The sequence below is a fragment of the Theobroma umbraticum genome, unplaced genomic scaffold, assembly GCF_002168275.2.
Source record: "Theobroma umbraticum cultivar Fairchild unplaced genomic scaffold, ASM216827v3 scaffold_30.0, whole genome shotgun sequence".
NCBI lineage: Eukaryota > Viridiplantae > Streptophyta > Magnoliopsida > Malvales > Malvaceae > Theobroma > Theobroma umbraticum.
The window spans coordinates 2353942-2423361 of NW_018397254.1; the positions used below are offsets into that span (position 1 = coordinate 2353942).

The 69420-nt window shown below is 34.6% G+C and overlaps 7 protein-coding genes and 1 non-coding gene across 11 annotated transcripts; 7 read left to right on the forward strand and 1 right to left on the reverse strand.

Moving 5' to 3' along the window:
* The first annotated feature begins 5744 nt into the window (after positions 1–5744).
* LOC110428082 (GAR2-like protein) lies at positions 5745–9469 on the forward strand. Its single transcript, XM_021443758.2, has 3 exons — positions 5745–6988; positions 8474–8597; positions 8687–9469. The coding sequence occupies exons 1-3, from the start codon at positions 6218–6220 to the stop codon at positions 9256–9258; spliced, it is 1467 nt and encodes a 488-aa protein (XP_021299433.1). The 5' UTR covers positions 5745–6217; the 3' UTR covers positions 9259–9469.
* Positions 9470–11927: 2458 nt separating this feature from the next.
* LOC110426033 (UDP-galactose/UDP-glucose transporter 4-like) lies at positions 11928–15577 on the forward strand. Its single transcript, XM_021441116.2, has 7 exons — positions 11928–12659; positions 13120–13148; positions 13267–13468; positions 13685–13927; positions 14035–14136; positions 14818–14925; positions 15036–15577. The coding sequence occupies exons 1-7, from the start codon at positions 12534–12536 to the stop codon at positions 15282–15284; spliced, it is 1059 nt and encodes a 352-aa protein (XP_021296791.1). The 5' UTR covers positions 11928–12533; the 3' UTR covers positions 15285–15577.
* Positions 15578–16140: 563 nt separating this feature from the next.
* Positions 16141–21198, forward strand: LOC110414257 (Pleckstrin homology (PH) domain superfamily protein). Of its 2 annotated transcripts, XM_021425360.2 has the most exons (10): positions 16141–16310; positions 17068–17219; positions 17478–17565; positions 18089–18353; positions 18489–18644; positions 18864–18917; positions 19158–19255; positions 19360–19485; positions 19645–19734; positions 20625–21198. In XM_021425360.2, exons 1-10 carry the CDS (start codon positions 16251–16253, stop codon positions 20739–20741), a joined length of 1206 nt encoding a protein of 401 aa, XP_021281035.1. In that variant the 5' UTR covers positions 16141–16250; the 3' UTR covers positions 20742–21198. The 2 variants fall into 2 exon arrangements, with proteins under 2 accessions (XP_021281035.1, XP_021281027.1); XM_021425352.2 differs by having other exon boundaries at positions 18089–18644; positions 20625–21181.
* Positions 21199–21514: 316 nt separating this feature from the next.
* On the forward strand, positions 21515–21586 carry TRNAG-UCC (transfer RNA glycine (anticodon UCC)). Its single transcript has one exon. It is a non-coding gene; the product is annotated as a tRNA-Gly (tRNA).
* Positions 21587–21627: 41 nt separating this feature from the next.
* LOC110413258 (calcium-dependent protein kinase 26) lies at positions 21628–25442 on the reverse strand. Its single transcript, XM_089783520.1, has 5 exons — positions 25263–25442; positions 23858–24763; positions 23460–23756; positions 22482–22898; positions 21628–22292 (listed from the first exon to the last, which is right to left on the reverse strand). Exons 2-5 carry the CDS (start codon positions 24444–24446, stop codon positions 22027–22029), a joined length of 1569 nt encoding a protein of 522 aa, XP_089639646.1. The 5' UTR covers positions 24447–24763; positions 25263–25442; the 3' UTR covers positions 21628–22026.
* A 4811-nt stretch (positions 25443–30253) lies between these two features.
* On the forward strand, positions 30254–45652 carry NRPD1A (nuclear RNA polymerase D1A). 3 transcript variants are annotated; one of them, XM_021435283.1, is made up of 19 exons: positions 30254–30584; positions 32535–32663; positions 33167–33287; positions 33387–33511; positions 33867–33920; positions 33995–34219; positions 34992–35147; positions 35241–35336; positions 35425–37377; positions 38318–38487; positions 38584–38650; positions 38736–38854; positions 40097–40242; positions 40927–41186; positions 41303–41476; positions 41575–41712; positions 42508–42773; positions 44150–44261; positions 44885–45652. In XM_021435283.1, the coding sequence occupies exons 2-19, from the start codon at positions 32562–32564 to the stop codon at positions 45053–45055; spliced, it is 4455 nt and encodes a 1484-aa protein (XP_021290958.1). In that variant the 5' UTR covers positions 30254–30584; positions 32535–32561; the 3' UTR covers positions 45056–45652. The 3 variants fall into 3 exon arrangements, with proteins under 3 accessions (XP_021290958.1, XP_021290975.1, XP_021290967.1); XM_021435292.1 differs by lacking the exons at positions 30254–30584; positions 32535–32663; positions 33167–33287 and having other exon boundaries at positions 33430–33516; XM_021435300.1 differs by lacking the exons at positions 41575–41712; positions 42508–42773; positions 44150–44261; positions 44885–45652 and having other exon boundaries at positions 40927–41199; positions 41303–41427.
* An 8120-nt stretch (positions 45653–53772) lies between these two features.
* Positions 53773–61272, forward strand: LOC110417382 (SPX domain-containing membrane protein At4g22990-like). The gene is made up of 12 exons (XM_021429747.1): positions 53773–54121; positions 54213–54281; positions 55755–55817; positions 56301–56421; positions 57137–57448; positions 57640–57744; positions 57855–58309; positions 58663–58964; positions 59180–59361; positions 60066–60256; positions 60378–60511; positions 60804–61272. The coding sequence occupies exons 3-12, from the start codon at positions 55765–55767 to the stop codon at positions 61040–61042; spliced, it is 2094 nt and encodes a 697-aa protein (XP_021285422.1). The 5' UTR covers positions 53773–54121; positions 54213–54281; positions 55755–55764; the 3' UTR covers positions 61043–61272.
* Positions 61273–62771: 1499 nt separating this feature from the next.
* Positions 62772–66658, forward strand: LOC110417465 (Glucose-methanol-choline (GMC) oxidoreductase family protein). Its single transcript, XM_021429855.2, has 6 exons — positions 62772–63272; positions 64200–64539; positions 64756–65057; positions 65145–65536; positions 65707–66272; positions 66400–66658. The coding sequence occupies exons 1-6, from the start codon at positions 63191–63193 to the stop codon at positions 66440–66442; spliced, it is 1725 nt and encodes a 574-aa protein (XP_021285530.1). The 5' UTR covers positions 62772–63190; the 3' UTR covers positions 66443–66658.
* The last annotated feature ends 2762 nt before the right edge of the window (positions 66659–69420 follow it).

A 69420-nucleotide genomic window follows, 5' to 3' on the forward strand; every position in this document is an offset into this window, starting at 1 on the left:
AGGGCGTTCTGCTCGGGCACGCTAGCCTTAGAGCTTTCTTTGTGACAGGGAGCTTTATTGGAAGGATATCCTCGTGGAAAATGAAGACAGAGATCCTTGTAACATGTTGGATTCTTTACCGGTTCATAGTCAAAATGAACCCATCGCTGTTGAATTAGTAAGTAAAGCTCAGCATAGGTTTCATAAACTCGCCATTCACAAAGATTGACCTTGTTTTGGGCACAGTCGTAGCTCTGCCTGTACGCTGCAAATGACCCATTAGTTGTTGTGCAGTAGTACGTCGTTTCAGGCAATAATTCGTATCTGAATTGGAACTTGGTTTCTTCGCGAGGTTTCAGCCACTTGTTTCCAAGGTAATTGTCTGTTAAATCATACCGAAAGCATCTAACGGGTGCCTTATGGGGCATGGAATTGGTTATGTAGATTTCGTGCAATGGAAGCTCTTCGGGTTTCTTGCATTTTGCCGCACACAAGGAGGCTTCATAGACCACCAAAATAAGCAACAAGGCGAAAATATTCCCGGCGTTCTTGTTCATGGTGATGCTGATGGCAAATGCTCTCATGTTGTTGATGATCCCTTCAGAATTCAGTGTCAATTTATTACGCAGGGGAGTGAATTTCAAGTGAGAAAGAAATGAAAATTTCTTCTTGTTTACTGCTATTAACTCTCATGAAAACGGATTTCATTAACACTCTTTGAGAACTGATAGCACTTTGGTAACTTAAAGTTTTCTAGAAAATGAATACAGGGCTAATGCAAATGACTCGGATTAAGTGAGAAAGAAATGAAATTTGTTTACAATTATTTAATTTTATTAATATTTGGATATTTAATTCATTGATTAGTACATAATTTTTAATCTAAAAAACATAATTCAAACCTTCTTTCCTCTCATTAAAAAAAAAATCGTTTAGTTTCATTAAGTGGCTCTAGAACTGATTTTAATATTCAATAAACACCACCCTTAATTTGAGACTCAACAGTTCTCTATGCAATACAGACTCTGGAAGTGATTTTAATATTCAATAAATAACACCCTTGATTCGTGACTCAACAGCTTTCTATGCAGTGCTAGTGTATACGTTAACCATTAGCAGTTTAGTTGTTTATAATTCATATTTCATTTTCTTCAAAAAAGAAAATTCATATTTGATGATCTTCAAAAGAAAAAAAAAGAAATCATATTTGATGAATTCCACCAGTTTCATAAATTTCTTTAATTTTAGTCATATGATACAATGAAACTAATATTTATAAGTCAAATATTATGGATAAGTCACATATATGATGACAAAAATATTACTTTTAAAAAACTTAACTGACCGAATAAATTATTTATTCAAAACCATTTAGTACCAAGGGAAGCTAGCATGTCGTGAATCTCCCAACTGGCTGCTATAGCTAGCAAGTTGCAAACGCAAGGGCTGCCACATTTATTACGTTTCGTACATACACGTGTCATCTTCGTTTCCGTGGATACGCGCGTAAGACGATCTAGATACATAACGCATTGACCATGGCCTTTAGCAGAGAGCGCGTAAATGAAGTGCTGACCACAGTGGAAGGGGTTCGGAAATGACCGACATTCAGTTTCAGTTTAAACTATTCCATTATCTTCTTCTTAGCATGATATGTAGGGACGAATCACACGTCAATAGGCCAGTGATGAGGCTTTCTTCATTTATAAGCATGCAGGGACGAAACATAGCATGATTATGAGGTCATGCCCTTTTAAAATTTTTAAAATTATATATAAAATATTTTTAAAATAATTTTTATTTAGTAATTAATATTTATTTTTATTTATTATATTTATATTTTATTTATTCGTATATTTATAGTTTTTATAATTTTTTTAAATTTCTAAAAACCATCAATTATATTTTTTTGTTATATAAATTTTATCTTCAATTTATCATGTTCTTTTTTTCTTGTTAAGTAGATTTTATTTTTCATAATTATAATTTTTTAAAAAATAAAAAATTATTATGTAATTTTTTAAATATAAGTTATAAAGTTGTCATGTTGGCTGATGTTTAAAATTTCATCAAGGTATTTTTTTTATTAATCCTAATTAATAGATTAATTTGTTTTATTTGAACTTTTTCAATTTTCACAGTAAATATACAGAGAATCTTTTTAATTATGAAAATGTGAAAACAATACATTAGAATAAATAAATAATGAATTTCTTGTAAATAATTTAATTATTTATATTAAAAAAGTCATTACTAGTCTTTTTAGATATAATTAATAATTGATGAATTGAAATTCATGAAATATCATTGAACACAACTTTTCTTAAAAGATTATGGTAAGTTTTTTCTTTTCTTACTTCTTTTTATTTACATGTTATATAAATTTATTGTCTATTATCAATTTTTTTATTTTTTGTTAACATATAATTTTCTTTTTTTGAAAAGCAAAATTTAAACTTTTATTCCTTTTCATTTTTGGGCCCTCAACAAAACTTAGCTAATTCTGTATAAACATGTTTTTTGAACTGAAAATGAGTTTAAAGGTTTTAGATCCCTTTCCAAGGATAAAGATTAACACCTAAATTCATAACAAGTGATATCAAAACAAACTTAAGTTTTCCCTATAGATAAGAGCTAGTATAATAAAATGTTGTGCAATCGGATAGAATAAATATCATAACTCTCATGTCAATAAGACATGAGATGAATCTTTAAATGTATAAACATTGACCTTTTATGTTCCTAAAGTTTTTTAAAAAATTCATACAAAAATCAGAGAACGTTGACCACAAAACAATATCATATATCAAATGGAACGTGTTTATAACTTCTCAAAAAAATGATGAAGCATGTTTATACCAACAATCTCAATGAGTCAATGTCACCGCAAATGAAAAATGGTGGTTGCACATTGGATTCTCTTTATTAGTGGTCGAATTTGTAAAATTAAGTCCACATTCGAGACCAATATTTGAAACAAAAAAAGGGGATAGACAAACATTTATGAGAAAATTGTGAAGAATAACTTTTCTTAATAAAGGCATTTCAAAAATAATCATCAAAATAAATTTAACTATTTTTAACCATATTTAGTCATGATTTGATAAAAATACCCTTAAAAATATTTCAAATAAATTAAACCATTCATCATAATTTCTCTTCATTTGTGCTTCCGATCTCTCTCTCTCAACATCCCACTCTCTTTAATTTTATCGATTTCTCTTTCGACATTCGTCTACTTTGCTCTCAATTTCTCTCTCTCGCACTTTCAGATTTCTCTTTTCAAAAGTTTGAAGACACCAAACAATAGTTTTGATATGCTTGAGTGAATGACTATTTGAAGAATTTTGATTTTTAGGTATTTTGGATAAAACTAAATAATAGAAATGATCACAAATATTTGACATAGTTTTTAATTAGATCAGTTCAGAATCTAGACATCAATAAAGTCAAAAATTTTAAATTTATAAACCTATATTTTCAATGATTTTTTTATTATTTTTAGTCAAAATAGGTATTTTAGATAAAAAATTATGTTTTAATTTATAAAAACATGTTAGAAATACTTTAATCGGTGTCAAATTGTCAAAAAAATAAAAAAAATAAAGAGAGTTGAGAGGATTTGAAGTTTTGGTTTGTAAGTAACAATAATAATTTAAGCATTAATGTGTAACAAAATATTTTTGAATATGACGTGTAATAACTTTTTTTAACAATGATATGTAATATATTTTTGTACATAGCATCTAACAATAGTATTTTTTTTTAACATGGCATATAACAATATTTTTTAATCGTAACGTGTAATATATTTTGGTACATAGCATGTAATAATAATATTTTTTTAACATGACGTGTGACAACCTAACCATGACGTGTAACATGTGTTTGTACATAATATATAATAACTTAATCATACCATGTCATATGTTTTTGTACATAGCGTGTAACAACCTAACCATAACGTGTAATATATTTTTATACATAATGTACATTTCATTAAGAGTATTTTTATCTAACTCAGTTAAAAATAATTAAAATTATAAATGAAGCTATTTTTTAAAACATTCTAGGTTATTTTTTAAAATACCCCAACATTTATTTGGTTAACTGGTTTTGTGACGTGGAAGTGAGAAATCAATGCCTTTGCTCGTTCAGTACTAGGGCTAGTTACTACAATGACCAACTGTCGAGAGCAAATACTAATTCAGGGTAGTCCTTTCAGTTAAAGGGATTGCAATGCTTTCCACTATTATCTAATAAAAACCACAGCATCTTTAAGATTTGTACTCTGGGACTCTGCTCTTTTTGCAGCTCAGGTGTAGCTTTAGTGGCGCAATTAAGTTTGCATCAGGGCGGCACATGTGCTGCTTTGATCCATCCTTATAGGTCGTGGGATATATTATCTTGATGATTTCAAAATTCAAGAATTAGAAATCAAATTCTTTCAATTTCAAAAATATCATGGATTAAATAAAATAGGATTCGAACATATATAGACTGGAAGAAAAAGAGGCCTTCACCAAGGCAAAACAATGTTAAAGTACGTACAAGCAAGTCAGACATGATGATTAAATAAAACAATTTTTTTGCTCATGCAGATTTCAAAATGTTGGTCCTGCACAGTTGGGCACGTGCCCCTGTGGTCCCAAACTCCCATGACACCACCCATCATGCAATCAGTCGTCTTGTTCACTGAACCATTTTAATTTCTTCTGCTTTCTTTTTAGACTCGAAGCGCAGGGACTTCAAAATTTGTAGCCTACTTATGTTGTTTCCTCTTTGGTTTGCAGGTTGGAGAATCATAATCATTCATCACTGACCACGCGTGCGCTAAAACAGTTTTAATCGAACGTTTTTCCTCCTCATTTTCAAATTATTTCCAACATTTTTGGAATTTCATCACGCTCTGTGGAAAAGACTGAATGTCTAGGGAATGAAATTCCCCTAATAGGGAAGGAACCCATATCAGACACAGATAGAAAAACAAAAAGGGAAATAATTGTGCCTGCTAATCATGCTTGGAATCAACCAATTAGTAATTAATAATATAGCCTAATTGCAACATAATGGCTCATAAATCAGGATTAGCATCTGTATAAGTCGCATTGAATCTTGGGCCACTCCAAGGAACAGAGGAAGTTTTCATCAATAGACCCAAAATTACAGCACTTGACTATCATGTAGTACTACTGAATTGCCCCCAACCTAATTTTTAATTTCATACACCAATATGATGGGATGGGAACTTTTATCATTAAAGACGCCTATCTATAAAGGCTCGGGGAAGGTGGATAGAGCGGCTGATCAATTAATTAGAGGTAATTATGTTTGATGGACATAAATATTCCTCTCTACAATAAATTTTTCTTTCCAATAAGCAAAACAAAGAGTTGCACTTGAACCAGAGTTAGAACAGGTTCTATAGAGCCGTGGTTCAGCAAAGAGATCTTAAGTTTCAAAAATTAACAATTGTTTTTTTTTTTCTCAAAACTAAATCTTGACAGTAACTCTGTTGTAATTAAAGAACAGAGAATCAAATTGCATGCTTAATAATATTGTAAGATTTGTTTGGAAAGAAGTTAACGACAGGCACACGTGGCTAAGCGCGTGAAGAAAGGGGCAGCTGCTCCTCCAGTCTCGCTGCAAGCATGGAAGATAGTACATCATTTTCAGATTTGTCAAAGGTCAACTACTGGTCTCACACCAGTCCAAAAAACCCCAACACTTTCCTTCAGGGCTTCACTGTAATATAAAACAATAAACAGAGTTTTACATGCATTCAATTCACCAATTCAAAAAACTCATTAAATAATTCAAACTTAAGATTCAAAAACTGAAACAAGGAGAAGAAGAATTGAAGGAGCATCCAAGCTTCTCACCAAACTCTCTCTCTCTCTCATTCTCACCTTTTTAAGTCTTTACCCTAGAGATCTTTACCACCTTAAGAACTTATACCTCACTTTCTTCCCCTATTAATCTCTCTGTCCATTTTTACATTCTCTCTCTCTGCATTTCTTCCTCTTCGGTGTTTCTTTGTTGTGCTAAAAGCTGCTAGTCTTTCTGCCAGAGCCTTTATGTACTGATCATTCAGAGTCTATTTTAAATGCTCCCTTCTCTCCTTCAAGTTTTCATCATCATACACCATTGTTTACAGCTGTATAACAACTAACAAACCCTTTTTGTTTAAGACCCTGAATTTTTTTAATCCCAGTCATTTTTTTTCTTTTTCATAAATATGGCTATGATCAATATTCCCACTGATCATATCAAGCTTAGGAAAACGCTTTCGATCGAGCAAAAACCATTGATGCTCAAAGATTACCTCAGAGACGATCTGAACTCGTGCTCTTCTAGTGGTTTCAAATCGTTTCCACGCCGCCAGTGTTGCACCACCGTCAGGTTTCTTCTAGAGGCGGACTTGAAGAAAACGAAAGATTACTCAAGCATTACGAAACGACTTCTCAAAAGAAGTCGTTCGAAGCCAGCTTCCACCAACATTTCAACTCTGCAAAGAGCTTCGCAGGCTGTTCTTAACGCCGTCAAGCTACTGCCTTTTGCTTCCTTCAAGTCATCTTCACCGTCGTTACAAAGCAACAATTCGAGGAAAGGACTTTTACCAAGGAGTTTTTCAAGGAAGCTCTTCAAAAGAAGGTTTTGGAGAAAAGCCGAAAAGGAAGATGGTGAGATCAGACGCTGGAGATTATTTCGTGAATTTCTTGAAGAGAAAGATCAATCGTCCGATCAGAATAATATTGCCAACGTGAACACCACCGACACCTCTTCTATCATTATCACTACCACTAGGGTCTCTACGAGCACAAGCAGTAACAGTAACAGCTGGCCTGAAAGTGAATTCCTTGCGGACATTTTACAGTCTTCGAGCGGTAACTCCGAGAGTTTGAGGGAGAACGACGTCGTTGACGGTAAAACAGATTTACCTGGGAATAAAAGGGTCAGCAATGTAACAGGCATAACAGTCGGCGAGCATTCCATCAACTGCACGAAGGTAAAGAGAGATTAATTCAATGTTTCGCGTGTTAACATTAATATTTTCCCTGTCTGTGGTGGCGTTCCCTGATTGGCTGTTGTCTTATTATTACCTTTTCCTTTTTTTGCTTTTTTGGGGAATAAATTTGGTGAGGGAGACTTTCCAATGGTCTTGAGGGTACGCTCGGGGAAGAGAACAGCTGGCCGTGGGATCGCACGGAATTCTCACGTGTGGGGTTTTTCTGGGGAAAGTATTGGGTACATCTCGGAGAGATAGAATTAGATTCCCGTCTAGCTCTTCGAGGCCTACGATCCCGCTACAAGCTGGCTCCTTGCGGGATCCACGGCCGAGAAACTCGAAAGAGCATCTAGTTTCAAGTAGACCCGATGTACCATATCATTCCTTTTTCTTTTATCCTTACAAAATTTATATTGGAAATAAAGATGTTCGTTGGTGCTTTTAAGTGGGTTAAGTATGGGTAGTTTTGGAATTAGGTTGGTTTTCCTCCTTGTCGGTTTGAGAAGCAAATTTGGCAGCTCATTACAAAATTATAAACAAGTACAAATGGGATTCTATATGGTGGATTGACATTTAATATTATTTTCATTTAAGAGTATTAATATAGCTACCAATATTAATAATATTGTTCCTTTTTCTGTTGTGTTAGGGGGATATGTTAATTGTTTGCCGCTTATAATCTTCATTCTTCAATGTATTTTTTTTAATTGGTTTTACTAAGATTTGAAATTTTAATTAATTTAATGAGCAGTAGGGCAGATGTCAAGTTGTTGTCAAGTAGTGAGCTGACTTTCGCCGAATCAACTTATCTTTTAATAAATGTTACTGCCTTCTCTGGTCCTAGGCCTTTGATTCGTGTTTGCCTCTTGAAGTAGAAGATTTCTCGAACATGCCAATAAGCTTTGACATGAGCCACTATTTGATTGGATCAAAGATTCTGTGATTAGTTAAAACGTTTTATCATCATTAGTATAACTTGGGTTTTTGTTCTTTTAATTGTTGGTTTAAGAAATATATACTAATTTATAAAATGAAAGGAAAACAGAGTAATTAATCTACTAGTTCTTTCTTAAGGTTTATTTACGTACTACTTAGTAGTAAACATATTTTATACTAATAATTGTTTTATTCATGGGTTTTGACTCTCATCGTGGCTCCTCGTTATGAAGAAAAATAGTAATCAAATGAAAATTTATAAATTATTTAATTAAAGTTATAATATAATATCAATAGTTAATTATATTATAATATCTAGTTAAAATTATACGATAATATTACTAATTAATTAAAATTAAGTTATGATAAGACTAATTTATTTATATACTTTATTTGCTTTTGTGAACAATTCCAAATACAAATTTCATAATACGATATTTGTCTTCTCCTTTTTTCAAAAAAAAAAAAAATTCTTCTTCTGACAATTATAACTAACCCTCCATTGACATACTTTGATGAGTTAATTGATGATTCAACGAATTGGCACAGGGACAGGATTGGCGAAACGAGGACGGAAAAGAACAATCTAGTCCAGTGTCTGTACTAGATTGCCCATTTGATGATGAAGAAGACGATAGCTCTCCTTTCAAAGACCAACTCGCACGTGTGGAAGGTCCCTCTCTCTCACTGTCCCTGATCTCTCTCTCTCCCTCTCTTTGTTAGACATACCTTCGACTAACAAGAATTTGTGGTGAACAACAGGAACCAAACAAAAGCTCATGCAAAAGATTCGAAGGTTTGAGAATCTGGCTCAGCTGACGTCTGTGGACTTGGAGAAACGAATTGCATTGTCAGAGCTTGAAGATGAATCACTTGAATCCACCAAGGAACCCTGCTTGGTGTCTGTGGACAACAATGGCAACATATCTGATGAAGTTAAGCAAGAAAAAGACAAAGAAGGAAATGGGAAACTACTTATGCTATTGAAAGCGAAAATCCCATCAGACAGTTCAAAGTTTAAGGCTGATAATCTATTGTTAGATTTCTTTAGGGAGAGAATGGTTGAAGATAACAATGCCAAAAAGCATGCTAAGATGGGGCTTGAAGAGTTTGCGCTAGACTTACTCAAGGTGGCTGAAGCTTGGGTTAATGGGAATCCTCAAGAATTGCTTCTTGGATGGGAGGTGCAGGATGGTAGAAAAGCCTATGTGAAAGAAATGGAGAGAAATGAAAATTGGAGAAACTTTTATGTGGAAAAGGAAAAGGTGGGATCAGAGGTAGAGCTTGAGATTTTCAGTTTGCTGGTTGATGAGTTATTGACTGATCTCTTTTGACATTTTGGTCACTCATGCAAGCTGGTTTTCGTCACTGCAAGGACAGGAATTGGCTTGAATGACTAAAGCCACCTTGAAGAAAACAACTAGAGGTGCATTGATTTTTTTCTATTATTATTATTATTATTATTCTCCCTTTTTCTCTTTTCTCAAGAGAAAAAGAGTGTGAAAAAAAATTCTGAAATTTTTGGGAACACGAACTGGTTCTTCTCTTCTTCTCTATAGCCGTACTTCTTTTTCGAGCATAAAGGGGGCGCTCGCTTTAGCATTGACATGTCAGATACAAATATTTATACATTAGCCACTGACTGCAAAGGAGAAAAATACAGTTTCTTCTGCACTCTGCAGTCTGCAGTCTGCAGGCAACTCTTTCTCATACTTTGTTTTCTCTAACAAAAACTTACTATCGCTTTCTGCAACAGGTAGATTTAACCCCCCCTTTTTTTTTCTGAAAACCAAGCAATAAACCTTAATTTTCCAGCAGACGTGATATGTGTAGTTCTCCTCTACAGTCTTGAAGTGATTTCAGTGATCAGTTATCCATATTTTGCACTAATAAGCCCTTGAATCGACCCTATCAAGCCCACTATTGTCACAAGCAAGCAGACAGAGCTGAGACTCCTGAGAACAATCCATTTTATGGTCCAGGTTGAATTCTTTTCTGCACAAAGTACATTTCCAATCGTTCCTTGATTTAGTGGTTTGTGCGAGTGTTATGATGTAAACATCTCCCTTCCTCTCCCTTCCACACTTATGATGGCACGTATGTGAATTGTGTTTGCATGATAAATGGTCCGAGTAAGGAGCCCAGAAAGAAAACAGTTGTTAATTGGGCTGGAACAGTGTAGTAAAAAAGGCTGTGAAAAGCCCAAATAATGTTTACCCCACATCAACCCACCTCCAAAAGCATTTGGGCCTTTTGATTTGGTTCACTGGCAACCCATTTTGACACGTGAGATTTTAGCTTACAAATCTTTTTTGTTACTGAACAGTACTGTCAGTGTTCTTTGTTACTTTCTGTTAGTGGCTAGTAAATATTTACTACTCTTTTACCCGGTGACACATGCATGTATCACACTGCTTCCGCTCATTAGGCACCACACACCAAGCGGTGGCCGGCGAGAAAACGATGTATGCATTAAGTTTACCATACTTCAAAATCTAGTGGTAGTCATAGTAAAGCTCTATTTCTTTGGGTTTTTTTTTTCTTTTACTCAACGTATAACATTTCCGGAAATTTTAATTACACAAAGAAGTAATTTGATTATAGACGGTTATAATGAAATTTTGAACCCTCGCACCAAGATTTTGAATCTTGTTTTGATTATCTTTTAGCAAAAGGAAATAATGTGACATTTAAAGTCTAATACTACTAATTAATTGCTTGAAATGAACATAAATCGTATTTAGTAGTTGAATTTTGTAGCTTGTAGGTAAATCGTTAAAGTTTTGTGGGCGGTTCAAAGCATTAAAAATGTGTAAAACTTAGGTATTACAACAATTATGCTAATTTTGAGAGGCCAGTCTTGATATTGGGAAAGAAATTTGCTTACTCCCTGTTCCGGTTTGTACGTTTACGCATATGCTTCTTCGTTCTTGGTAATAGTAATAACGGGCAATTCACGTCACAATGACTAGAAACCCAGCGAAGACGTTCTACGAATTCCTCAATTTTTTTTTCAATTTTTCTTATTGAGAATATGGAATTGCTTTCTCCAAGTCCCCATTCTTTGATCCATTGTCCATAGGCCACAGCAACTTCGTTTGGTGTGAAGAAAAATTCGGAGGTGGAATTTGTGGATCCCACTGCCAGATGCTGGCCCCACCTTTAGCCGCCGGGACACGTGGCTAGAAAAAGAAATGGGCACCAATGCTGAACTAACTAATCGCTAATCCATGAGCTGAGCTTAGCACCGTTTATGATATCTCGCGTTCTTTTCTCCTCGCGATAAATTCACCTCACCAGCCTAGGACCGTTTAAAGGTCTTTCTATGTTTAGCCGGAGAAATGAATGCGTGGAGGAATCAAATAGTCCGATTTTTTTCATTTTTGTTAAAAATTAAATATTTATAATTGTTACATTCATGCCTTTTTATTGTAATTAAATTGTTTTTTTCATTATTTATAAAAAATTAACACTAGTAAAATTTGTTTGTTACAAATATATAATTTTTAATAATTTATTAAACAAAATAAAAAAAATTAAAATTCAAAATCAAATCAACTTATGCATTACATATCAAATTTATCCATAAAAAGAGGAAATTTGAGAGAAATTAAATATGTTAGTTTTTCTTGTAAAATATTAGTGAACTAAGCATGAACCTAAACATAACTTAAACAAATTTAAAGTGGAATAATAAAATTTTTTACAACCCACAACTTGTAAAGAAAAAAAATATGTTTAATGATATAAAATAAATGAAGAAGAGCAATTTTTTTCTATATTAATAATAAAATACTTAAATAGTATTTAATAAAAAATAAAATAAAATAAATAAAAATGCTTTTATTATTCTATTATTGTCAACTCCATATAAATTTCAAACGCTTCTAAATAAGAAAGATGCTTTTAGATTTATATGGAGTTGGGAGTTGGCAATAATAAGATAATAAAATTAAAAAAAATGGATTAATTCCATAGTTGTTGTTGATAAGATTCAAGGTACTTGTGATTTGGATAAAGTTAAGCTCCTCAAAAAGTCAAAAGTCTCGTATACATGATAAGTATATTTGATTCCCATTTTCTCGAGAAAAAAAAACAATTTTCCGAGAGTTTGCAGAGAATCTCCCTCGTGCTGAGACCGGGGAGCTTGAAGTGGACTCGCTCCGTCTCGCCCTACCTACCCAAGTATTTTATTCCTCTCCTCTTAAAGCATCCCCCTAACTCCTTAGCCACCCTCTTTTAAAGCCTTTTAAGTCCGTTGCCACCGTTTTCCCAGAGAGAGAAAGAAGCACAAAAGCCTCGCACTTCACAAGTCTCTCTCTCTCCCCTAAATTTGATACTAATATTATTTTTAGTGAGGGAGAGAGTAGAGGCGGGTATAAGTTTTTTTAAAATATTCTTTTGATACTTTCCTTCTTCTTGTAAAAATAAAAATCCAACATTTTTATCGTTCAGGGTAATAAAATAAACAAGAAAACGTTATTTGAATGCCCTCTTTTCATCTGTTTTCTGGGCTCTATTCTGGTTCTTTGTTCAGGGGTTGAATTTATTTATTTGGGCTGAGATTTGGTGCTGAGTAAATTAAACGATCAGGACTTGTTGAAAGGAGATGAAAAGCGAGGATCAAGCAAGGTCTTTGTTTGGGATTTCTCTTACAGATAGACCGAAATGGCAACAATTTCTTATTTGTTCATCCGGATTCTTCTTTGGTTACCTTGTTAACGGCGTTTGTGAGGTTTGTTCTTTTAATTTGTTAACTTTTATTTGATCCTTCTTGGGGTGTCTAATGAGCAATTCTTTTTGAAAATTTTAACTATCTTGTTGTTTTGAACCGGTCATTTAATTTGCTATGGTTTCTTGACTCTGCATGTGACGAACTCTCAGTCATGCATGCCGGGTCTTTTTTCTTTTTCTTTTTCTGGGTTTCTCTGTGTTTGGTTGCTAAGAAATTATGGTAGGAAGAGAGTTAGGAAATTCTATTAGTATTATATTTTTGTCTTGTTTGGTTGTCAAAAGTTGGCAAAAATTAGTTGAAACGTTGGTCTCGAGTAGGTTCTCTGCATTTGCCATTTCATGGCTTTGACCAGTTGATTTCTATGGTGAAATGATTCAATGAATACTACTTGCACTGTTTTATTGGATTTTAAATTCCCATTTCAACCAGATAACTGATGTGTTCTTTTGCTTGGTTGTAGGAATATGTGTATAATAGGCTTCAATTCAGGTAAATTCATCATAAATTTCTCCTCTTTTTTTTTTTTATTGTTTTTCTGTATATCTTTTAAATATGCTTGACAGTATACTTGGATATATCTTGACTTAAATCTTGCAAATGTTTTCAGCTATGGATGGTATTTTACTTTTGTACAAGGATTTGTTTACCTGATATTGATACGGCTTCAAGGCTTTACTATAAAGCAAATGGCCAATCCATGGCAAACATACGTGAAACTATCTGCTGTTCTCATGGGTTCTCATGGTTTAACGAAGGGTTCATTGGCTTACCTTAACTACCCTGCTCAAATTATGTTCAAATCTACAAAGGTAACGAGTGAAAGAATTCGTGTAAAAATTGCTTGTTGCCATCCTTTCTTTAGCCAAATGAGGAAAAAATTTCTTGCACCTAATCAGTTTATCAGAGTTCAAAGAATGCCTGTATCTCCGTTCTGAAGCAATTGTAGTATTCCGCAATGTAATTCAAGATTCTTTTTTTTTTTTTTAATTCTAACATACGAAACTTCTATTGTTCTGAGATTTTAGGTACTGCCAGTTATGATTATGGGTGCCTTCATCCCTGGCCTGAGAAGGAAATACCCATTTCATGAATACATCTCTGCTCTGCTTCTTGTTGTTGGTCTCATCCTTTTCACCTTAGCAGATGCCCAGACATCTCCCAATTTTAGCATCATTGGTATTATCATGATTTCAGGTGCTTTAATCATGGACGCCTTTTTGGGTAATTTCCAAGAAGCAATTTTCACCATGAATCCGGAAACAACACAGGTTACCCATTAAAGGTTTTTTTCTCATTTCTGCTGGGAACGAGAACAATCAGAAATAAAGTACTGATACTTTTATGTCTATTTATATTTATTAATTTTCTTCTACAGATGGAGATGTTGTTCTGCTCAACAGTAGTCGGGATTCCTTTCTTGCTTGTACCAATGATTCTAACGGGAGAGCTCGTTACTGCCTGGAATTCTTGTTCTCAGGTAAAGAGCAATGCCCTCCCTGCACGCCCTCCCCCAGGGTCACTGCCTCTTTATTTTATTGATTTAATTCTTCCTTCCACACCCTCCTCCCCTGCCAGGGGCCATGGGTGCATAAAATAACGTTTTCTTTGTGACTTAAAACAAGAAAGGGCTGCGGTGAAGTCATGTACAACGTGCCCACTAGTTCTATCAAAATTAATTTTCCTCGGAGAAATCAATAATTTGGTAGTTGACCATTCTAGTTAGTGTTGAATACAATTCTCCAAGTCAAGACTTATGAAGAGTTGCTGTCATTCTTTAGATTGGACATGGGGAGTAGCTGACATTTAGTAGATTTTATGGGGAAATTATTAACTCTTATGTTATAAGATATTCTCAGTTACAAAATGACACACTCCTGGGACCAACAGAGGTTCATCAGTTTTATTTTGGTGGACTTAGCGCATAACCCCAAACCAATCACACACGCACAAAGGCATGTAAAGCCTACTGATATTTCCTACTTGCATCTCGTCTCTTGCTCCGTTGGTGTGATCTTAATCAAAAGTAATTTCTAACAGTGAAGAGCACCTAGATGGTTATTCCTTTCTTCTTTGTACATTCATTTTCAACATTTTGACTGATACCATAATCTCTTGTTGTTATTGATATTTGTTTTTGGGTAATGTCAATGAATTGCAGCATCCTTATGTGTATGGGGTGTTGGTGTTTGAAGCCATGGCCACATTCATCGGTCAAGTGTCTGTTTTATCCCTTATTGCTATTTTTGGTGCTGCTACCACTGCCATGGTAAATATACTTATAATTTCTCTTGGATATTTGGTTTACTGAAGATCCATTCTCAACTACATCATGATTTCATCTAACTATTACTTTTCTTCTTTGGCACTGGCTTGCAGATAACAACTGCTAGAAAAGCTGTCACTTTGTTGCTGTCATACATGATATTTACAAAACCATTAACTGAACAGCACGGGTCAGGGCTGTTGCTCATAGCTATGGGAATCATATTGAAGATGTTGCCAGATAGTAAGCCAGCACCTAGGATCCCAATCTCAAATGTAAATGCCATGCATCCAAAAACCCCATCCCAAGAAGCTGAAAGTGTAGAATTTGAAGGAGGTGAAGAGAGAAAGCCCCTAGTCTGAAAAGTAATTTGAAATTATTCAAGGCTCTAGCCCCCAGATCAAGATTGCCTCCTTTTCCTGTCTATGTCAAATGTTTTCATATTCATTTAATATTTTTGGTTTCCTTACTGAACCCACTGCATTATAGGTGATGAGTAGTAACAAATAAAAGAAAGTTGGGGTAAATAGCTAGTGATGTAGGCTGTAGCCTCTACTCTCTTTGATGCTGTAACCAATTGAATTGATAAATGGCTTATTTTTCACTAAAATAGAGTTATGGATCAACAACAAAAATGTTGATTATTTTCCTTGAATTTCATTTTAAGTTAAATTAGTCCGTATGTTTGGTTCAGCAACAAGTGTTTGTACCGTGTATACCTCAATGGTAAAAAATGTAAGCAAGTGTATTTACTTTAATGGTAAAATTGTAAACGTTTCTTCTTTAAATTAAAAATAATAATAATCCGTTAAAAATTGGACTGCAAGTAGTCTAAATATTATAGATATAAAAATGGAATAATACTGCCGGGATCATATTCTAAAGTAAGTATAGAACTGACATCCCCAACATGCAATGGAAGGTCGAGAATGTCGTACAAGTATTCCGCGGCAGTTGCTTCACCGTATAAAAGGAAGACGACGTGCCGTATTATTATATATATATGTAAATGGTGACCACGTGTATCTCCCATTATTAAAGGGCCAAGCCCATGGTGGGGGGCGCTATGAGACAATTAAACAAGCACGTGGCCCACGAGACTTCGGAAACCAATCCGACGGTCCCAATTAAATGTCTGGTTCCCCACCTGATCGGACGCCCATAATCTACCCATTCCGGTTTTAAAATTTTTCCATAATTAGTCTCAAATAAAAAGAAGCCCCCATCTCTCTTCAGTAGCCTGAAAAAAAAGCCAGAACATTTTTTTTTTGAACCCTAAAAACCCCCTCCCCTGTGTGTTTTTTTTTTTAAATCTTCATTGAACCGCCATGAAAGGAACGAAACGGTTTGCCTTATCGGGCTCGGTCGCCGATACCAACGATTCTGCTGTGAGTTTTCTGAAATTTTACATATTTTTATTTAAGTTTTTTAAAAAATTTTGCTTCATTGTTCCTACCTTGAATTGATAGTCTAACCCTAATTCGATGTTCTTGGTTTTATTTTATTCTTCTCAATGCTAAAATGAAGAAAATGGGCATTTCTTTTACAGGATTTTGTGTATTAAATTGAGTTGTAAAGTTTCATTATATATCAGGAAGTAAATGAGCTATAAATTAAAGGCAAAAAATGTTAAAATTTGAATCTTCTGCATGATTTTTAGTTTTTCTTAGCTGGCAGGTATTTTAGGTTGATTGAAAGTTCTCTTTTTCTTTTTTCTTTTTATTTGGATGTGGGTTTATTCAATTTTCAAGAAGGAACTTGAGGTTGATAGAAGCTGAAGCTGTTGAACTTAGCCGTCATTGTCTACATATTGTTTAAGCTGGGATTTTGATTATGCTAGTTAGCAAGTATTTTAGAAATAATGTTTAGCAAAGCAGAGAAAATCAACCAAACAATGGACTGGAGCAAATTAGTTTCAGGTATGGAATAATGGAATAAAAAAGAAAAACCAAGTTCAATGCAGTGGATGAAAATAAGAATGATTTAACTAGAAGTTTACTTGTCAAAGCAAGGATTGTTTGAAAGATGGGGGAGTGATTATGGCTATTTTGTGCAAATACTAAATAGTTAGTTGTTATCATTAGATGGCTTGATGCATCAGTGACTTTGTCGAGGCTTATTGTTTGTTTATCAAAAATGGTGCAGTTTCGGAATAAAAGAATAATGGCAGGATCTCCTTTTGATGCGCAAAGGGCAGAACCATCTCAACAGCAGTCAACTGCAACACCACCACTAGACCCACAGCGAGCTGAGTTGTCTCGGCAGCATGTGAAGGCTCTCAACACCCAATTTGCAAGGTCCTATCTCTCTATCTATTTTATTGCGTGATGTTTGAACAACTTACTTCTGCTTTACATGTTTGGTAAAGATTAAGTGATGGTGTTCTTGTGCTACTCATAGAGCATGTCTGGTGTACTTAATATTCTTTTGAGCTTTCTGTATTGATATCTTACCAGTCCTTAGAAAAGTTAAATTTCTTGCTTGTGTTGTTCTTGGACCTTATTAAACTTATAAATTTGTACTTATTTCTCCATAACAATATTTTATTTTAACAGTTGGGTGCAATCACAACTGAAGAATCACCCTGATGAGCTTTGGGAAGATGGTGTTCAGGACTACCTAACTTATGCTTCAAACATTATGGTAATTTCTGATGATTTTTCCTTTCACTTGAGGAAAATCAAAATGTTTTATTTGACTTTGTTTTGTGGCTCATGCTACTTTTCTTTATCTTATAGAACATCCTTTCTGTAATTCATTGATTTTGTTAACCCCTTGCAGAAGAATTTAACGCAGTTTCTTCATGTTATTTCTCGATAAGAGTCAAATTAATGCTAGTTCTCATGCATGACTCATATATCAGTAGTTTGCTATCGGGAATTACTTGCTCATGCCATGTACCTTTTAGATGACAAAGAATCAGAGGTATTTAAAAATATATCATTCTTCTAGGACGTTTATTAACAGACTATATATGCATATTTTGAAATTCTCCTACCCATCATTTAACCATGAATCGATGGGTTAACTTGGCATATATTGCAAATAACCCTTGTTTCGGTAACTAGGACTTGTAATAATGTTTAAATTCACTAGACCACTTAAATGCAAGATGTAATTGTTTTTGTTTGCTGACTTGAATGGTATTCTCGATTCCTCTTTGCAGGAGAAGTTCAGTGATGTTGTCAACTGGCTCAAAGCAAATGCTGTAAATAGTGACAGCTTGTCTGTTCCTGAATCTCAAAAAAGTGGAAGTAAAGTGGTGCCTGAAACTAAGAATACTGAGAATAAATTTTTTCAAGTAAAAACTGGATTCACTCCAAGCAGCACAACTACAGGCTTTAGTCTAGGCACTACAACCCCGAGCTTTTCTCTAGGCACTACAACCATGAGCTTTTCTCCCGGCACCACGACCGTGAGCTTTTCTTCAGGTACTATGGCTACAAGTCCTACTCCAGCTGATATGAATAAAATATTTTCTCCCGTGTATACAAGTACAAGCTTCACCTCAGCTAGTTCAACTACAAGCTTCACTCCAGCTGGTATGACTACGAGCTTTATGTCAGCTGGTTCAAATTCGAGCTTTACATTTGGCAGTACAGCCACAAGTTCTACTTCAGCCGGTCCAACAACTAGCTTCACCTCATCTGGCATGACCACAAGCTTTACAGCTCCTTGGAGCTCTGGAATATTCTCCAATAGTCAGACTCCTGTCTTGTTTGGTAGGTGTTGAATTGACTTTCTATGACAAATCTGACTAAGGATTTGAGTTGTGTCATTGGACATTATTTGCTTGAAAATATTAAGACAATTTGCCCATGCCTTTTAAAAAGGACAAAGGTTTTAAGTGGCAAGCTCGATTGAAGGCAAGAATTTGGATGCTATTCATGTTAGTTTTGTCAGATTGATTCTAATTCTGCGTCCTATTTTGGCCTTTCCAGGAAGTCAAAGCTCAGTTGCTGTGAACAACAATGCATCAGATGACGCAGATGATGGTGCGAAAATGAAACTTTACCCTTTAATCCTTATTTACTAGATATTATTTTTGTTTTAAACCATTACTTCAATAAAGTCAACCTTATCCTGCAACTTTTTGCTTTTCATCTCGAGGTTATTTCTGTTTCTTGGTTTTAAGTAGATAGGTTAACTCTCTCTCTCTTTTGTCTCTCAACTTTTTAGTTTTCTTTTCATATTTCTCATTACTTGCATGGTAATGTGTCATTTTGGATTGTCAGAAAATGAGTTACCTCAGCCTAGCAGCCCATCGGTGAAGAAGTCAGAGGAGAAGGGTATTGTTGTTGTTCATGAAGTCAAATGCAAGCTTTATGTCAAGGTATATCCTCAGAAATTATAGATCTGCCTACTCTTGACTTGAGACATGTTGTTTGATCTGACCTTCTCTTGTGTAATCTCTTTCCCTCCCTTTTGTTATACCAGTCAACTGATCCAGCAGATAAAGATTCATGGAAAGATAAAGGCACAGGGCAGCTTTCCATTAAGTGCAAAGAGGGTATTAGCAAGGGTTCAGCAGATTCCAAACCAACAATTGTTGTTCGGAATGACGTATGTTTCTTCATGTGCATGTATTGGTTTTAGAAATATGATTCATGCATAAGCTGTTGTTTAGTTAGCAGATATAAGATAGTTCACTTTTACAACTGCCTGACAAAAAGTCCCTTTTTTTAACTAGCTTTAACTTCCATAACCATCTTCTGCTGGCAGGTGGGAAAGGTGTTACTTAATGCTTTGCTATATCCAGGGATCAAGACAAGTGCACAAAAGAATTCCCTTGTTGCAATATTTCATACTTCGGTAATATATTTGGAAGCCAAATATTTGGATATTATTGGTATTTTATGCTGTTCTGATCAAGTATCAAACTCTATCATGTTATTTTTATTTTCTGATCACGAATATTACTTAGCAATAGCTTAGCTTCTGGCCAAAGCAGCAGCTGGAATTTCTTATGTTATCCCCTATTAGAGCACTCACTAGTTGAGGTTGTTGCTTTAGGTTTGTCTATCGAACTACAACTGTGGTGCTTTGGTTTTTGAACAAGTCAAAGATGTCATTATCCCCTTTATCCTCAATTCTTGTGGATTATCATATATGAAGTCATTCATTTGAAATACAAGCATAATATTAGAGGTCAACATGTACATATACTTTTTATTTAGGGCATCCAGAGGAAAGCGTTTGATATAGGAAATTGACATGTATTTCTACCATAAACTGTTGAAAGTAACATCAGGACCAATTGCCTGGTGCAATGCTTACACATGAGCTTACAAGCACTAGATACAAGTTCAAATCTTGAGAACAACCACTTTTAGAAAATTGCTAGAGAACAACACCATTTCCAATTTATACTGCAGGACCCAATTTGGTGGGATCATATGTGGGGATGACCTCAGAAGGTTGCGAGTAGTAATAAATGTGTATAAAGAGCTAAGCAGGCTGCAATCGTGTAGTAAACCCTTACTGATTTGGAGTTTGGATGTGGAATTGATGAGAAATATATTGGTAGTTAGAATCTTTGAAAAAAAGATATGCTGATCCAGGTATGACAAGTCTTTTTGGCATAAACCTGTCTGACATACCAGGATTAGCTTTCAAAATTTTTCTTGCAGCATTTGACCATGTTTGTATTATGTTTTATGTTGTTAATTTTTAAAAACAGTGATTTCTCTTGGATTTTGTAGGATGATGGTGGCAATAATGATAATGTTGTGGCACGTACCTTCTTAATTAGAACAAAATCAGAGGATGACCGAAACAAACTGGCTACAGCAATTCAAGAATATGCGCCTGCATTGTAAAGTAACTATAGGTGACATCATTTATTCCATCATCTTGAGCCCCAGCAAATATAATGTAATCCTGAATGAGTGCAATTTTCCTGGATATTATTCCTTCACATTATGCCAGGGTCGGCAATTCTAGGGACTAGCCCAGCTTGTTCTGGCGGCTCTAAAAGCAAGGGGGCCTATTTTCATAATCAGACTTGATGAGATTATTGTATGCCCACAGCAGTTTTACCATAAACAGAGATTACAGTTATTACCTTATGCTGAAAAATTATGGGGAACTGTTTCTGTGATTCCTATTAAATCTTTTGGATGCCCGTTTCAAGCCAGGTGCTGATGGCTCACTACTGAAACGAATTTTGTTCCAAGATTATTTTTTTGGAAGTCACTTGTCTACAAAATTTTCGTTTATGTGTTCATCATGCCAACTGCCTCTGTTTAACTTGCTCGTACAGTGATGTAAATGGTAGTGCTTAAGAGTTAAGAAGGAAGCTAAGAATACTAGTAAATTTGTATTTTAGTTTCATTTCCTGTTGGTTTGGGTTGCTCTCGGTCTTCCCAAGGGATGACTGGATTGCAATCACCTTCAGCGGCACGTTATTTTATTAAACTATTTCTTTCCATGACCAAACGATGAGGAATCTCTGCTGTTGGCCTCAGCTTGGAATTCAGGAGTGAATAGACTTTTTTTGATTTAGTAACGCAAGCCCTTGGCTGTAGGGTTCCGTGTCTCCTTCTACTTAACGCTCTAGATGTCGGTAGTTAAGGATAAGTCACTGAACCTCGCGTTTGTAGTCCAACGGTTAGGATAATTGCCTTCCAAGCAATAGACCCGGGTTCGACTCCCGGCAAACGCAATCTTTTTACCAGAAAAGAGGCTAACTGTTAGTTAGTGAAAACAGTTCTCTCAAAATGTATTGATGGTGGAAAGCAGCATTTTTCCAAGTATTTTCATCGGAAATTACAATTTACAAACAATAAGGGATCAAAAATGTTTCTCCCAAGTTACAGGGCAGCTTGTTAGAGGATGAATAAGAAGTTGTACCCTATTACATCGCCTGACTCTGAACATAATGCCAATTTCAATCTTCAAATTCAGAAAAGCATCATCACTCAAACACCAACATGAAATTAAGCCAACAGATCCCTTTTTACCAAAGCTCAGCTCCTCAGATTTGATATACATATCTCACATCTGCATCTATGTTCCCGGATGTGTCACGTCTGCTATTTCTGTTCCAGTCAATATCAGTGTATATAGTTGTTCCCCTTTTGCTCAAACCTTGTATCAACACTTCTAGCATACGAGGGATAATCTAAGTGATGGCGCGGTAGGAATATGAGTGCAGGATGCCCAACGGATTACTGACTCAGTCACCACAAGGTCAAAGTGATCAACCTCACCAAGACCAATAGTGTGATTCCTTTTACTATGAATGCCTGCAAGGCGAGATCCATTGGGTCCTCCCCGGCGAATTTCTGTCTTTTGTTCCACTTCTCCTGCCCTGTGTTCCACTGCAACTGAAGTATCCGGCAACATAAATAGCTTTACTAAGTTTGATTCTGCAGAGTGAGAGAAAGAAGTCAGCATAATGTTCTGATTCCCCATTAATCCACTTTTGGCATTCTCCAATTAATTATGAGAAGTAGCCACTAGTATCAAGTTCCATAAGCCATTTTTCCTTGTTCAGTTTTTCAAGAAAAAAAAGGAAGATAGCAGCCTCTAGCCAAGAATAAAATGAAAACAAATACCTCCATATTCTTTGCCCATCTTTGATGTCTCAGCTTTAGCTTCCAAAGAAATTTTTAGTGGTACAACGGCAGCAGTTGGACTGAAGAATGTAAAGCTTGGCATTGATGGAATTGTGGATGAAAATTCTGCTGCACTCGATTGACAGCAGCTGCTAAATGAAAAACCCACAGATTCAGAACAAGGACTTGCATTTTCAACTAAGAAAGAAGAAAAGGATGATTTGCAAGTGAACGCAGGTGTTCCCAGTTGGCCATTGGCAGACACAGGTGATCCATCACTAAAGCTATAATCCTGATTTCTTTTTATGAATGGCATGGCAAAAGAACCTCGTCCTACTTCGAGCTCTCTGCAATCAAGGTTGTGGTGTTTCAATGCTTCTTCAGCTACTTGTCTGCAATCCTCCACCCAGGGGTGAGCTGTGAAAGGCAGTGACTTCTATTAGAAGGTATAAATTGAAACAAACTCTTTCCGAAGGGCTAAAAGCCTAGTTTTGAAACCATGCTAAAAATTGAAAAGTATAGCATGCAACTTTCCTGCTTCTTAGGACTGTGACAAGAGGAAAAAGCTCCGTGGACTCTTGCGTTGCATTAACTAAATCCTAACAACGTCCTTAATTCTTTATTGATCAAACCATACTGTCATATTTGTTTGATGAACCTCCAAATTGAATATTTGATGACAAAAGTAGCTTCTAAACCATGCATCTGAAGTGCTTTCAACTTTCAAGTGATAGCCTAATGGTCTAAAGAGTGTGAACAGCATTCTTTTTCTTAATTAAAACATGGCAGTACTATGAACTAATTTGTTAAATAGCTTTTCAATTATTAAGCTAATTTTGTACCTTTTTAATTTCAGGAAACAAGCATACCACCAACTGGTTTACCTGGAAAATCATATTACTAGTTTCATAGCCTCTTATTAACTTGCAATGCAATTATGTGCACTCAGCACAGACAAAAATTTATACATCAACTTACCTAGAACCTTTGCTGCAGTGAGCCTCTTAGAAGGGTCTACACAAAGCATTCCAGTGATCAAATCCCTCGCAGATACAGAGATGTGATCCCAAAGATCAGTAGGGAATCTTAGTTCAGCAGCCCTAACAGCATCAAATATCTTTGATTTAGTCTTCCCCCCAAAAGGAGGCATCCCACTTAGAAGAATATACAAAATAACTCCTGCACTCCATACATCGGCAGCTTGATTATAACCCCCTGCCAAAACCTCTGGCGCTATATAAAATGGGCTACCAACAGTACCATGCAAACTTTGCCCTGTTGACATGAAACCAAAATTCTTTCATTAAAAATATCACAGACCAAATGTTGTCTTCGAGATGCCCTAAATGAAATAAAAGGAACAATAGAGACCTCACCCTGTTTTATATAGGTTGCAAGACCAAAATCTGCTAGTTTAATTGGAGATGACGAGGATTTAGTTGCTAAGAGAATATTTTCTGGTTTGAGATCTCTATGAACAATGCCATTATCGTGACAGTACTTGACCACTTCCATCAAATGCTTAAAAAGAACACGAGCCTCAAACTCAGAAAAACTCCCATATTTCTCAAGCCGGTGGAAAAGTTCCCCTCCTGCACATAACTCCATCACCAAGTGCACAAAGTCCTCATCTTCATAAACTGCCTTTAGATCCACAACATTTGGGTGCCCAGATAACCTAGTCATTATTTCAATCTCAAGCTTGATGCTGCAGAAATCATCTAGTGTGACCAACCTATCTTTAGCAATGGACTTGCAAGCCAAAACCTCACCGGTTAACTTGTCTGAGCATGCCCTAATCACACCAAATTGCCCCCATCCTAATTGCCCTCCAAGAACATACTGATCTCTCAAATTTGATATTTGAGTTGTGTCCATAATTGTCTTAGTAAGGCTCGCAACCTTGTAACAGTTGCAGAATTGGATTGAAGGAAGGCTAATGTTATCACTAGTGACAATTTCCATGCCACTGAGGGCGACTATAATTATAGAAAAACACCTGTCAAGACCTCACTAGCAACATCAAATGATATAGAACTACCATCTTTTCTTCTCAGCTTTGCAATCTAATCCACGAGTTGGCTGGATTCCTAGGTTAGAGATGAGATCAATTATGTGAGACAACACATTTACCAAACCCATGCAAAGAATCAACTTCTAACATGAGCTTCTCATGATATACAGTTAAACTCTTATCAGAGATAGCCTTGTTGATCTTCTTCATAAACTGAACAATTCCCACAGCAGAGTCGCAGAAGGCTTTGATCTTCCACAATGATCGCCTACAGCAAAAGCATGAATTTCTAAATCTCAGACAACTTGCTTAAACCCCAAGGTTCTGGTTTTTCCCTTTTTATTTTTTATCAACTCTTTTCTATAGTTTATTAATATTCCTCTTACTTAGTTGCCAAATACAGAGAATTCAATCACAAACCACTCTTCAAATGCTCTTTGCAGATCCATAACTTAATTTAAACTTAGCATAGAAAAGTAAACCTCCCAAAGCAAAACTCAACCATAACTCTAAAACCCAAAAACGTCAACCACACAACAGAACCCATGATTATTCATAACATAACAAAACTAAAGAAAACAACATACTTTACAAAACAACCGTACAACCCCATATCAAAACAGAATCACGAATTACCAAAAACACGAAATCCCAGCAAAATTTACATAAGAAAAAGACAAAAAGTTGAAAGTTTTTCAACTAAAGAAAACTAAAATGCATAAAAAGAACACACATTTTTCAATCCCAGAAAGAGAGAAGAGACTGACCAGCTTAGCAAATGCGTTGAACAAGTACATATGTTTTATGGGAAAGTCTTCAGTTTTTTCCAGGGTCCAAAAATCAGTCCTTGGTTTCTCTCTGGTTCAAACAAACATCTTCCAATGTGACCGGCAACCAAAGGAACCTGTTTTCATGTTCATGGTGTAATTATTTATCATTTTTATGCTTTGTTTTGTAGGGATATTAAGCATTACCCGATAATGTGCAGGATATAAAGGTGCACAATCACCACTTGAGTTTGCCACGTGTCCCATTCCATCTAGTTGGGGATGTGGGTCCCGCAAACCTTATGGTTTCATTTACCAGATTACCCTCCACAGGGATATGTGCAATGATGATTAACTCCCACGCCAACCAGCAAGTGGAGACAGCATTACCCTATTTTTTTAATCCAAGGAAACTTCTCTACGTTATTTTAGATCCTTCCTCGTGGTATTTATGTATTGTTTATTTATTTATTTATTTCCAAGTATTATTTCAGTAGAATAGGACCCATAACTATACATGACAGTCCTCATTAGATCGCGGGACCCAGAAAGCAGATGGGCCAGATTATCTGCGGAGGTGATGATGTGGGCCCCAATGACTAGCTGCCACGTGGGTTGATATAAATGGTCCTTGAGGAGTTCAAAAACTTTGCAATGTGCAGAAAGAGAAGTAGGGAGAGTCGGAAGTTCTTTATCAAGCTTTGGTAGGAGAAAAAGGAGGCAAAATTTCCCAGCTGTGATTCGTACTCTGATTAGCTGTATACAAATACAAGTACGGGAATTCCGTGTATTATTTTTGGCCTTTTAAAAATGTTATACTTATGTGGCATTGCAACCAGCCAGCCCACTGACACAATAGCTCAGATCTTTTCCTTTTTTTTATTATTTTATATTTTCTACTAATTTAATAACTATTTTTTAGAAAGAAAGACACATCGCGTTATTATGTAATTTTAATCATGATGTTAGTATTGAATATATTATTTAAATATTTATGATACTTAAACGTGTAAACACGTATATAGATAATTGAGATCCAACGATTATCATGTATTTTGTTAACAATTGAGATCTTGATGTGTCAAATTATAATTAATCATTTTTAAAATTATAAAAGAATAAATCTCTTCATAAAGAGGAAAAAACAAAACTATATCCTCAAAAGTAGTGGGGCTATTTTAGTACTAAGAATTAGAGGCTAAAACAATACTCTGTCGGGGCATGTTTTTATTTAGAGGTTGAGTGGGGAAGTGAGTTTTTCCCTTCTTGTGGGATTTATTTTGGACAAGAGTGGTTGTTCAAGTAATGTTCCAACAGAAGGTGGCAAAGGTGAATGAAACAATATCCGAGGACAAGTCTTTTTCATGTCTACTACGTTTAATCCACGAGATGTACTAGGCTTGTTCAATTCACAGGAGAAAAACACGAAAAAGGATTGGCCGGACACATGACTGGCAATGCTCTTTGTCCACCAAACATGCCCACAACTCCAACATATTAATTGCAGCTCCTTGCTTCTTGGCCTGAAAGCCAAAATGTATCTTTCAATGTGCTAAACCCACTGCCCAAAATTTCCTCACTGTGCTCGGCAAGTTTAATGACACCTTTCCTTCTGTTTTTCCTCGTCTTTGTCATCTCGGTGGGTGGGCAAGACTCAAGAGATAACTACCTTACTCTTCAAGTTAGAATGAAATCTGGCCTTCTTGGGCAGCTTTTTATAGCGTTTGTTTTCACCCCAATGGAAATTTAAAGCTTTGGTTGGCTTGTATTGGGCTTAAGTACAGGTAATGGCTTTCTGAATTTGGCCCATTTTAACACAATACTTGATCTAATTTCCCATTCCCATGACCTCAATCCAATTGTTACCACTGTGTCGCCTCTTATTGTTATTGTTCTTGTACTGTTGATTATTAAAATTAAGACAATGACAAGGCTCCCCCAATGTACTTTGACAATTATTTATAGAATATTGTAGACGTTAGGTGTTTATTGATTGTTATTGAGTGATTAGTCATAGTCTCTTTTTTCATTCCCAAAGTTAAAGCTCAAAGACAATGAACATTGACTAGACATCTAATAAGCTTCATTACCAATAAAGATGAGACCAAACAATCGTTTTGTTTTTTATTTTTAATTTCCAAAATTTTAACTTCTTGACGATTTGGTTATAAATCAAGGAGTCTTCTTCATTTGTCCTTTTTTTTAAAGACACAAATATCTCCTATGTTGATGAAGTTAAGATTTCATGTCTGGGATGAGAACAATGTTTATAAAATAATTATATTTAAAATTTAATGTTTATAGAGACAAAATTCTTTTTTTTAAGTAAATATAAAATTTTTAAAAAATTAAAACGTTTTGGGGACCGACCTATTAGTCCATTTCCCTCTGCCTCTGATCTCCTACATAGAGCCACTGTCCTCAAATTTGGGCTTTTTTGATATTTAAGGCAAAAATAAAAGAATGTAACAGAGTTACATATTAATCTCAATACTATGAACAAAATATAAAATTTAGTTTAGTTTTTGCAAAAAAAAAATTAATAGACATAGAATTGAAATATTGTAAAATTACATTAAATCGTCATGCTTGTTAAGCTTTTTTCATTTTCTAATAAAAAAAATGCTTGCATGTGCTTGAACACTAAAAACGAAAAAATATAGGTACATACACATATGCAAGTTGTTGCATTTATCAGAATTAATATGTAGAACGGAGATAGAATACAACAAAAACTTATTGACATAAATAAATACAATTTTATAGTTTTAACAAAGTTAGAGTTATACTACAAAGTAAAAATCCATCTCAATTATTGGAAGGTAAATGGTAAATTGAATAATCGCAAAATGCATCTTCATGCTGTATTTTTTTTTTTAATATTGCAGTTAAAAACAAGTAAAAATTTGATTTACAAGCAAAGTAAATACAAGTTTTAATAATAAAATTTAAAATAATTTTCTTAATAAATGATCTGATAATATTTATTAATTCAAATTAATTTAATATTATATTAAAATTTTAAAACATATAAAATAAAATGATCCATAAAACACCTTTTTCGATATTGACCTGACAAAATAAAAAAAAAAGACAGCAATTATTGAAAGAGATTTCCAATAACCAAAATAAGGAAATCTCTAACAAAAAGTTAGCATAGTGGTATGGAAAAAGTGCGTCCTTTCAGCGATACAAAATTTTCCGTGCCTTTTGCCCTTTTCTCCACTGCATGTCTGCCACGTTGCCCATCTTTCCAGGTGGTTTTATTTTTAACGTTTTCTGCCACGTGATGCTATCTTTTCCTCCCTTCAAAGACCCTACTACCTCCCTAGGAGGCTTGGACCCCACCAAACCCCCCACGCCACCTCTCCCAACCCAAATTCCCCATTTATTTTCACTCCCCAAAAATCTGACACTTAGATTACGGCAGCTGTAAATTTTATTTTACCCTCCCGATTTCATCCAATTCACACGTAGTAATATTCCTGTTCTTCAGTAAGATAATTACATTTAGATTATATACCATTACTTAATAATTTATTTATATATTAAAAATTGGGTATTGGAATTTAAGACTTTCCCTTGTTAAGGAGAAAAAAAATTAATTTTTAAAAAGATTATAAATATTTATTAAGTAAAGGCAATAACTTTAATTAGTATATTTAAGGTAATACCCAATTCCCTCTTAAAAGATTGATGAAGTGATGCCAAAGGCCCAGGTTGTGACAGGGAGGTGAGTCGGACAGGTTCTGCATATTATTCATTAAGTAAAGCAACTTTATACAAAATATATAAGTTAAAGCTAATAACAACGAATCTTAAAATATCTGAGCTCAATTTATGTCTATCTTTACTGTTTGGACCTGTTTGCATATGTCATGAGCAAACAATTTCTTTTGTTTTTTCGCAAATGGGTTGAAAGAACCATCTTCCAAATTCTTCAAGCACTCATTAGGAAAATGAATAAGTAAGTAAATAAATTCCCATAAAAATAGATAATTTCATATTCAATGTAAGGATATTTTCTTAGAGCATATTACCATAAAAGCACCTTCGTTATATAAGGAAATATATGGTGTTATATATGGCATTAATTTTAAAAAAAGGCAATGTTGATTGGTTATTTGGATTTTTTCCTGTAAAATATTATTATTATTGGTCAGTTGAATTTTCATGATTTCAACAAAAGAAGGCAACAGTTAAACGAAATTATAACATTTCCATATATATATATATATGTATAGTAAGATAATGATAATAATGTAATTTACATACATAAATTTTCTACTTAATTATTTCATAGTGAAAAGTAAAAACTTATAAAATAATACGACATAAAGCTAAAAAAAAGCTTATTAAATCATTCAAATAAATTAAAATAATTTTTTTGTTGTATTTAATAAAATTTTTATATTTTTATTTTGAATCAAATAAATTTTTGTAATTAATAATTCATTAATTAATTATTAATCAAAATATTATTTATTATTTTATATCTATATAGCACTGATATAATGTTAATGTGAAAAGCGAAAATATCACATAATCATGTTATAATGTTAAATTAGTATGTCACGTTATTATCAAATAAAATATATCAACATGCTATATCATCATTAATTATGATATATTAGCATATTACGTCAAGACAATGTAATATGGAATGATAAATGATATTTTACTTAAGTTAATTATTAGTCATAAAATTTTATTTGATTCAAAATAAAAATATAAAAATATAAAAACTTAATTAAATATAATAAAGATATAAAAAATTATTCTAATATAATTTAAGGACTTATTTACCTGTTTTGCCAAATAATACAGAAGGGCATAAAGTGTTCCAGATTAAAAAAAAAAAAAGCCAATACCAGAGTGGTAAATAAAGAGGAGAATAGGGGCAGTTTAATGTTCTGTGCGACAGGAAGGAAAAGAAAATTGTATTTGTTTTTAAACTCCTAGGCATTGCTCTTGGTCATCTACCTCTTGAACTGGGTGTGATTTTTGTCCTTGGGGTAGTTGAATTGAGGATACAAACCGGCGGCGTCTTTATCTCTTTTTTTCTTTTTGCTCTTTTTACAAAAAGCCCGATTTCCATGTTGTTTTGCGCCTGGTTCTTCTTTTATTTGCACTTTTGCCCTCTATTCTCTTGAGCCAGGTTTCACTGTGAGAGTCTCAATTATCCTGCACTTTTAATCCATCGTCTCATTTACTCTGTCCCTCTGTCCCTCTCTGTCTCTCTCTGTCTTTTCATTTAGTCATAGAGAGACTGAGAGAGCGTTCTTTCAGTAAAAAAAGTACATTGTCTTTTTATCAAGAAAAGTGAGTAAACTTACTATGTGTTGTATGTTTTCTCATTGTATTTTTGGATTCTGGGTGTTTTGAATGCTGCATGTTTACTTGTTTGGATTGGTGATCAATGTTCTGTTCTTTTGCTTTTCTGTGTCTTTCTTCAATGTGGGTTTTGGTTCTTTTGGCTGATTGTACTGTTGATCTTGTTTGTTTGCCACTGGACACCATGGATTCTGGTGTTTTTCAGTTAATTTGGAGGTTTTCTTGCTGTGCATGGTGGTTTCGGTTAAAGCTTTTTCCTTTTTGTTGGTTATGATAAAGTATTAAGTTTTAAAACATGAAGCTTTGAACAATGTGCGTACAACTATCATGTTTACTGATGATTGATTGACTTGATCATTATATTCGTCATAGTTAGATAAATTTCTGAGCTAATTAAAGCTGGGGATTCTGTTTTTCTTTGGAATGACCGATTCAGGAGTGACAATGGTGGTACATGTTTTGCTTCTTTTTTATCTATTTTTCACAAGTTCATGTATTACCTATTGTCAATGGTGCTGTTCTCTTTCTGCTGGCAATTGATGTCGATTGACCTAATTAAGAACTAGGGATTATTTATCTGTTTGATTTTTAATGGTTTGTTATCTTTTATGTTCTCATTTATTGCATTGAGGTTTTAAAGCGACGATGGGAGTAGATCATGTGTTTTTCTATGATCAATTGATTTGTGAGTAAGATGCTTGTGTTGAAATTTGATCGATAATTAAGTGGACTTATTTAAATGTTGGCGGGTTATAACGGCTATAATGGCAGTTTGTAACTTGGTTCTATCGATAATTAAGTGGACTTATTTAAATGTTGGCGGGTTTTAACGGCTATAATGGCAGTTTGTAACTTGGTTCTATGTTTAATACAGTGTGTTTGTTGGCCATATTGGTTAAGTAAACAAGACTAGAATAGGAAACTTAGCTTTTATATGCATACTTCGCGGCTTGGCACGTGTACTTGTCTTACTTGGGAGAGTTGGTTGCTTATCTCCTGTTACTATTGTGTTTTAGTAGAGTTTTTCCCTACACAGATTTCTATAATTGTTGAAGACTGGCATGAGTTAGTTTAATAAAGCTAATTTTGTTTATTGTTGCTGATATACAGATGTATTTATTCTTTTTCTTTTTTCCTGGTTATTGCTCTGGACATAATTTATATATTTTATGTTTTCAGGAATGAATTTAATATTCTATGATCTTAATTTTTCTTTCCCCAGTTTTGACTTGATTATGTTACTTTTGATTGGCATAATAGGAGAACCAGTTTATGTAATTTTTTTTTACAGTAAATGAATGCTTTACTTCCAATGAAACATGCCTACTAAAGGATGGGCTTCCATTCTTCTAGATTGAATTCCTTGCCTGAAAAGGTGGAAAAGAAAACTATATAACCGCTGTCTTTGTCACTAAAGTTCTTTACATTGGGAACCAATGTACTGATACATATTTAAGGTTCTTTGGGGAGAAGTACAAGAATATTTAATTCTGAGCCAAATTGGCACTCAATATTTAGTTGATGTCTATCTGAACTTTCTGTATCTCCCTATTCTCACAGGTTTTTTAGATTTTTCTTCATTGTCATTTTCTGATGGGCAACTGGTTTGAGATATTGTATGGGTTTAGACTAAGATGTATATAACAGATTTTGACAATCTGTTTTTTTCTCTGAAATACCTTCTCTCTTTCAGTGTACTTTCAGACTTCCATAATTGGTTTGTAGTTATTTATTTCACTCTGGGTGCTGCTGTGCACTTAGCCCTTCACTGTTTACATCAAGGCATTTTGGTCTTTGTTGTAATACCTTTATCGTGTCTTTGAAATAGTTACCATTTTCTCAAAATCTATTTGTTATGCTACAATGTTTAATCGTCTTAGCCGTGTCTTTATAATTTTATATTTGTCTTTAATTTAATGCTTGGGGCATTCCATATAGGTTGTTTGATTGTTCACCAGAAGTCAAATGTCAACGAACTCCATGGAAAATGACTTGTATGAAGTGGAACAACTGCCAGCTGCCTTTGTGACTGGAATAAGATTTAATGTCTCAAACGACAGAGATAATGTAAGTATTCTTCAATAATGTCTCAACTATTTGTTTATCTGCGTGTTGTAATTAGGTAATACATCAATGAGTTTAGTGATTTGGATCACTCAATCCAGACCTGTCTTATGAAAAACTTCAAGGAAGTCAAAGCTGATTAATGTAATAATAATTTAATTGTATTTTTGTCCTTATTGGGTATGATTCTCCCTATCTTCGTCTAGATCCTTTAATTTTGTTTGTTGCTGCCATTTTAGTTTAGGAAATTCTTTCTATGAGGCTACTCATTGTTATTTATTTTCTTCCATCTTTTTCCACGTGCTAGTCACTGATTCTTTCTTTTGCTGTTTTTAAGAGCAATTATTGCTTCACAGTTATTGTATACCATTTTTCTGAATTTTATGCTTCAAACTGTTTGGGACATGGCAACAAAACAATCATGTAGCCCTTACTTTAATTATTACCAGTGTTTCCATTTGTGTAGCAATTTGAGCAGTTATGTTTCTGTCCTGGTACTGTAACAGGAGAAGATGTCTGTCATGGAAATTGCTGCACCCAGCGAGGTGTCTGATCCTAAGTTGGGGTTCCCAAATTTTTCTAATCATTGCACCACCTGTGGTGCCGCGGATATGAAAAATTGTGAAGGTGGATGGCCAATTTAAATGAAATTCTGCATCTGCTTAGTTTTTGTTCCTTATTATAGCTATGAAAAACTCACTGATTAGTTTCCATTCATCTTTATAGGTCATTTTGGGGTTATTAACTTTCCATATGCAATACTCCATCCATATTTTCTATCAGAAGTTGTACAGATATTAAATAAGATTTGCCCAGGATGTAAATCGGTCCGGAAAGATCTAAGGATAAAGGTCAGGTACCTCCCTCCTTAAACTGAACATTATCACTTCTTCCATTTCTTCCCATTATAACAGATTATTACTATTTCTTTTCGTTGTCCAGAAGAAAGGGAAAAAGATAAAATGGAACTTAAGTTAATGTTTGAAGAATTTAAGATCCAAAAAGAAGCAAGTATGCCTCTTGGCAAAGGCTATTTGCAAATTATGGCAGTTTCCTGTTTTGATCTGTTCTGATTTTAGAAGTGAGACTACCCTGTAAGATCTGATTTCTGATAGTGTGCCTACATGCTGGTCTGCTTTCTGTTTGAGCAAAATAAATGTACTACGTACACAATGGTGACGAGTTTCTTTGCCATGCATGTACCAGGGAGCTAATTCAGTATCCAAAGTAAATCGACGAAAAGGGTGTAAATATTGTGTTGTAAGTTTGTCTGGCTTCTTCTATTCTACATCCTTTTTCTTCTCCCTTTCGTCCTAATGATTTCTGGCAAACAGGGGAATTCAATAGATTGCTATCCACCAATGAATTTCAAGATATCCTCAAAAGATCTTTTTAGAAAAAGTGCAATTATAGTGGAGGTAAGTGAAAAATCTTCAATGAAGGTCCGAAAGAGAGGAAAGCAAGCATTACCTTCGGATTACTGGGATTTTATCCCAAAAGATGAACAACAAGAAGAAAGTTTAATCAGACCAAATAGAAGAGTCCTATCACATTCCCAGGTAGCATGTTCGGTTTTAATTCACATGTTTGTATTATATTTATTTGTTGTCTCCAAAATATAATCTTGTATGATTTATTTTTGGAATTGCAATCAACTACACATTGTAAGTAAATATATTTGTTTATACCTATCTTCTAGTGATTTTATGGTGCTTGTTTTATTATCTAATTTATGGTGTTTCTATTAATATTTACCAACATTGATCTTTTATTTCCTCCAAAAAAAGTAAAAAAAAAAAAAAAAAGAAAACATAGAACTTTTATATGCTTCGTTTGTTATATATTTTACTAATAAGAAAAAATATGTTGTTGATTGTAATATCTGGTGGTAGTTTAAGGGAGGTGGAGGAGATGGAGTCAGTTGTTTCTGTTAAATGCAAGCATTCTGGTTCACAAATACCAATTACATGTGGAAACTTGTCATACCAAAATATCATTTTAACTAAAAACTATTAGTGATTTGAGACTCTCTTAAATTTTGGTGAGATTTTCCTTTCAAGAGAACCTTTGTGATATTATAATAGATAAGGCACTGAATGAGCTTAATTGACAAGGAAAAATGCTTGTAGATACATGTGTGAATATATCCTATTTCTTGTAATATTACTTGAATAGGAACTGTGGTTTTGGAAAGTATTATCAGTTCCTAAATATATTTTGAAAATATGGAACAAAATCAAGTCCTGGTGTTGCCTGCCCCTTCCCCTTTCAAAAGCAGACCATCCTTTTCTTCACCAAATTGATGACTACATAATGCTTAATGGTTTTCAGGTTCGTTACTTATTGAAGGATGTTGATCCAGAGTTCATTAAAAAGTTTGTTTTAAGTATGGACTCTATTTTCCTTAATTGTTTTCCCGTGACACCGAATAGTCATCGAGTGACAGAAATCATGCATGCATCTTCTAATGGGCAGCGATTGATTTTTGTAAGTGTCTCAGTTGATTTGGATGGTTTATATGATTATATGCGCTATATTTGTTTTCTTTTCAGTTGTACTGATCTTTCTGGTTATGGCTAGGATCAAAGAACCAGGGTTTACAAGAAACTGGCTGATTTCAGAGGGATAGCTAATGAATTGAGTGCCCATGTATTGGAATGCCTAAAAATTTCTAAGGCAAGTTACACTGCCCTTTTTCGTTTTCATTTGGGTCAAGTTTCACAGGATCTTATGTTCTATTTATGTGGTTACCTTCAATGTGCAGCTGCATCTGGAGAAGCCATCAAATGAAGAATCTGCACTTGTCCTTGCCCAGAAAAGGAATAAAGATTCTGCTTCCAACATGTCTGGTTTAAGATATATGAAAGATGTTATTCTTGGGAAGCGAAATGACCACTGCTTCCGCATGGTTCTCACTGGGAATCCAAATCTTAAACTGTCTGAAATTGGTATACCATGTCATGTTGCGGAGAGGTTGCAAATTGCTGAGCAACTGAACAACTGGAACGAGGAAAGATTGAAAGCTTGTTGTGATTTGCGTCTTCTTGAGAAGGGTGAGATTCACGTTCGGAGAGAAGGTAGATTGGTTAGAATTCGCCATAACGAAAAGCTCCAAGTGGGGGACACTATTTTTAGGCCCCTCAACAACGGGGATATTGTTCTTATAAACAGACCTCCTTCTATACATCAGCACTCTCTCATTGCTCTTTCTGTTAAAGTCCTGCCTGTCCGTTCAGTTGTTTCTATAAACCCACTTATTTGTTCCCCTTTTCGTGGAGATTTTGATGGTGATTGCCTTCATGGCTATGTTCCTCAATCCATCAAATCAAGAATTGAGCTTAGTGAGCTTGTTTCTTTGAATAGGCAGCTAATTAATGGCCAAAGTGGTCGAAATCTGCTCTCCCTCAGTCATGATAGTTTAACTGCTGCTTATTTGGTCAAGGAGGATGGGGTTCTCTTGAACCTATTCCAAATGCAACAACTGGAAATGTTCTGTCCCAATCATTCACCGTTTCCAGCAATTGTCAAAGCTCCTTTACTGGGGAGTTCTGTTTGGACCGGAAAGCAGTTACTCAGCATGCTCTTCCCTCCGGAATTTGATTATGATTTTACTCCAAATGATGTTGTTATCCGTAATGGGGAGCTTATATCTTCATCTGAAGGGTCTACTTGGCTACGAGATGCTGATGGCAACCTTTTTCAAAGTCTTATTAAACATTATCAAGGAAAAGTCCTTGACTTTTTGTATGCTGCTCAGGAAGTTCTTTGTGAGTGGCTGTCAATGAGGGGTTTGAGTGTTTCACTCTTGGACCTATACCTATCTTCTGACTCAAATTCACAAAAGAACATGATGGATGAAATCTTTTGTGGTCTGCAAGAAATAGAGCAGACATGTAACTTTAAACAGTTAATGGTTGACTCTTATCATGATTTCCTTGTTGGACATGATGAAGAAGTTGATAGTTTTATGGCTTTGGATGTTGAGCAGATGTGCTATGAGAAGCAAAGATCAGCGGCACTAAGCCAAGCTTCTGTTGATTCTTTTAAGCAAGTTTTTCGTGATATTCAGAATTTACTCTACAAATATGCAAACAAAGATAATTCACTCCTGACCATGTTCAAAGCAGGGAGCAAGGGTAACTTGCTGAAGTTAGTACAGCATAGCTTGTGTCTTGGATTGCAACATTCACTTGTTCCCTTGTCATTCAGATTTCCTCATCAGCTCTCATGTGCTGCATGGAATAATCAAAGGTCTCATGGCTTAACACAGAAGGTTGATGATATTGCTGAATCTGCTAAGAATTATATCCCCTATGCTGTGGTGGAAAGTTCTTTTATGACAGGTCTGAATCCATTAGAATCTTTTGTTCATTCAGTTACTAGTCGAGACAGTTCTTTCAGTGACAATGCTGACCTGCCTGGGACGCTGTCTCGAAGGCTTATGTTCTTCATGCGTGATCTATACACAGCATATGATGGAACTGTGAGGAATTCATATGGAGATCAGGTCGTTCAGTTCTGCTATGATATTGATAAAGATGCATCTAGTCCAACTAGTTGTGCTCACGAATTAATCAGTGAGAGCCGTAGTATTCCTGAAGGAATAGGTGGCCAACCTGTTGGTTCATTATCTGCCTGTGCCATTTCTGAGGCTGCATATAGTGCTTTGGATCAACCAGTTAGTCTACTTGAAACTTCGCCGTTGCTGAATCTGAAGGTGCTCTCTCTCTCTGTCTCTGTCTTTCTTTCTCTTTCTTTGCATCCTTCCGAACGGTATTGTAAAGAACTAGCAAACTTATCATACTTCTTTTTGAAAGGGGCTGTAACTGATGAATGATGAACTTTTGCAATTTTGACTTTAGGTCTGAACATAGTTTATAAAATTTGCATTAAGGTCTGAACGCAGTTTAGCTTTTCAAGTTTTTGTGCACTTCTCAATGTGGAAATTAAATACTAGAAAGGGCTTTGCTGCATTTTACTCTGGACCATAATTCTAGGACACGCTAGTATTGTACTTTATAAGTGGTAAGTATTATTTGTTAAACATGCTTTTATTTTGTGCCTTGGTGCAAGGGTATGATTGTTTATTAAACCATTCAACTGGTCAACTGCATTCAAACCTTAATATTTACCACTCAACAGATTAGGTGGTTACCATCTGAACTTTATATGTAATTGGCTCTCGTAGTAGTAATAAACAAAATTGGCATCTTGTTGAGTGGTTTAGAACAACTCAGGGGGAATGGCTTCTCTTAATACCTGTAACCAATAGTTTTTCTTTTCACCCTAAGATTTTCCTAAATGAAATTTTCTTTCCCCTCCAACCTTATGTCGAAATGGGTGACTTGTTCATGTAAAGCAAAAACTAAGACTATAAATTACTGTGTTGAAACCTACCTAAATAAAGTTGCAAAGGACCATGGAACAACTTGACACTATTGAGACCAATTATGTTTCATGTACCACCACAATTCAGTCTACCGAAAATTACTTTACATAGTTGATGCTTGATAGACAGTTCTTCTTCTTCTTTTCAGGGTAAGATGGGAGGGTGATGTGGTGTTCCATTTTATGTGTGTCTGGTGTGAATTTCAATTTTAATTGGATGACATATAAATGGAGGAATACTAACAAATTAATATGATTGAATTGGTCAGAGGGTCCTTGAATGTGGTTCTAAAAAAAGCAATGCTGACCAAACCATGACATTATTTTTATCTAATAAACTTGGAAGGAAGAGGCATGGTTCGGAGAATGCAGCCTTAGAGGTCAAGAATCATCTGGAGAGATTGACCTTTTCAGATATTGTAACTACTGTCTCAATAATGTGAGTTTATATTCATTTCTTATTTTATGCTTTATTTTTCCAATTAATTGTAATGCTTTTTTATTTGATATTTATTAATGTGTTTTGTGGTACTAGCTTCTCTCCACAGATGTATAGGGAAAACCACTTCACTCCTTGGGTTTGCCACTTTCATGTGTGCAAGGTAATGCAATTTGTTAATGGCATATTTTCCATATTGATAAAACTCCCACTTTCCAGTTTCCACCATAAAATGTTGTACTTTCCAGGATACTATGAAAAGGAGGCGGCTTAAAGTGCAGTCTATTATTGATTCTCTTCACATGCACTGCACCACTGCGAAAACAATGTGGAAAATCAGTTTGCCTGACATGCAAATTGCAAGCAAGTAAGTTTGTCCTTTTTTAGCATGTCTAGTTGTTGCAATAAAGAATTATACACTGACACTTTTAATATGTGAAATCTGCATAACCTCCACTGACCTTCACTTTCTTCCTAGCAGTATTTATCTAAAGTGTTATTTACTGAATGTTTAGTTCAAAACACGAATTATACATTTATCTAGAAAGGATGGAAATGTACTTAATCTTTTAAAACACTAGGTCAATAATGATCTATATCTGTTCCACCAAAGTAACAACTTGGCCATGAGTGGAAATTTTCCTTAAAGTGAGAATGTGTATACAGGGGAAGTTGCATAGGGTGGAAGAAGAAAACAACGAAATTGATTGTTGGGGATTAAATTTAATTAAAGAAAAATACACCAAAAAGAATACTAAAATACAAATTGAAAATTGTAGTTATAAAATAAATGAAGTAATAAAAATATGAAATACATAATATAGCAAAATTGTTAAAATTATGACTTACATAAAATTGTTGGAGATGACTTTCAGAAGTAATGTCATAAATGTTGTGCCCTTTGTTGGCATTTTATCTATTGCAATACTTTTTCACCATTTCTCAACCGCAATTTTACCAAATGCTTGCTGTTGCTGCATTTTATTTCCTTATAGGCCTAAGTTGATCAAGAATATAGGAATAGAGAAAGATCTCTTGTGATTGGATGTTAGTAGTAATTCCATAAACAGCTCCCATGCTTGTGACTGCTCTTTCATACATCCTTAATCATCTAATATTTTTGTCTAATATCCGTTGTAAGAAATTTTGAAGTAACCAAACATATGCTTTTTCTAGGTCAATACTAAGATAATGATCTTTTTATTGTACTTTGAAACTAACTTCCTATGCAGAAAGATAGCAGAAAGATAACATCGATTTTCTTTTTTCCTGGCATAACCTAAATTCATACTTTGATACTTTTGTGGTGCACCTCAATCCTTACCCTTTCTCAAAGTTGTATTGTTGGATGCACGAGCAAAATTATAATCAGCATAATTTAATATAAGTATTTCATTTGAGGGCTTCAAAGTATCAATATATATCTTGCCAGATGGTAGTTGTTCAAACATTTCTCAACTCTGAAGGGTAGAATAGATTGCCATACTCGATTGCAATATAAATCTCTCTAGGCAGTTGACTGAATGTTTACTGCAACCTGTCTACTAACATTATTCATTTATTTCTCAGAGCTTTATTCTGCTTCTTGACTTGTTTGGTTTAATGGCAGGGCTTGTTCTCTAATTGACACGCCAAATGAAGATGATACATTTTGTATCACTGTTATGATTGTTGAATACTCCAAAAGTTCTCATATGGAATTGGATGTGATTCGAGACATGGTGATACCTTACCTACTTGAAGCAGTAATAAAAGGTTTGTGCTTCTAATTGTCTGTTTACTTTAGGAGTTTCATTCATTTGAGGGCTGATGTTTGGCAAAATGGCTTAAACCTTTGTTATTGGTTAAAATTCCCTTAAGAGAGCATTTGAAGGCAGTTGGGTTTTAGCATTGCAGTTTTCGAACAATCTAGCCATCAATATTGACCATATATAATTGTAGCTGGTATCGAGATTTGCTGTGTGAGTTTTGCCATTAGATTATTTTAATTACTGAATGCTTTTGAAATTATTGGACCTTTTGCCTTCCCTCAGGGGGTATTTTCCTATTTATCCATTGACATAGATGCTCTAGTTTGTTTATCCCTGTTTATTCTTGAAGTTCTGATATTTAAACTTGTGTCATACTATTACCAAATTTCTGGTAGGAAAAACTGAATCTTTAATAGGGTCTATATGAATGTACAAGACAAATTGTAAAACCACAAGCAAAGATCAAAATAGCCTAAAAGAAGTGCCATGCTTCTAATACCAAAGAAAACAATAACTTTTTCATTGGTGACACTTTTTCCCTCTAAATTTTATATTTTCTTGTCAAACCTTGCTATTACTCAGGAATCAAAATTGACAACTAAAAAGGTTTAATGGTTATTCATCTTTCAAGTAAAGTTGATTACAAGATATTCATTTTCCTTTGCCTTTGTTATCACATTTTGGTTAGGATTCCCGGAGATCAAGAAGGTGGATATTTTATGGAAAGATCAGCTCAAAGTCTCAAAATCACGTAAAAGTTCTTGTGGTGAACTTTACTTGAGGGTGTTTGTATCAGGCGATTTTGGTATAACAAAGCTCTGGGGTGTGCTTATGAATGATTGCCTTCAGATAATGGATATGATCGATTGGACACGCAGTCATCCAGATAACATTAATCAGTTGTGCTTGGCATATGGAATAGACGCTGGATGGAAATTTTTTCTTAATGTGTGTTATCATTGTAATTTATTCCCCCTTTTTTTCTACTTACAGATATTTATAACAGATATTTATAGAGGTAACTATATATATATTTAACTTGCCTCTTGCCATTCTGAATGCAGAATTTGAAGAGTGCAATATCAGATACTGGCAAGACTATACTAAATGAACATTTGCTTGTTGTTGCCAATTGTCTATCAGTGACGGGGGAGTTTGTTGGCTTAAATTCAAAAGGCTTGAGACGACAACGAGAACATCCATATGTCTCATCGCCTTTTATGCAAGCATGCTTTTCAGTTAGTTCCTGTCATTCTTTATAATTTGATGCTTATAATGTAAAATATTATGTAATGTCATTTCTACAGTCAACTTAGCTTTCTACAATTTGTGGCAGAATCCTAGTGCTTCCTTTGTCAAAGCTGCTAAGACAGGAGCTCTGGATGATCTTCAGGGGACAATTGATGCATTAGCATGGGGAAGGATTCCTCACATTGGGACTGGTGGACAGTTTGATATAATACAATCTGTGAAGGTATACATTATGTAGATCCTGCTGATAAAACTGGTTCTGCAATTGTTGTTATAGTGAAGTGGTAGCCTTGTGGATTAGGTTTGTACTATTGGTGCATTTTAATTAGTGGAAATTTAAGGTTCTGAATATACTAAGTTTCTGAAACCCCCCTTTCTTGGGTTCAAAAGAACAGAGGCGAAAAAATGGATTCAGACCTAAAATACCATCAAAGTTCTTCTACGAATGATGCATTTTTGTAGTTTAAAGACTTAGGCTTATTACTTTATGCTGAGTAGGATGTGGGAATAGGTTGTCTCTTCTGAATGCTAATTAATCTGAGAGTGAGCACATCTGCAATAAAGAAACTTGAGTGAAATGCAGACAGAAGAGTATGCATCTCAATAGAAAATGTTTCTTCACATTCACAGAAACACTTGTAAGGATTTTGGATCAAAGAGTTAAATTTTGTGAGTATCTCAAGTGCCCCGGACCATGTCTGTGGAGTGTATTTTGATGCTTATAATCAAGATCTTACTTGTCCACAATCTGTTTACAGCATATGTTATTTCTGTGAGCTGTAGTTGAGATGGAACTGCATGTCAGTTTGGTTGCGCATCATGTTAATCAAATTTTACATTTTATTTATAGTTGTTATATACTTAAGGTCTAGATCCAACTTGCTTAGTAGTTTACTGTTTCTTAGATTTCTTGCTTAAAAGAGAAAAAAAAGAAAGTAAGGAAGAAGCATTTTCCCTTTGTGGCTGACATTTTTGGCTGTTAACAGTTTATTATATCCATCCCATTATTATTTTTCAGGATCAAAGGCTTGCAGAACCAGTTGATGTGTATAAGCTGCTAGGAAGTTCTATTAGTTCTCAGAAGCAAGATGTAGAGTTTGAAGTACCTAAAGCTCTTAACTTTAAGTCTGAGAAATACGGTTCTCTGCTAATGGATGCACTTGGTGATTCTGCCTCTGAAGAACTCAAGAACATTGAAACAAAAAGAAGATCAATCTGGAGAGAACTTCTAACATTGGATGACATTCAGAGGCTTTCGCGTGCTTTAAGGAATATTTTGCACAAGTAAGCTTTCCTTGAATTGTTGTTTACCATCTCTGTGTATGGTGATTAAGTTTTTCCTCCATTGAATGTTGCCCTGGTCTGTTTGTGGTAGTAATTCATTTCAGAGATGCTATATTAAAATAGGTTTTGATATATCTATGCCCTAAATTCCTAATATGATGCACAAATTTAATGCTATGTGTAAACTCTTTTATAGTCAAATTCTTATCAACATAAGACTAAACTGACTCCTTGTTCTGATTTTTTTTGTTTCTACACCATAAAACTTTGTTATGGCATTTGTCTATCATTGAGGAAAGAGAAGCATAACAAATAGATCCAACCTTTTCATTTTCTTTCTACCAGCTTATGCAATTAGATAGAAAGAGGGAAAGCGAGGAACAGCAAGGGCCAAGAAGGGAGAATAGCCTTTGGTTCTGATATTGACAGCTCTCTCTATCTCTCCTCTTATTCAAGAGACTTTGGAATTGGCATTGGTTTTATATTCTTAAATTTTCCATTTAGATACAATGGCAGACAAAACAAGCTGACCCTTCTTTGATCATTAAACTTAACTTTATTACAAGCCCATCTCTTCAAAAGCCTTTGGCTGTTTTTTATTTTAGTGCTGTGATTAAATGACCTCCTGAAGTTCAGAAAGTAGCCTGCCCTTAATCTTATTCTGAGTTGTCCAAGGGCCAAGCTGTCCACCCCAGCCATACGCCTGGCCCTAATTGGTCCAGGCTTGGGCATTGATTTTTAGACTTGACCCTGGCTGAGAGTATTATTATATTAATAAATAATTATTAGTTAATCCTAAAATATATTTAAAATTTAAAATTTATAATAATTTTTAATATCCTGATAATAAAATTTATGTAAGGGGCAGGCTGGGTCAGGCCCGGACTTGTCTTTTAAAATCTCAGCCTGTTAATACCCTGCCCAGCTCATGGACACATCTAATCTTATCAAGTCCTGTAGGGTTTTGCTGTATTGGGTGGTTAGAAGAAAGGACATCCCTTATCTATAATTGAGTGTATTGATGTCTGCAATTTGGTTACTAATTGGTGAAATCTCATGGACTTGGGTTAGTTAGTTCATACTGTTTGGTAATGAATTCAGCTTTTTAGAGGCGGACTTGATCAGATGTATTTTCATGCAGATTTTATAAAACATTCATCAGACTGTTTGCCATCTATAGTTTAAACTATGGACTTTAGGCATGTTTCTGTGCCATGTATGCCTAAGCTTATGTTATTTCCTGATTTCACATTATTAGTTCTTTGCTTCCCAACATTGATCTGATAAAATGATGTATTCATTATTGTAGACGTGTCTCCTGTTCTGAATGTCATGGTGATTTAGGTTCTCTGAGCTCATACTTGTGCTGAATGTAGGTATCCTATTGATCACTGGTTAAGTGAAGCTGACCGGAATACTTTGATGATGGCGTTGTACTTTCATCCTCGAAGAGATGAGAAAATCGGTTCTGGAGCTCAGGAAATAAAGGTACATGATACTGGAAAAGTGGAAAAAGAAAGAAAAAAAAATGAGATGGTATTTAATCTTATTTTCGAGAGGACTCCTAATGTTATATTTTTAACAGCAATTATTTTTTATAGTTTGGCTTTCTCTGTGTTTAACATTTAATATATATATTATTATAATATATATATATATATATATATATATATATACTTGCTTAGTGAGAGAGGTCATCTTATGTTGTAGAAGCTATTCAAGAACACAAATTTTGCTCATTTGTTTTTCTTTTCTTCCTTTTCCCTTTCACTCCATCATAATTCTAAAATTATTAACAGTTCTTTTAGCTAGGGATTTAAGAACCCCAGGCACTGGAAGGCATTCTCTTTCGGCTGGGCAAACCTTCATCCTACCTTCTTTATACCTATTTGCAATAAAAATTTAGCATGCAGCTATTCTTCAGTAAATTCCTGGTTTTAAAATCCTAACACGACTGTTCATTATTGAGTTTTTTGAACTAGAAAGATACAACTCTACTATAAATTACTGAAGTTTAGCCAAATTATTACTAATTAAATGGCTTATGAAAATGTTCTCATGAAAGTTTTCTACAAAGGTTATTTGATGCATTGTTTCCCTAACTTTTGCAGGTAGGATATCACCCCGAACATGCAAATGCACGCTGCTTCTCATTGGTAAGAACAGATGGGACAATTGTAGATTTCTCATATCACAAGTGTGTTCTTGGGGCTCTTGAGATCATTGCCCCCCATAGGGCAAAATCCTACAAATCAAAATGGCTACAATCTGGTAGTTTGTAAACCAACTCCACAAAGCCCTTGAGCATGTACATATAGCAAGATCCAAGGCCATAGAGTGATTGCCATAAGGATTAGAGAATAGCATACACCTTTCTAGACAGGACAGTTTGATCTGCAGTGATTCTGACTCAAGTCCGTATATGACCCAAAACCAGTTTTTTGTTGAAGGATTAAATCTGGATTCTAGGCTCTAGGCAATTCCAGTCAAGGTTGATAGCTAACTTTCCTAACAACAATAGCATATCATCTCAGCAGGTTTTGATAAGTTTTTGGAGCTTTCATACCTTCCTAAAGCTGTACATTTCTAGAGAGAATATTGTGCACAAGAAGAGGGTTAAGGTAGGATAGTAACTCATTCTCTTAAACCTTTTTGGTTATAGTGTATATTTTCTCCCTATGAGAATAGGGTCGCTGCTTTCCTCAGCTTCTTTTTGCTACTTCTACTGGAACTTGTTTGCCTTTAATCACATTAGGCAGAAAAGATCTAGTGGAAGCAGCAACGAAAAGCTCGCAAAGGGCAACCCCATTTGATTTGTATTCCATAAATACATGTGATGGTATAAGCTAAATGTTCAGCTAATCTCATTATTTTTTTCAGCCTAGATGGTGTGATCTTTATACTATTTATTCCATTCTGACTTCTACCATATCAGAGATGATTGGCAGTAAGATTCACATAATCAGAGCCCCACATGTGTCATTTATCTAATGTCATTTCAGTTTTTCTATTTCGAGCTTGAATGGCTTGCTCTGAGTTGTATGAAATCATGTAATGGTTCTGTTTATCATATGGTAAACCCAGAACGGTCAGCTACAGATACTTTTTCAACTGTGGCCCAGATTGACATCATGTTGTGGCTCAAAAATAATTTCATTTTTGGGGTGGTAACTATTAACTAGTAATCAGCAACCCCTAAAAGCATTAGGGAGCTTTTTGAAAATTTAATATTCTTTCAAAATGTATGGTAGCTTCAAGAAATGAGACCCCATGGCAAAATGTGGATCCACGTCCCCGACTCATGGACATGAACTTGTTATCATCATCATCATCATCATCTCTTTTGGTGGAAAGGTTACAACCACGTCCACCCAACTTCCACTCTCTTTGTGCAAGCTTTTCTCTAGTGGGGTCCAGTCACCTGGTCCCGTAAGACGTGTACTGCTGAGAATGTAAAACTGGGTCCCAATCAATGCATTTATAGGTCAGACTGTCCAGGAACGAACGAACCTCTCGTGCGTCCGTTGCACTGAACCCACCATCCCAATCTCATTCTTTATTGCATAATGTAAAGCTGGACTTCTTACACATAATGGAGTCTGGTCCCAAAATGCTAAATGCAGCAGCCAAGCCCACTCCACAGTCCACGCAAATTTGACTTCACAGCCACACGCGTATATAATTCTAACAAAAAGGGTTCTTACATTATCTTGTGGCGTTCTGATCTGGGGCTAAGATTATACTACTACGACTAGGCAGGAAAAAAAAAAAAAACAAACACACGATGAAGGATATCATTATTGGGTTGGTGGATGGATCTGGGTTCTGTAATTTTGTCAGCTCGGAAACTCCAAAATACAACATGACATACCAATAATATGTTGCCATAAATTAGTATTAAGGCTGCCATTGTTTTGGAAGTTTTGTCTCCATGTTCGTCCAACTGTTCGATTCACTGCGATGACAAGACAATGGATCTCCTGTAAAAAGTGGTTACAGGTGGACGATCAAGAGCAGTATTATATTTCGTACTTGCACCAGTAATATTTAATTGGCAATTTGGCAGTCCTAAATATTTAGTAACGAACGAGCAAAATGTGCGGGGAATGGCGTTGATCTAGCCATCGAGATTGAATGTGATGATTGCATCGTTGAATTAATTGAAAATCAAGAAGAACCGGCAAAACTCCTACAATGAGTAAGGCACCAACTAATTTGAACTTATTTGAGGCCTCCTAATTAGACCCAGAACACGTGACTTTTTATCTGGTGGCTGCAGGCTGCTCGAGTCTCAACAAAAATGTTTTCAGTACTGTCGCTGTTTCCAACTGTGTTTGGACCTTCGTTCCGTTGTCTACTTTTTTCATAAACACTGCTACTGAAATAAAGGTCAGCTTATCAGACAAGCCGCCCAAGGGGCAGACATTAGCATGCTCTCGTACAGGAGCACCCAGCTTAAGTATTAATTATCGAGTCCCGTAATCATATGATGTAGACTACGCAGGGAAGATTATTTCACAAGAAACCTTTTACATTAAATTTCATACCAATTTTTTATTCAATAATTAACATAATACATTCTTAAACAACTTGTTTTCCAGTTCACTCTCCTATTTTTTACTTAATTTTTCATTATTATTATGCCTAACCGAAAATAAAGAAAATCATTTTTTTAATTAAAAAAATGTAACTTAAATCTCACGCTGTTCTTTTTTATTTTTTTTAGGTCGAACTCTACACTGGACGTTGAGCTTTGATCACTCATTTTCCATTATGCAGCTTTCCACAATAAGAACATGATTAGCAAAACGACCTAATTAAGGGTCACAGCAAGTGGTTTGATTTTGAAAGTGACATCTGTTGGGGTTCACACAACCGTATATTTTAATAATCATTTATTTCTTTTTCCCCTCTCCGGTTCAATGATATCTACTAATACCTACCAGAATAATTGGAAGAAATACCATTTTCATAATTAAAAAAAAAAGTGAAAGCAGCAATATTTTGTAAGTAATTCATAGTAATGCAGGAGAAGAATCCAGTACAAGCAACCTTGTTTCTAAGCGGCTTGGACGGCCCCAGTAGCCAGTAGGTCATGACGGGATCTAACTTCAACTCTGATGGTTCCCCATTTTGTGGGCCCACATGTAGGTCATAAAATTTGTACACAATAGATTCAGTTGTGGGCCAATCTGACCCAAATTGCAGATTGTCTTAGCATGGCTATTTGTAAGTAATTAATCGTGTTGTTTAATTTAATAATGTAGCCATGGAGTTACTAGAGCCGTCTTATTAATAGTACTAAGCAAGATTAATATAAATATTTTATGCACCATACTTCCATCTCGTGGCCACACTGATCATTCGGCCAAAGGGAGATTTTGTTGATCCCCCCGTGAACCACGCGAAAGGGGAATTTGCGGCATTCCATGTTGATATTTCATATCTTAATTTTAAACCAAAATCAGATCAAATTAGGCAAGCTAACACACCATTTACATAGCACTTAATAGTTTATAATAGGAAATAAATCATTAATTTATGACCAAGTTAGGACTTACTGGGTCCGTGCAGCTCTTTGAATTTCATTTAAATCTATTATTTTACTAATTATAATAACAGGATCAAATTAAAGAATAAAAATGCTCTGTTTAATAATATTGCTTTAGATGGCACGTTACAAAACCAGGCCATTTTGTAATCAAGGAGAAACATGGAGTCCAATGAGACTATGAGAAGAACATTCGGCAGTATTAACTCTTTAAACCATTTTAATTAAGGAATAATAAAAGTTTTTAAGGGAATTGATGCTTTAATTGTGATAAGGACGCTGAGCATTCCAAATATGTTAAATTAATAAACTGTCCGCCACCTGTTTGCATTTACGCCGATGCGAATGGCGGTCCCATGCGCAAAACACAAATCCTTGTATTTGCCGATAGAAATGGATCCCAATCTTTTGCGACTGTTCTACAATTGGTTATGTTTCTATTGAGTTGGAAGACATTAGATTTGCTTCAAAATAATTAATCATTCAATCTCGTTACGGCGTTTTCAATTATGACTTGGGATTTATTATCATTATTATTGAGAGACTAAAATGTCCTGAATTCAATTTTTTTAATTAAAAAATATTTATTAAATGAAAAAAAAAAGAACGTCCTAATAGTCGACATTAATTGATCTCTTTCGCTGTGACAGCAAATTAGCAATCATCATTAGCAAATTGCATGGCTGTAAAGGCCAGATGTCACGTGGCAAAAAGGGGCGACCCCAAAGACTTTTAGCATACAAAAACAAAAACAAAAACAGTGACAATTGTTTTATGAGTTTTGTTATACTCTGGGCTATTAAATTATTTTTTTTGTAGTTCGTGGGGCAATGTCATGTTTTACATCCGCATCACATCCTTTTCCGATATTGCTTACCTATTCAATTTTGATATTATTTTCGTGCGTTTTGGATCTTGGTCTAATTATTTAATGTCGACAACATGTAGTACGTATGGTGCCATGTCAAATCATAACAATATATACAGTCATGTTCACACATGTTACGTGTATATTAAACTGAAAGTTATATAGCAGTACAAAAAACTAAGGCAGTTTGTCGTTTTTATGTGGCTAAATTACTTAAATCTCTATATGATGTGGGATAGCTATAATTTTATCGGTCTCTTTTTTAATATTTTTGCACTTTTCCCCTTATACCATTCAAATATATATATACCAATTACCCCCTTAATATATATATAAATAGGGGAGTATATGTTAACAATATAGTAAATAGCACTTTTCAAAAAAAAATAATATAGTAAATAGTATCACATGAAGAAGTTATGTTATATTGTAATTTTGGAGTGGTTTTCTATTAGTGGATTTTATTATTAATCATCTCCATGTTTGATGACTTTGTTACCAAGAACACGATTGAGTGGATTTTACTATTAGTACGGAAGGAAAAAGTCCTTCACTTAAAGTCATCTTTTTGCCTTCCATATGAGCAGACAAGAAGAGAATTGTATAGATTAATAAATTAATTCAATTAACTTTAGACATGAGGGAACCAACGGTAAAATAATATTTTGGAATTATACTTTTTGAAATGATAGACTGAGTTCAAATATTTTCATGCCTTAAAATTAATATATATATATATATGCTGAATTTTATATATAGGATCAAAGATCGATCATTCTTGTTTTTATAATAATACATTTACCAATCATTTTGGATTCTTCCATAATTACTTAGATACTTTGATGTTTTATTGTTGTTTTTTTTCAGTGTTATGGAAATGCAAATGCCCATCTAACTGGAATTTGTTTTTTCTCAAAAATTTGAATGGAATCCGTCCAAAAAAGCACCCCTGCATGCCTTGAATGCATTTAAAGGAAAAAGAAAAGAAAAAAAGAAGAGAAGAAAAAGTGGTAATCGTGGTCTGGCGACAAATTACTAGTACAGTAGTCAGGCGACATGATAACGTGATTCGATCGTTTGACTTTGCCTCTATTTGCATGTTATGTGTACTATTTTATGTTTTTTAATAATATTTTTATTTCGATGTAATATATTTAATAAATTATATTTTAAAATATAAAAACATGAATCAAATTGTTGGTGTAAATTAGATTTAGATAGAATTCAAAAAATTAGATAAAATTGACTTTAATATGAGTTTTTAAATAGATGCTATTCTTAAATATTTATTTCGTCTTCCGGTATATAAAAAGGAATAATATAAATAGTTATAGGAATACAATGAATTTCACGTCTAACTTCGTCTTGCATTTCATAAAATTAAACCGTTAAATACACCAGAGGGTTTACAACGTTATTTAACTTTAAAACTTACTTTTTGTAATAAATAAATTATAAAAAATTTAAATTTTTTTTAATTGATGGGATTTTAAGTGTTTATGTTAACAGAACACAACAATTTCTTGCTATTGATTTTCTTGTTATTGTTTTGTATTTGATTTTTTTTTATTGTGTCAAAATGGTTAGTAACAAACTATTTATATAAGCTTGTAAATATCTCATTTTCAATTACATAACCTTTTCATTAAGGCATCATTTTATCTATAAGGCATTTTAAACATAACTTTTGAATAAATATATTGTTTCAATAATCATAACAACTACGCTTTCCATAAATTATAATATTTTAGTTATAATTTAAAACAATAACTTTTCATATTTAACTTTTAATGTATAATGTCTTTTCAATATGTCTTATAATTTTTGGATGTAATTTTATTAAGAGATATAACTATTTACATAAAAATCTACCTATAATATAATAGATACACTATATCACTTTATGTGACATAATCTTTGAGTTAATATAACTTTTTATTATATGACATAATCTTTAATTTTAAAAACACACCAACACAAATAATTTTTAAAAAGTATTTTTAATTTTCCTTGATAATAAATTGAAAATAAAAAAGGTTAAAATATGAAAAGCCTGATTAAACAAGATTACTTAAAACTGCGGCACATTATTTAATGAGATATAGAGACTATAGTAGAAGGACTAAAGCAGTCATGCATTTTTTGAACATTTTACTATTTCTAAGTTTGAAATTATAGTTTTATGAGATCATAATTATCAGTAAATAATTTAATTATAATCAAATAACTTATATATATCTTGTATTACATTTACAGGAGATATTAATAAATAAAGGAAATAACTAAATAAACTAAAATAAAATTAGACTAAACAAGGGCATGCTATGTTGAGTTGAGTAGGGTCAATTTTAGAAAAATTATGTTTATATATAAGGAAATTTTTTTTGTAACTTTCTTCCATTGACCCCATTAAAATTGTATAAAAATCTAAAGAAAAGGGATCAAATAAGTAAAATTTTTATCCATTTTTTATTTTTTTATGATAACAATAAGTAATAAACATAGAAAAACTTTATCCTCGTATTAGTATAAATATGGGCATCCATTAATAATCATCTTTGATTACAATGTGACAGGTGAGTACGATATTCAAATATAATTGTTTCATATAATTTAAAAAATATATAATTGGTCCACATAAAACCTTTTACATTTTATCATCACAGAGACTAATTTTTTAGTTTTAAATATAATTAAAAAGTATATTTACTCTTATATCTAAACACATATGTTACCTCCGGCTTTCAAAAACAAAAGATAATCAAACAATACATAATTTAAAAGAAATTTGTAGAATTCAGATATTGTTATATTATATGCAAGAGATAATTCTGAATTGTAGTTTTTTTATGTATATTGAAAGAATGAAATGATATACTCATTTTTATATATAATTTTGAATTTGACATAAAATTTTTCTAATAATATAATAAATAAACATATCGTTTATGTAATTGGTTAGAACTAATATACAATCCCATTAATTTTTTTATTACATTATTGATACTAAATCAAATTAGTATCTATAGCGTTAAAAATTTTATAAGTAATTATTCCGGATTTGACAAGAGAAAAATGATAACTCTCTTGTCCCTTCGGCCCTCGCTCTTTTTCTCCTTTTCATTTCTTGATATTCCTTCGAGAAGCTTTTCCTCGTTCTTAAACCAAATGATTATTAAGATGAATAAGTTCCTACGCAATGTTTTTGTCCTTTTGTTTTTAGAATATATTTCGGATAAAATTTGGAAGTTAAAAACCTTGATCCATTACACACGTCAAGTAAGTCCACCTGTATAATTATCTTTATCTTGACAAATATTGGCAATAATTCCTTTCATTTTATGGATCATGATTAACCTGATTTAATAATTTCCACAGGTTAGGTAGTAATACTAATGAAGATGAGCATGACTGAACCAGATTTAAGTCTTACAAGCTTAATTATATTTGGCTTGAATATATTAAATGTGAAAAATTGTATCATACTTTTTATTACTCAAATTACCATTACAGACTTTGAAAAACTGGGAGCAAGATAATTCATTAATTTCAACTCCTCGTGTAATTTTTGGAAAAAAATACTAGGAGATATAAGTCAAGCTATCGAAATTTCAATGATTAAGGTACATGTCATATTAGGAAAAAGAAAATCAGAAAACTGCATATTATAGGTACATGTCATATCATATCATGTACCTGCCCTGTGATTAAGGTAGATTTTTTCCAAATAAGGATACAGATCAATTTGATTTGTGCAGTGGTCAATTGACTCAAAACAAATAGATTTTAAGCAACTAATTTTCCTTACATTGTTTTTTTCTTTTAATTAAGAATTAAAGAACCTTTTTCATATGCAGGGAGGAGGAAAAAAATATGGAGGGGATTATTTTTGTTCATTGCTTATTATTTAGAAAAAAGTTTTCCATTCAAAAACTTTTATTTAAATTATTATATGAAAAATGCCAAGTTATTGCTGCTAAATGGATAAGGAAGAATGAAATATTACAAATTTACAAGCAACTAAAATTTTGGGAACTTACGAGAAACGGGAAGTTAAGAAGTTGTTAAGTAATAAAAAGATAGAAATATAACATAATTTTGTAAAAAGTTTTTAAATTATTTTTAAAAATATTTTTTATTTTGTGTTATATTTAATTAATTTTTATATTTTTATTTTAAATTAAATATATTTATATAATTAAAATTAATTATTATTAATTAAAAATATTATTTATTTTTTTATATTAATATCAATAATGAAATAATCACATGATTATATCATCATTATCATCTCATATAATATGTTAATAAGCAACTACAATATTATGTAATGTAAAATAATAAATAATTTCTAACATGTTAATGAATTGCTTTCAACATTACATGATATTTACTAATTAATTATAATTAATTAACTATTAAATTTTTAGTATTCTATCTATTTAATTTAATAATTTATTATTAAAAAATAAGATTAATGTGTCTTTTTCTATATAAAAAATATTAGAAAACAACCAAAAAAGTTACTGGTATTTGCGCCGCGAGACCTCTTTCTTCCTGCTCTACGAGAGAGAGAAAGAGAGAAAAAAAAAAAGAAAGACTAAACAGAATCCATATAAAGCCGTCTCTCTCTCTCTCTCTCTCTCGTAATTGGACAAATAAATGATTCCTAGCTAAGATTTTTCAACCAACAATAATCAAAACAAAGTTTTTTCTTTTAAAGAAACTCACTTCCTTCCACGTTTCGATTTTCGTTATTCCTTTAATTGCCCAAAATCATTCACCAAAATTCCAGCTCAGACTCTTAAAAGATTGCGTTCGCCGATAAGTGACAGATCCGCTTTTCTCTGTCACAATAATAAACCAAAAGGAAAATCCCGTCTGTTTTTCTTTTTTTCCCCCGCCTCCTCGTTCTCGATCCCTTCAAAGGTATATTTTCGTTATATTCTCCAGAGCATTGAAAGCAAGATTTCCTTGCTACTCTAAATCTCGCTTTTTCGTTTCTTTTTTCTTCCCTAAGGTTCGTTGATGGTCATCTAAGTTCGTGTCAACGACAAGAGAGAGCATATTTTTTCGGTTGTTTCATCAGGTGAATGCATTTCTTTCTTATCATTTCTTCGGTTTTTTACTCTGTTTGGTTGCTGAGAAACAACGAAGACAAGATAAATGAAGTATGATTGATTAGGCTTCGTTCAGTTCTGTTTTCTTCATTTTGTTAGCTAGTGATTTTCGATTTTCGAGTTTCCAGTTTTGTTTTTGTCGAGTTTTCTTGGTGACCAAACAGACAAGCAGAGCATCGTTAGAAATCTCTAGAATGTTCCAGCTGCATAATTCACCGTTTTGCGAATCAGCGTCGCTTTTGATTTTTTTTTATTTCTTTTGAATCCTCATAAGAATACATCATTAGAAGTGTTCCTTAGTTAATTATTGCAGATTTATTGTTACACTTTCAATTAAGAAAGCTCGTTTTTAACTCTGTAATCAAAAAGCTGCGTTGAATATTAGACTTAGCATTTGTTTTTGAGTCAATAACTACCGCGTAAATTCTTTGACTAGGTCTATTTCGGGTGACTTTTCCGTGCGTGTGATACAGTGATAGTTCAGTGATCAATCGTAGAAGCGAAGATATATTTTGATACAGTAACTTTGAAAAGTTTGAGTAAATGGAAAAACTGATTTTCATGAATCGGCAACTAAACTGCCCCCGGTCTTTGTCTAATCTGACAAGGCAATGACGTATTTAGATTTGATTTAATACTATACTAGTGCTCTATATTGCTTTGAATTGTGTTGAAAAGTTGTGGTCCATATTATGTATGATTTTCATTTTTCTTTTGGGGCAATGGATGTAATGTGGGGTTTGAAATGCCAAAAAGAAAAGAAAAGAAAAGCATATTTCCTTTTTTTTTTTTGCTTTTTTTACTGGAATGCTAAAAGCCCTAGGATCAATGCACTCTTTTTGCTGTGAACTTGCTTTAGTTCGAATGGAATTTTAATGAGTGCAATATCTGCACAGTTGTGCTGGTCATGACCATGTTACCATACTCGAGTAGACTGTCCATTGTGAATAATTGTCCCGGTGTATAGTCTAGCTAACCTCTCAATATCAGAAGTAGATGGGTCTACTTAAATTTAGTAGAGAAGATGCGTCACTTGTCCTCTTTATTTGATTTTTCAATTTCATACCGCTTGCGGAGAATGAAAATCCAGCAGTTTGAACCCTTGAACTATCTAACTTCAGAGGATGATTATAATTTATGGATTTTTGTAAATTTAGCTGATGTTTGTTTCATGGTTGATACATTTTTCACTAAACTTGGCATGTCCACATTGAGAAAATTTAATTACACACTATGAAAATGCTTGAAAGGTTTTGAAGTTTTAGTGTTAAGCCTGCCTTTAGGGGACAAATTTTCAAAGCCATTTCCAGACAGGCTGCTGGTTCAGTGATAACTCTTACACTTATTTGCATGTTTTTTGTCTTATTTATCAAAGAATGCAAATGTGGTATAATTTTTCTTGCAGCATTTTGTCATGCACTGATATTATTCTACATTTATAGGTAGTGAGAGATGGTTGCTTTTGGGAAGAAGTTGAAGGAAAGACAAATTCAAGAATGGCAAGGGTATGTTACATATATTATTATTCTTGTGTATATTTCTTAAATTGGCATCTTGGAAATTCCTTGAATGTTTCAGGGCATTGTTTTCTATGTATTGTGTGTTTTGATAGTTCTATCCTGTTTTAATTTTTTTCTCAAAAAATAAAAAGAAATAGATAGTTTTGCCCTATTTACGCCATATGCTTTTTGATTGTGCAAACAGCTGTTAGATGCATTTTAATAAACATATATATTAAAACTAATTGTTACCCTATCTGATACTATATAGTACTTGTTTGCCATTAGCAATCTTATATGATCATTAAGAATATACATGTTTCTATATGTATATGATATAACAATTTGTTTCTTCATTCAAGATTAATCTCATACAGTTTTTCTCCATGATGCAAATCAGACAATAGAGACTTGTGAGAGAGGTTGTTTTATATGTTGGCAAACGTTGAATGTTGTCACTGTGAAATATTTTAATTTGATCTTTTACAGATATTACATAAACTACAAATTAATGAAGAAGAGAGTGAAACAGTATGCTCATCAAATTGAAGTGGGGACACTAGATCGCCGACATGTTCTCAAGGATTTCTCAAGAATGCTGGATAATCAGGTACTGTGGAAATGCACCTAAAAGTATTTGCTTCTGTTTTTCATTGAATCCTAAGACCAAAAGTGTGAATAATAGGGTTATTGTGGAAAGACTGTTATAAACATACTTATATGATAATATTGTACTTTGGAAATCTATTTTCTTTCCCCTTATTTTTCATAGATTCAGATTTTATTTAGTGTTGCTTCTTTCCATATGCATTTCCTTTCACCATTCATGGCACGTTAAGGGGAAAAGTGTCATTTTGACAGTATAGGAGTAAGAAAAGAATGTAAATTTGTTCATGAGGAGATTTCTGTAATTTAATATTCATACTATCTCTGTCTTTTGCTGCTAGTTTGTTGAACCAAATTTTAGTGCCTCTGTTAACTGCTAAAAAGTGTTTTAAAATGCTTCTTATGAGAAATGAGATGAGTTGTGACCCACAGGAAGTACAATACTGTGTGTTGAGAGAAATTATATCAACTGGTCATAAAGTTTTGATTGTCTCAGAGAATATTAGAATATTTTACCATGTCAATGAACCTTGTTGGTTGAGTGCATTTTGTGTGTTTGCAAACTTGTTTATATTTGCACCTTTTGCACACTCTCTCAGTCAACATGCCAGGATAGTGGGAACTTCTTGCATGTCTTACCACCATGAGATAGCATCATGAAATATGGTTTTCCCAAATGTGATGTGTCTCACATACTTTTGTCGGGTAACATATTTCAGATTGAGAAGATTGTCCTTTTTCTGTTGGAGCAACAAGGACTACTTGCAAGCAGGTTGACAAAACTTAGAGAACAGCATGATGCTCTTGAAGAGCAGCCAGAATTTTCCCAAATAGCTGAACTAAGAGAGGCATATAGAGCAGTGGGACAAGATCTTTTGAAGCTTCTTTATTTTGTGGAAATGAATGCTATTGGTTTGCGAAAGATATTGAAAAAGTTTGATAAACGGTTTGGCTATAGATTCACTGATTACTATGTCAAAACTCGTGCTAATCATCCTTACTCTCAGCTGCAGCAGGTGTTCAAGCACGTGGTAATGTGTCAAAGTCAGACAAGCTTTGCTTTTCCTCTTAGCCATTTCTATCTTTAATAAGGCTTGTAGACAGGGTTTTGCTATTGAGCTGTTGCTCATTTTGGACGAGATTGTAAACATGTATGATGGGGTATGCAAAAGTAATGTTGGTTGCTACCCAGGAAGCTTACCCTCTGTTATGTAATTTGCAGGGTTTAGGGGCTGTTGTTGGGGCAGTATCTCGCAATCTTCATGAACTTCAGGACCGTCAAGGAAGCTACTTATCAATATATGATCCACCTGCTCTTCCTCTCCAGGTTTTATCTTATATATAATTGTGCTAATTGTTCATCCTACTTCCTCTCCAAGATATTTTATGATAATAAGGCTATGGCTATGCTATGTTATTTACTGGGGTCATCCGCAGGATCCTGTAGTTGAATTGATAAAAGCAGCTGTGGATAGGTTATCTTACTCAACAAACTTCCTAAACTTTCTGGCACAACATGCTCTCATTATGCAAGAAGAGCTACCTGCTCCTACCGAGGAACACATTGATGAAGAGAGATACCATTTTATGTCACTCCTCTTGAACTTAGCAAACACATTCCTTTATATGGTCAATACATATATTATCGTCCCCACAGCAGATGACTATTCCATGAGTCTTGGGGCTGCTGCAACAGTTTGTGGTGTTGTTATTGGGGCAATGGCCGTAGCGCAGGTGTTTTCTTCAGTGTATTTTAGCGCATGGTCTAATAGATCTTACTTCAGACCTCTCATATTTAGCAGTATTGTCCTTTTTGTGGGAAATGCCATGTATGCGCTGGCCTATGATATGAACTCATTAATGGTTCTTCTATTGGGTCGTCTTTTTTGTGGGTAAGTAATCTTCCTCTTATCTTCTTTTCCTCACATTAGAACTGGTAGCCCTGTGGTGACTGAAGTAGCAAAGTCATTGTTTAGGCATCAATTTGAAGCTTATTTTTATCAATGTAGACTGCAATATAGTGAAACTCTTAATAAATACACCTTTTTCTTCTTGGATGCTATTTAATATTTGAACATCAAACTTGAAGCTTATTCGGATATATGTAAAGAGTACGATCAGATATTAATATGATTTGAGGTCCCAAAATGAACTTTAACCAACAAATGTTATCAGTTGATGAATCTAGGAGAAATATAGTATCTTTTTTATTTCATCATGTAGCTTGACAATTTATTTATTGCAGATTAGGTTCTGCAAGAGCTGTTAACCGTCGGTATATCAGTGATTGCGTTCCATTAAAGATCCGCATGCAGGCATCGGCTGGTTTTGTTAGTGCCAGTGCTTTGGGAATGGCTTGTGGTCCCGCTCTTGGTGGCATACTTCAGACCAATTTCAAGATTTACAAGTTTACTTTCAATCAAGACACTTTGCCTGGATGGGTCATGGCTGTAGCTTGGCTTGTATATCTAATGTGGTTGTGGATCTCGTTTAAAGAACCGTCTCATGATGTTGAAGAGAGGCCTTCACCTCATGCATCTAATTCTGGTGAGTTGACTTCTATCAATGATCTTTTGGCTCGATAGTTCTATGCATGCAATTATGTCTTTGTCAACGATCAGGGTGTTTTGCAGTACGTTTATTTTTAAATACTCAAAAATTTATTTGAACCTCTATCCTTTTTACTTCTCCCCATGGTGATTGTTTTATATCATAAATTAACATCTTAAGCAATGCATTTGAATAATTGATTTGCATGACAGAACCAGCAGAAAACGATGCACTTGAGAAAGGTCTGAAACAACCATTGCTCATTACTTCTGAAGACAAGCAAGGTGATGACGAAGACCAAGAAGGTGATGGAAGTGAAGAGGCTTCTGAAGAATGTCGTCAACCAGCTACATCAATTGTGTCAGCTTATAGACTACTTACACCCTCAGTAAAGGTATATGATTAATCCAAAGATGGCTTGAGCTTCGAAAGTTAATGGATTGGTCAATTGTGCATCTGAAGTCATCTGTAACATGAAATTACTAGGCATGGATAAAACAGAATTTTAGTATCTTGAGTTAGGAAAGAGAAGGAGATGTGTGGAAGTGACAATTTTGGGGTTTAAAAATAAAATACTAGTCTCTTATAACTTCACTGCCAGTTTGTCTTTAGAATTTAAAATGAATATCATCTCCTTGGATCTTTCTGACTCACAAATCAATTATATCATGTTAAGGCAGAAGAACAACTTTCAAAACATATATTGAGCCAATGCTGACAATTTTCCAGTGACATAGTACATTATTTCAGAACCAAATTTATAAATTTATTTGAAGTAAGAAAAATGCTGAAGGGTATCTGTAAGTTGCATCTTTTAAACTGATAATCTATATTGATTATATTGCATACGTTAATATGTGCAAGATATTTATGTTTTTATATGTCTTGTTAAAGGATATGCAACCATTGGACTGTCAGTGGTTAACAAATATCATTGCTGATTATCTACTTCTTTGATTTGTATATATATTTAGGCCAAGAAAATGAGCTTAGATGTTAAGCAATTTTAAGAATAAATTTCTGTAATACAACTGTGTGAAGCTTAAGTACTATTAATATCCAAATGTTTGCTGACAAAAATTCTTCTAATATCATCAGGTTCAGTTGTTGATATATTTCATGCTCAAGTATGCTATGGAAATTTTACTTTCAGAATCTAGTGTCATCACCACATACTACTTCAGCTGGTCTACAAGCACAGTTGCCATCTTTCTTGCTTGTCTTGGCTTAACAGTTCTTCCAGTAAACATTGTTGTTGGGAGCTACATTAGCAACATGTTTGAAGACAGGTCATTGTTTAAGAGCCTGCACACTTTCGGCTTTTAATTTATTTTACATAACTTGGTTTTTGTTGATCTTGAGCTCTGGAATTATTTGTCTGAGGCATCCATTTTCAATGTTTCATTGCAGGCAAATTTTGTTGGCATCTGAAATTATGGTTTGCGTAGGCATACTGCTAAGCTTCCATGTCATATTACCATACACTGTGCCACAGTATGTCTGCTCAGGGCTCATCATGTTTGTTTCTGCCGAAGTACTTGAAGGTAGAGACCTTTTAACTCGGTTTTCTCATGGGAATAATAGTTAATATTCTGAGATAGGTATGGTGCACAAAGGTTTGGTGTGCCTGCACTTCTACTCATGGAAGTGAGTGAAGGATGGACTTGGTCTCCTTTCCACCTTCTATGAACGATTGTGCATCTTGTTTAGTTTTCACCTTTCTTTCATTCTGAAAAGGAAAGCCTTGGGGTCCTTTTCACCATTGCACCATAAAATAGTGATGCTGAATTTCTTTATTGATCTTGGTTTTCTTCTTCAATTGTTCTTGCCTTCCAGGTGTCAACTTGTCGCTGCTTTCTCGGGTAATGTCATCTAGGCTTTCCCGTGGAACCTACAACGGAGGACTGCTTTCAACAGAAGCTGGGACCATTGCTCGAGTCATTGCAGATGCCACCATAACACTGGCTGGGTACTTGGGTGAGAGTAAGCTTTTGAATATTACTCTACTTCCTTCACTAATAATATGCGTCTCCTCTATTGTTGCGACATGCTTCACCTACAACTCTTTGTATTGATCGATTCCAAAAAAAAAAAAAATCATTTTTCCCTTTCCAATTCAATCCTTCCTTCTTCTTTTTTTCTCCTGATCAATTAATTTTTTATTATATGTATTTGTCATGTCAATGCTGTGTATTGTAAGAAACTTGGTCATTGATTATCCTCTCTATAATTGTAAGCCAATAAAATCCTAGCTCCCTCCTATTGAGGGCTCAAAATTAAAGCTGCTAAGTTGTTACTCTGATCATTATTGCTTCCCTCATATTTTCGTCTCGTTGGAATATAATTTTCCTGCCACCAGATCAGAACAGATCAACCAGATTATGTAAAATCTGTAATGAATTGGCTTATGAAATGGACGATCTCTTCATCAAAATTGAAAAAAGAAAAGAAGAGGCCAGTGGATGAATTGGATTTATTCTAAAGATCTTGCTTGTTTATATGAACGAAGCCTCTTAGCGATCAGCAGCTTAAAAATGTGCCACACTAGTTAAAATGTTTTGAAATTGGCATTTGCGAGTCCAGCAACAATCAATACTAGCTCTATGTATGGACTATGGATTGAACCAACCGAAAGCGGTAAATGAGAGCTACCAAAATAAGCTACGTAATTAATCTAGAAATTGTGGAGGGTTTTGTTTGGGTCCTAGCAAAACAAAAGACTAACTTTGAAGTTTTGCTTGGTGGGCATTAAGTGCATACACAGTTTGTTGGATTTAAATATTACCTTTCCTCTATTACATCATTATTTAGCAATTATTTTCATCTTCACTAAAACCCTTGAGTTGAAGCCTTTGAATGATATTTATTTTGCCAAGTGCTTTTCAGATACTCCTCTATTTAATGGCCTACAAATTTAGTATTCACTGTAGAATCCTTCTAGATCATCTCTTTTGCTCTTGATATATCCATAAATCAAATTTATTTTCATTTTTTTATAGTATTACGAAGAAATTTGAACTTTAAATACCTCACATGGATAAGAGCTGCAGCAATCAATTACGTGTGCCCAGCTGCTGATTTTTTTTTATTTTAAAAGAAAATATTATTTGGACTTAATTCAAGAGGTAAGAAGTAAGATAAAATTTGAAAAAAAAAGAAGGAAAATCTTAAACCCAAGTCATAATATCCCTTTTTGTACCCCAAAAAAAAGGCAAAAAATGAATTAATAAGAAATTAGCATATAGCTAAGTGTTCACTGTACAATATAGTTATTAGCCATTAAAGTATATGTAAATTGATCAAATTGTACTTTTTGTTAGTTAGACTGCAAACTCAATGGTCTTTAAAGAAGTGAAAAAGCCGAGGTATCAAGCAAAATACCAAAGGCATTATTCAGATGATGAATTTTGGATCGAAATCTCATGTGGTACCAATTCAATAACAAAACCCAATATATATATATATATATATAGAGAGAGAGAGAGAGAGAGAGAGAGAGAGAGGTACTTTCCCAACCATTATTACATCTTACCTCAAGAGGCTTTTAGTTAAATATTCTTTTTTGGAATCTCAACTATATATCAGAAACAAATTGAAAACAAGATATACAAGTAAAAAAATGCGTTACATTATTGTTTTTTACTTAAGTAACTACTTTTCTTCGCCTAAAACATTGGGTATTTCATATTTGCAGCTGTTAGCCATTTGTTGCATTAAACCCCTCCCAACTGCCACCTCTCCCCACTTGTCTGTCTGTGCATCTTCCATAGTGCATGTATATAGCAATCAAAGGAATTCTAGTAGATGGAAGTATTACTACATTAATATATATCAGCCCACCTGAATGGGTATTCCGAGTTTCATTTCCTAATATAGCTTTCTCTTTTTCCGGGCCAAAAACAAGTAGAACTAGTTAAATTTATCTGTCTTACAAATTTGGCTTGCTGGATCAGGTCCTGGGAATCACATTCTGTGCATTTCTTGAACTTTTCTGAAGCTGTTCCCTACAAGATTGGATGTTCAACTCGGTTTGTTTGGCTTGTGTGACCGATAAAACCAAGCAAGAATCTTTGTTCCCACAACCTATCTCCCCGTAGAGATTGTTGCTGGCCTTAAAGTTTTTATATATAAGAGGCAAGACACAGGTTGTTTTTCATTGGTATACGTTCAGCAACCCATCATTTTCCACGAAGTCTTTTGTCTTTCAGCTCTCATCTGGGACGATGAGTCTTGGGTGGTGGAAGCTTGTGGGCGCTGCCTTGGCCGGAATTCTCTTCTTTCATGGCTTTTCTGCCTCTGGAAAAGGTACTGCAATTTTCTTATTTCTTTTACCGTCTTTTCTAACTATTACCAATCCGTATTTCAGTAATATAGTAGTACTGTTTCTTAAATTTCGTATATGGGTTTGAGACCATTTTACATGAAATCAGATTGGACCAGACTCTGTATTTGATCTCCTTTCTGGTTTGCAGCTATTGTTCTTTCACTTCAGAGTAAAAACAAGTCCTAATCATAATTAAGAAGGCTATGTATTCTAATAGTAGCTAATATTAATGCTAATTAATCACGATTACATGCCTAATCTAATGCTTTTTTAATCAGTCATGGGTCAGATGGATCCAATTATTTAGCAGTCAACTTTTTCCAGTGTTGAGAACAGATACAAAGCTCAGTTTTGGCCGCCAAATCAACAATCATTTTCGAGCAAACACTTCTTGATTGTGCCATTAATGAAGCTTCATAGGGTATTCTTAGTAGCTAGAACTAGACATACCTACTAATAACCAAATTATAAGTGTATATAATTCTGACAACAAACGTAGAGGTATTTGTCTTAAGTTTGCATCACGGACCCCTTTCATTTATTGTTACTGAAACTTAGGCCAAATTAATGCCGCCTTGACGGTTGTGCTTTAATTTCAAGACTAAATAAGTGATCTTCTTCGCTGGAATCCACACAATGATTATTACTACTAGTAATCTGCTCAATCTTCTTTATAAATTACAACACCTACCCAGTAGGTCCATAATTTTATAATATTAATATCAGACACATCTATTTTCACGTCTTTTGCTCATCCCATTTTCTTCTTCAATTAATGCACTTTGAAGTGAAAGAAACATGGGTTTTTTACAATGGGTTAACACTAAGAAATATAGTAGTTTTACAAATACTATGATTTTCATGCATAAACGTGAGACTTATCTATCAGTGTGTCTCTATCCGAACAGCTCCGAACTACTCCTTCATGCACAATGCAACGTCAGCTCCATCCTTATCATATTACGACTACATTATTGTCGGTGGTGGCACCGCCGGATGCCCTTTGGCTGCCACGTTATCTCAAAATGCAACCGTCTTGCTCCTTGAACGAGGTGGCTCCCCTTATGGTAATCCCAACATCTCCAACATGGCCAGCTTCGGTGCTGCCCTCTCCGACCTTTCCCCGTCGTCCCCTTCTCAACGGTTCATCTCAGAAGACGGCGTGATTAATGCTCGCGCTCGTGTCTTGGGTGGCGGAAGTTGTCTGAATGCAGGGTTTTATACACGCGCTGGCACTGAATACGTCAGGTATACCAATTATAGAGAAACTGCTGAAACTTTCCCATAGGTTTTTTTCGTTGACGATGGCTGACGTCAAAAAAATCATGCATATATTAATTACGGGAAAAGTCCAACTGACCCAAGACTATGTACCGTCCCGTGATAAATTTGGCATGTGAAAATTCAGGGATTTAAATTTGATTGAAAATGACTTCTTGTGTTGTTATTGTTAATTACTACTAGGCAAGCGGGTTGGGATGGACGGTTAGTGAATGAATCGTACCAGTGGGCGGAGAAATTAGTGGCATTTGAGCCACCGATGGGGCAATGGCAGTCAGCCGTGAGGGATGGTCTAATAGAAGCTGGGGTGCTGCCTTTCAATGGGTTCACTTATGACCATATCTTTGGGACCAAAGTTGGTGGAACCATATTTGATCAGCAAGGGATTCGACACACAGCTGCTGATTTGTTGGAGTATGCTAACCCCAGTGGGCTCACTGTCCTTTTGCACGCTTCCGTTCACAAAATCTTGTTTGCAATCAAAGGTGCATTAACTAATAACTTAGCTCAAATTCTGAACTTTAGCAGATAGTAACTCATACGTAAATAACAACAACCCATTTCAAAAGCAGGGAATAAAAGGCCAAAGGCCCATGGAGTGATATTCAGAGATGCATCAGGGGCCAAGCACAAAGCATATCTGAAGAAAGGGTCCAAAAATGAGATCATTGTATCTGCCGGAGCACTGGGAAGCCCACAGCTTTTAATGCTGAGCGGAGTGGGGCCTGCAGCCCATCTCAAGGCCCACAACATCACTGTGGTGCTAGACCAACCCCTGGTTGGCCAAGGCATGTCTGATAACCCCATGAACGCCGTTTTTGTCCCTTCTCCTCTTCCAGTTGAGGTTTCGCTTATCCAAGTCGTTGGCATTACCCATTTTGGATCCTACATTGAAGCCGCTAGTGGAGAAAACTTTGCTGGTGGTGCTGCTTCTCCAACAGATTACAGGATGTTCTCCCCTAAGGTATAATAATTCCTTTTAAGCCTTGCTTTATTGAGCCCCTAAAGCATAAACGTTTGCCCAAATGAAACTACCCCAAGCCTCTAATCTAGCCTGGGCCTGTCCGAGGAAGCTGGCATTTTTCTTTCTTTTTATTGAAATTTGGTAGTGCATTTATTTTGTTCACAATGCAGATTGGTCAGCTATCAACGGTGCCACCAAAACAAAGGACCCCAGAAGCCATAGCCAAAGCTGTTGAATACCCGAGTAATGAAGACGAGCCAGCTTTTAGAGGTGGATTTATCCTAGAAAAAATTATGGGTCCAATTTCAACGGGGCATTTGGAGCTTCGAACCCGTAATCTAAACGATAATCCATCCGTTACCTTCAATTACTTCAAGGATCCTCAAGATCTGCAAAGATGTGTACAAGGAATTCAAACAATACAGAAAATTGTTGAATCAAAGCCTTTCTCTAAGTTCAGATATGACTACATGTCTTGGCCAATACTTCTTAATATGACAGCAGGTGCCCCATTGAATTTGTTGCCTAAACACTACAATCCCTCGATGCCACTGGAGGTATATTGCAAGGACACCGTGATGACTATATGGCACTATCATGGAGGCTGCCAAGTTGGTAGGGTTGTTGATCTTGACTATAAGGTTCTCGGTGTGGATGCTCTAAGGGTTATCGACGGATCCACGTTCAACTACTCGCCTGGTACTAATCCTCAGGCCACTGTCATGATGCTTGGAAGGTAATTCACTAGCTATCCACTTCTCCATACTCCTTTGAATTGGATCAGCACTACTTGTTCAATTGCATGCCAGAATCAGTTATGGCATAAATAATGTCTGTTGACATTGGAATTTAATGTGATGCAGGTACATGGGTGTCAAGATATTGAGTGAGAGACTCGCTAATTAAGAACCACGTGATGGATGATGGTTTGATTTTTCTTTCTTTTGATTAAGAAATGATGTTCCTGATGACTTCTTATTCCGCCAGCGTGAAGTGTTCCGAAATGTGGGGGCTGTATTTAACGATTGGTCAATATTTGCATTTACAAATGGTTGACTACGAGACATATTATGGTTATGTTTTTATTGTGCAATTGTTTTCCCACCTGATAATTTGGACTAATGATGCCACACCAAGGTGTAGAAGAGAAAGAGAACAGATATGGAAAAAGAAAATGCAAAAAGAAACTTAATACTACGTACTATATAGCTTCAAAGTTTCCAAAAGACAAAATAAAGCTTATGAGTGATCATGAAATGTTAATCCCAGGTCCAGACTCTACATCATCCCTTTGTTCAAGCAGGCACGTTGCTTATCACATCCATTCTGAATTTTTAACTGTTTCGCTGCGCCCTTTGTCATGCTTTGACTAATCCTCTGGTTTTACCTGCGACTTTATAGTCTTAGTAGGCAACAACGCCTCTCACCTGTCACCCCTAAAACAATAAATAAATAGGAATTCGAATGATATTCTTCCTGTCCAAGATTGCAGAGAATATTTAGTCGCTACCAGCTGTTAGCCTGTTTCAGAGAAATAATCCTAGTAAAGAGACGATGATTTTGACTTGGGAACCGAAGATTTTTTAGATAAATATATGTTATATATTTTTTACCTTGTGAAATATATAGAGGGAGAGAGAGAGAGAGAGAGAGAGAGAGATGAAAAATGAGAAAGATGGGAGTTGCTTCACAAAATCAGGCATGTGGAAGACAAAGGGGAATTGCAGATAATTTGACATTCTGCTGCGAAATATTCTCATTGGACAAAAAAGATTACATGGTCTACCAAGGGTTATATATTTTGGATTTCCATAAAAAATCTTAAAGCAAATTAAAACAGAAAAGAATATTACAAAGGATATACCTCTAGGCTCAGGCTTTGCTGCCACCTCCTATAGGGAAAAGCAGGCATCCACTCTTGAGTACTCTTCTTTTTCTCTTCCGCCCTTTCACCTCCATATATACATGGATATGGACACAGCTGAGAGAAAGAAATATCGAAAACATTCATACGTCTAAATCATGCCAAGTATAGAATCTCTCAAACATCTGTAAGAGGCTTCTCAAATAAAAGGAGCCTTGCATGAGATGCGTAGAAAGCAGGCACCAAAGGATATCCTAGGCATATGCTATGTCTTAAACAACAAATCCCATTGGTTGAGCTCTTAAAGAAGAGCCTATAAATCTCCTGCTGCACCCTTCAGCTAAAACCAGAGCTGGGCGTGCCGTTTAAACTTTTTTGTGCCACAAGACAATGAAAATGATCACTAAGTGAACTAGTTGTAGGGCTTCTCTCCTTTGGCAGGTTATGTTCATCGATAATAAATCAAGATCTAATTCTTCTATTCAACAATAACTCGCCAAAGGAGAGTTGCCCTCTAACTGGTTCGACTTAATAAATCTCCCAAAGCCCTAGGTTTAGGGCTCATTCAAAAGGTATGATCAGATTTTTTGTGTTCATCCCCTTCACGTTTCACGTTTTCAATTTTTAATGTGGTTTTGTTCTCGGTAGCTAGAATCCCCTGTCTGAAGAAGTGTAAATTTGCATCATTTTCTTCTGCATGACACATTATGATCTTCTTTTTTTCAGTGATATGGAAATAAATCTCCATATCAGTTCATATGTTCTTCGAACCAAAAGCCCATGTCATGCTTTGCCAACTCTATTCAGGGATGTCACCACTGTTTTTGTGTAATTTTCAACATGTGCTTCAAAGGAGTACTAAAACAACTCTACTGGGGAGACTAGTATGATTATCTTCAATTCTTTATAGAATTTGGTATGATAATGATTTTCTACTTGTCTTACATTTTGCACTCCACTGATTTAGACTGATAAGAATTGGCAACCAAGCTGACCCTAAACGAGATAGCTTTACTGAAAACAATCAGACCTCGATCTGACAAGTTTTGTAAGGTTATTGACGTTTTAAGAAAGAAAATCGAAGCTAAATGTCCTGATGGGTCGTCAAGTAAAGGGACTAGTGCTGTATCAAATATAGCCAAACATGATAATGCATGACAACGTACGGGATAAATGACCGCTGATTCTTTTTGTGCTTATAGTATTATTGCAGATGTATGAAAAGTCATCCTTCACCATCTTAGCCAGCATAGATGGATAGCTTTACTTTCAGAACTTCTAATTTATTCATGTGTAACTAATTAAGACCAAACTGCGAGGAAGGAGGAGGAAAAAATTAAGCATTTCTATCAAACGAATACAATAACACACCCGTCACGCGGTTAATTCGACCCTCCACCACATTCATTTAACTGCAAAGGATGTGCAGGCTTGGCCTAGAGGCTAGCACCTTTAGGGATAGTATTCTCTGGTCCCTGTCTAGATGCCACGGGGAGAAACTAGTCAGGAAGTATTTGTTCTAATCATGCAGAAGCTTTTCTTTTTACAAAAGTAAAAAGAAAAGAAGTAAACTGTGCCAATTTCTTCGTTACCTCAACTTTAGATCTCAAAAGAGTACTGGAAAGGACTTAAGAGCATGGTTTGCTCAAAGGAATAATCGTTTGCATAATATAAATGAAAGAATCCTATTGAACACATAGGGTACAGAAAACATAATTATATGCAGTGATTGGATATTGCCTGTTTTTGGATGGCAAGAGAAACTGATGTGCATAACTAATAAAACAGCATTATGGCTGGCATCATCCTTGATTCTGGTAAGGCAGGACTTGGGAGAGACCATCACCTGACAGTGCTATTTGCAATTGCATGGGAGCAAGGGCATGGCCTTGCGGCCAGGGATTAGATCTTGTTAGAAGAGACTTGGCGACGGCTTCACATTTATTATATTGGGGCCTGCACTAATGAAGTAACCGTACCAAAGAGTTTAATTTCTAGTTTGAAAAATGGAGTATGAATT

Coding starts and splice junctions, on each gene's coding strand:
- LOC110428082 (XM_021443758.2), top strand. CDS start 6,218: ATGGCTATGATCAATATTCCCACTGATCATATCAAGCTTAGGAAAACG. Junction 6,989..8,473: donor ATTCCATCAACTGCACGAAG/GTAAAGAGAGAT, acceptor GAATTGGCACAG/GGACAGGATTGGCGAAACGA. Junction 8,598..8,686: donor CCAACTCGCACGTGTGGAAG/GTCCCTCTCTCT, acceptor GGTGAACAACAG/GAACCAAACAAAAGCTCATG.
- LOC110426033 (XM_021441116.2), top strand. CDS start 12,534: ATGAAAAGCGAGGATCAAGCAAGGTCTTTGTTTGGGATTTCTCTTACA. Junction 13,928..14,034: donor TGAATCCGGAAACAACACAG/GTTACCCATTAA, acceptor TTTCTTCTACAG/ATGGAGATGTTGTTCTGCTC. Junction 14,926..15,035: donor GTGCTGCTACCACTGCCATG/GTAAATATACTT, acceptor ACTGGCTTGCAG/ATAACAACTGCTAGAAAAGC.
- LOC110414257 (XM_021425352.2), top strand. CDS start 16,251: ATGAAAGGAACGAAACGGTTTGCCTTATCGGGCTCGGTCGCCGATACC. Junction 17,220..17,477: donor CTCAACACCCAATTTGCAAG/GTCCTATCTCTC, acceptor TTATTTTAACAG/TTGGGTGCAATCACAACTGA. Junction 19,486..19,644: donor CAATTGTTGTTCGGAATGAC/GTATGTTTCTTC, acceptor TTCTGCTGGCAG/GTGGGAAAGGTGTTACTTAA.
- LOC110413258 (XM_089783520.1), bottom strand. CDS start 24,446: ATGGAAATTGTCACTAGTGATAACATTAGCCTTCCTTCAATCCAATTC. Junction 23,757..23,857: donor TGCAACCTATATAAAACAGG/GTGAGGTCTCTA, acceptor TCATGTCAACAG/GGCAAAGTTTGCATGGTACT. Junction 22,293..22,481: donor GATGGGCAAAGAATATGGAG/GTATTTGTTTTC, acceptor CTCACTCTGCAG/AATCAAACTTAGTAAAGCTA.
- NRPD1A (XM_021435283.1), top strand. CDS start 32,562: ATGTCAACGAACTCCATGGAAAATGACTTGTATGAAGTGGAACAACTG. Junction 38,488..38,583: donor GTAACTACTGTCTCAATAAT/GTGAGTTTATAT, acceptor TTGTGGTACTAG/CTTCTCTCCACAGATGTATA. Junction 41,477..41,574: donor TTATGCAAGCATGCTTTTCA/GTTAGTTCCTGT, acceptor AATTTGTGGCAG/AATCCTAGTGCTTCCTTTGT.
- LOC110417382 (XM_021429747.1), top strand. CDS start 55,765: ATGGTTGCTTTTGGGAAGAAGTTGAAGGAAAGACAAATTCAAGAATGG. Junction 58,310..58,662: donor TTGGGTCGTCTTTTTTGTGG/GTAAGTAATCTT, acceptor TATTTATTGCAG/ATTAGGTTCTGCAAGAGCTG. Junction 59,362..60,065: donor TACTTACACCCTCAGTAAAG/GTATATGATTAA, acceptor TAATATCATCAG/GTTCAGTTGTTGATATATTT.
- LOC110417465 (XM_021429855.2), top strand. CDS start 63,191: ATGAGTCTTGGGTGGTGGAAGCTTGTGGGCGCTGCCTTGGCCGGAATT. Junction 63,273..64,199: donor CTTTTCTGCCTCTGGAAAAG/GTACTGCAATTT, acceptor CTATCCGAACAG/CTCCGAACTACTCCTTCATG. Junction 66,273..66,399: donor ACTGTCATGATGCTTGGAAG/GTAATTCACTAG, acceptor AATGTGATGCAG/GTACATGGGTGTCAAGATAT.